Below are 72,089 nucleotides of genomic sequence, written 5' to 3'. Positions count from 1 at the left end.
TTCTCTCTCTCTCTATTTTTCTCCCTCTCTCTTCACTTCCCACAGCCATGGCCCCAGTGGTTCGAGAAAGTTGGCCCTGGGTGCTGAGGATGGCTCCGTGGCTTCACCTCAGGGGCTAAAATAGTTCAGTTGCTGGGCAATGGAGCAATGGCTCCAGGTGGGCAGAGCATCACCCCAGAGGCAGTTTTCTGGGTGGATCCCAGTCAGGGTGCACACGGGAGCATGTCTCTCTGCCTCCCTACCTCTCACTTAATAATTAAAAAAAAAAAAAAAAAGCATTGTTAATTATTATACCTCTAAAAGGAAAAAAAAAAATTCTTTTTTCTGGATCTTCAAAAATAGGCCTGGTCTGATTTCAAGGCTCATTCACCACAGCATTCCCAGAAAGAACCAACCAACCAACCAACAACAGAATCACCTGTTTGCTGATCTCTGCCATTCTTCACCTAATAGAACACCTTATCTGGAAGATGTGACGTTGTCTCATACTTAATTGTCTAGCAGCACCTGCTGTGGGCATTGTCTTTGGGTCTACTCCAAGAGAATTTCCTGTATGGGGAAGTTTTTGGCTCACAACTCAGGTGATCCTCAACATATCTATTTTTTAATTATTACAGATTTCCTTGTTCAGCCACTACTAAGCTTGCGTTCTCAAATTAATCACATGACTATTGTGCATTGCATAAGTAGCCACCTCTGAAATGATTTCTAATTGACCATCTTTCTCCTGGATTCTTCCCTCAAATAGTGACAAATTACTCTCTGTGCCAGCTATCAATTTCTTGTCTCTCAACTCCAAAGCCACCTTTCTTTGTCTTGCTCTGTGATACAGGAGCAGGACTAAAAAAACTTTTGTCAGCTGGTGCAATATTAGGTTTTGTCAGTAGAGGGCGAGGAAGGGACATTGCTGGAGAAAGGGGCTGCTCTTCCTAGTTCCAGTGTGTGGTTTTGCTCCTGCAGCTCTTGACAGCAAGCAGCAGATGGGACACTCAGTGACGTTCATGGTCCAGCAAGTGTAGCCAGCACCACTGCAGAGTCACACTAGCACCTCAAAGGGTGCTTCCCAGTAAGTTTCGCCGGCATCTCTGAGGGCTGATTTCCCAGCGAGTTTCACTGGGGCCCCAACAGGTGGTTTCCTGGCTGCTGGTGCTTCACATTTCTCTGCCATTATAGGCCATGGCCACACCCTCTCTAATAGGGTCTGGATGTCAATGTTGTCCTTTTTCTAAGCCCTTTCCTTCCATGGCTGTTAGCCTCAGCTGTCAGTGTGTAGCTGCTCTCTATAACCACTATGCTTGTAATCTGTACAGTTCTCTTTATTGCTAAGTTGTCGTCCCCTGTTATTAGTTAACTATTAATAATTTATCTCTTAGTAACTAATTCCTGCTATTAGTTCATTATTAGATTTAATTCTTTTTTTTTTTTTTTTTTTTTTTTTTGCATTTTTCTGAAGCTGGAAACAGGGAGAGATAGTCAGACAGACTCCTGCATGCGCCCGACCTGGATCCACCCGGCACACCCACCATGGGGCGATGCTCTGCCCACCAGGAGGCGATGCTCTGCCCATCCTGGGCATCGCCATGTTGCGACCAGAGCCACTCTAGCGCCTGAGGCAAAGGCCACAGAGCCATCCCCAGCGCCCCGGCCATCTTTGCTCCAATGGAGCCTTGGCTGCGGAAGGGGAAGAGAGAGACAGAGAGGAAAGCACGGCGGAGGGGTGGAGAAGCAAATGGGCGCTTCTCCTATGTGCCCTGGCCGGGAATCGAACCCGGGTCCTCCGCACGCTAGGCCGACGCTCTACCACTGAGCCAACCGGCCAGGGCCTAGATTTAATTCTTTATATTGAAATGTTCCACTGGCTGGACCCTGACTGACACATCTCTCTAGGTCAGTCACAGGAAGGCTGTGTGGGGTAGCTTTATTTTCCACAGATGTCAGGAGAGCTGACTTCTAAAATTAATCAATCTATTGGTTGTAATGTCAATCATGGAAAGTCAAATTTCTAAGCCTGGTAATCCAGTACATTAAATTTAATCAATATGTATTATTTTGAAAAGTCCAGGAATCAGGAAAAACTCAGTCATTGAATTTTCATGGTGGTGGCCTTTCTCAAACCCATTGACATTGATTTCAATTGTGTTTCCAAGAAAATATTTTGAATATCAGCCTGAGAACTAAATTCGACACTTGAATACTTCAATGTTTGGTGAAGTGTTTGGGTATTAGAAATGGCCTGTGCTCTTTTCTGCAGCTCAAGGGTTTGAAATAATTTTCATTTCTACTAACTAATAAGCTTATAGTGAACTGCAATTTTAAAAAACTAGGCTTCTTTCAGCTCACACAACTGAATATCAGAACATTTGAATTTTTAGGTCCTGTGCTATCCTTTGTCAAGAATGAACCATGGTAGAGAAAATATTTGCAAATTATTTATCTGAGAAGTGTCTAATATCCAGAATATATTAAGAATAGATACAATTCAACAACAAAAGACAAGCCAATTAAAAATAGACAAAGTATTTGAATGGACATTCTCCAAAGATCTATAAATGGACACCAAGCACATGAAAACATGTTCAGTGTCACTTGTCGTTAAATGCAAACTAAAACCACATGAGATACCTCTTCATGCCTACGAGGGTGGACAGAATTTAAAAAGAAGAAAATAACTATTGGTGGGGAGGCTTTAAAGACACTGGAACCGTGACACATTACTGGTAGGACTGGAAGATGGTACAGACGCTGGGGAAAGAGTAGGACTCTTCCTCAATAATGAGCATATGATCCAGCAAATCCACTGCTACGTATACACAGAAAATAATTGAAAACAGGTGTTCAAACAAATGGTCATATGCAAATGTTCATAGCAACACTAGTCACAGCAGCCCAAAGGGAGAAACAGCGCAAATGTCCATCAACTGATAAATAGAGGAGCAAAATGTGGCATAGCCACGCAGTAGACTGTCCGCAGATACAGACTACATGTAAATGAAGCTAGAAAACATTATGCTAAGTTAAAGAATCATGTGAGAAAGACCACATATTGTATTATTATATTTACATGAAACAGCCAAAATAGGAAAATCCATAGATTAGCAGTATTTAGGGGCTGGAGAGAGGAGGGAATAGGGAGTAACTGTTGAATGGGTAAGGGTTCACTTTCTGGGTGATGAGAATGTTCTAGGATTAGTGGCACAATATTGTGAATGCACTAAATGCTACTGAATTGTACACTAAGATGATTAAAATGGTGAATTTTGTACAGTACTTATTTTACCATAGAAAAAAAAGATTCCTTGTGGGAAGGAAGGAATTGGAGAAGGAAAACATGAACAATTCTTTTAAGGAGTTTGCTGTATGGAGAACTGAGCAATGGTCTGGTAGCTGCAAGAGGATGTGGGGTGAAAGGAAAGTTTTGAAAACATTAAAGTACTATCATATAATAATTATCACATAGATGTTTGTTCTACGAATGATTAGATGTATGGTTACCAGACAGACATGATAAGTTCACCTCAGGATAAGTAGACAGAAGCTGCCCTTGAGACCCTTAACAGATGATGTCATGACCCACCTGTGCCTTTTCATACTCATGGCCTCATTGTGCTAAAGGAATGATGATAGTAGGGAAACAACATAATGGAAGACCTTAAAGACTCACTGATGCATTGATTAGAATAGCAATTAGATTTCACCCCAGTTCATCCTTGCGTAATGAGATAGTGGATAAAATTCACGGATTTGTGCTAACAGCAAGATGTATGAATGACAAATCCTATTTCCAATTGATTATTGCTAAATAAAATATGAATAATGTGTTGAATTGAGTGGTTACATACAAATATACTGTACAAATTCCAAATGGTCTAGCAGTGGTTTTCAATATCACCGGTCCGATCTTCATACAACATCAGCGCGGTTAACCCTTTCATGGACTGGCACAAATCCACAGACCAGTGATTGAGAAGCACTGATCTAGAGTAAATATTTGAAAAACAGTCTGTGAAACTTTGGAAATTTGTTTAAAATTATTCTTTAAAATTTTTTTGACGTTTTCAATTACAGTTAGCATTCACTAGGCGTTTCAGGTGTGCATCATAGTGATTAGACAATTATGTAACTTACGACATGATCCTCCCAAGGTGTCTTATACCCACCTGACACCATGTACAGTTATTACAATATTATTGACTATATTCTGTAAGCTGTATTTGACATCCTCGTGACTATTTTGTAACCCCCAATTTGTACTTCCTAATCCTTTCCCCTTTTCTACCCAGTTCCACAAGCCCCCTCCCATCTGGCAACCATCACTTTATTCTCTGTATCTGTGAGTTTGCTTCTGTTCTGTTTTTTAATTTACTTTGTTTTTTAGATTCTATATATACATAAGTGAAATCATACGGTATTTGTCTTTCTCTGTCAGACTTATTTCACTTAGCATAATACCTTCTAGGTCCATCCATGTTGTCACAAATGGTAAGATTTCATTCTTTTTTATGGCAAAGTAATATTTTATTGCATATATGTATGGCATTTTATTTATCTTTTAATTGGAGCGTTTAGTCCATTTACATTTAAATTAGTGATAGGGATGTAGTTATTACCATTTCATTCATGGTTTTCAGATTGTTTCTGTAGTTCTCTGTTTCTTATTTTCTTGCTCTCTTCTCTTGTATGTTGATGATTTTCTGTAGTGTTGTGTTTGGATTTCTTTCCCTTTATACCTTGCATATCTCTTGTCAATTTTTGGTTTGTGTTTACCACGTGCTTCATATATACCAGCTATGTTTATAACAGTTTTGGTTGATGGTTGCTTAAGTTCAAACACATTTCTAAAGTCATTACCATTTTTACTACCCCATCCACATTTCTGTTTCTGTCACTGTTTTTTTTTGCATCTTTTGTGTGTACCCCTTAATTTACTGTTGTAATTACATATGATCTTCCTACTTTTGCCTTTAAACCTTTGTACTAGCTTTATTGTTGGCTTATCTACTGCTCTTATTATATATTATTATGCCTTTGTCAGTGAGAATTATTTTCTTTGCAATTATCTTTTACTCATTTTTTTATTTTTCTTCTTTTTCTTAAAGAAGTCCCTTTAACATTTATTATAGTACTTGTTTGGTGGTGATGAAATCCTTCAGCTTTTTCTTGACTGGGAAGCTTTTTATCTCTCCTTAAATTCTAAAGGATAACTTTGCTATGTAATCTTGGTTGTAGGTCCTTGCATTTTATTCCTTTGAACATTTCTTGCCAATACCTTCTGGCCTGCAGAGTTTCTGTTGAGAAATCAGTTGACAATCTTATTAGAGCTTCTTTGTAGGTCAGTGGTCCCCAACTTTTTTTGGGCCATGGACCAGTTTAATGTCAGAAATATTTTCACAGACCGGCCTTTAGGGTGGGACGGATAAATGCACAAATAAAAGTATGCGACCGGTGTAAAAACTGTGGTATTTTTAAACATAATTGTTGAACTTACGAGACAGGCATCAAGAGTGAATCTTAGACGGATGTAACAGAGGGAATCTGGTCATTTTTAAAAAATAAAACATCGTTCAGACTTAAATATAAATAAAACAGAAATAATGTAAGTTATTTATTCTTTCTCTGCGGACCAGTACCAAATGGCCCATGGACTGGTACTGGTCCGTGGCCCCGGGATTGAGAACCACTGTTATAGGTAACTAATTGCTTTTCTCTTGCTGCTTTAAAATTTTTCTCTTTGTCTTTAACCTTTGGCATTTTAATTATGATGTTTCTTGGTGTGGGCCCTTTTGTGTTCATCTTCTTTGGGGCCCTCTGTACTTAGCAGAGTTGTATGTCTATTTCCTTTGCCAGGTTAGGGAACTTTTCAGTCATTATTTCTTCAAATAAGTTTTTAATAACTTGGTCCCTCACTTCTCCTTCTGGTATCCCTATGATGTAAATGTTGTTATCTTTGATGTTGTTCCAAAAGTCCCTTAAACCATCTCAATTTTTTTTTCTTTTCTGTTCTGATTGGGTGTTTTCTGCTACTGAACTCTATCTGGTGGATTGCTTGTTTCCATTTCAGTGAGTTATTTTTCTGGAGTTTTTCCTGTTCTTTCATTTGGCATATGTCTCTTTGACTCCTCATTTTGTTTTCCTCCCTGTTTGTTTCTATGTATTAGGTAAAGCTGTTACATCTCCCAGTCTTGGCAAAGTGGCCTTATGCGGTAGGTGTCCTGTGGACTGCAGTGGAGCGGTCTCCTCAGTCATCTGAACAGAGTGCTCCATGGGTGTTCCTTGGGTGAGTTGTGTGTATCCTCCTATTATGGCTGATCCTTGATTGCTGTTGGCATGTCAGTGGGCGTGACTGACCCTGAAGCTGGCTGGCTGCAAGGATTGGCCATGACTACAGCAGACAAGCTGTTGTGTAGGGGCTGACTCGACAGAGTATGATTCACTATAGTGGGTCTCTGGTGCCTGCGGAGTCCACCCTCTGGGTGTGTTATTTGTGGAGCTAATTGGGTGGTGCTCTGGTCAGACCTGTAGCATGCCATGCTGAAACAGACAATTCAGCTGCTCCCCAGATGTCCCTGGAACATTTCAACATGCTGTCCCTTCTCTGGAGCTTGGGGTAAGTGTTTGTGAGCAAATGAGTGTAAGTGCATGTGTGGGCTCTTTAAGAGGACACCTGGTTCTACAACAACCTTCCATTGCACCAGAAGCAGTCCTTGCTTCACAGCAGCTGTGTGGAGATTCCTCTTTCCAGCATGGGTGTCTGGGCTGGGGAGCCCTGTGTGGGGTTGGGACCTCTCACTCCTCAATGGGGACCTGCACAGCTGAGATATACCTCCTGATTCTTACCTGCCACACCTGAATGTGGAACTAGCCTTTTTTTCATCTCTTCCTCTCCTACCCATCTCAATGTGGCTTCTTTTTTAGATTTTACTTACAGTTCTATTCAGCTAATCTTCAGGTGGCTTTCAAGGGTGGTTGTTCTCTAAGTTAGTTCTGTAATTTTGATGTGATCATGGGAGGAGGCAAGCACAGCATCTACCTACTTTGCATCTTAGAAGCCTCCAGGTTGGAATAATTCTTCATGTCTTGATCTCATTGTTAAAATTTTTTTAAACATTTTATTTTGGAGAATTTCAAACATATGGAAAGGTTGAGAGAGAAAACTGAATTGATCCCTCATACACCATTCACCTACCTTCAACAATTACCAACTCACAGCCAGTCCTTTCTTACTTATACCCCCCCACTCACTCCTCTTCCTACTTATTGGAGAACATTTTGTAATAGATCCCAAACATCCTATCATTCAACCTGTAAATATTTTAGTATGAATCTCTAAAGGATAACAACTCTTAAAAACTATAACCATAGTGCTACTTCTCATCTAAAATAAACAGTTCCTTAATATCCTTTGAACCTTACCTTCCATTAGCTAGTGGACAAAGAGTTTGTCCAGTTTGAAAACACTTATTCTGCAGCTTAAAATCTTATCAGTGGTTGAAATAACACTTGAAAATAAATTAATTCAGTCAATTACATACAAGAAGTACACAACGCATAAGAAAAGAGAAGAGTTTATATCAGATGCACTTTGTCCAATGAAGGGTGATTGATTTTGGACGGAGAAGAGTATCTGTAGTTACCTATACTCAATTATAATGCTAAGGAGGAAAAAAGGGTTAGCTAGCACACTCTGTCCCGGAGCAATCCATACTGTTGCACCTGATAATTCTGCTGCGACATGCAGAAACTTTTATACACAGATTTGACGTGGCCAAAGAGAAATGCTGTTTGGTTTTGGAGGCAGCATCTTGAAGAAAAATACAACAAAAAGCATTCCAGGACTCAACATATTTACGAGCCACTAACATTTTCTGATGACATGAAATGCCGCCTTCAAAGGAAACCTGTAAATCAGGGGTAGTCAACCTTTTTATACCTACTGCCCACTTTTGTATCTCTGTTAGTAGTAAAATTTTCTAACCACCCACCGGTTCCACAGTAATGGTGATTTATAAAGTAGGGAAGTAACTTTACTTTATAAAATTTATAAAGCAGAGTTACAGCAAGTTAAAGCATATAATAATAATTACTTACCAAGTACTTTATGTCAGATTTTTGCTAAGTTTGGCAGGATAAATCTTTATAAAACAACTTACTATAGTTAAATCCATCTTTTTATTTATACTTTGGTTGCTCCACTACTGCCCACCATGAAAGCTGGAACGCCCACTAGTGGGCGGTAGGGACCAGGTTGACTACCACTGCTGTAAATTACTGCTAGTGAGCCTCAAGTCTAGGATAGATAAACTGCCAAGTTTTAGGATTAAACATGTAAATTCCATTTTCCATCATGAAGGTAGTAACTGGGAAAGAAAAAGAAAGATACTGGAAAATCTGGCTATGATTGTCAAATTACAGATCCTAATTCCCTCCCCCACGGTTTAAAATGTGATGTTTTTAAAAGAATACTGGAATGTATGACAAAGACTTGGAAGAACACATTTGGTGGGACACTTGCCAGCATGGTCAAAGGAATACTGTGGGGAAGTGCTTGAAAGTAATGTTTATCGGGGATAAATTTCTGCTAATGAAAATATAAAATAGAACTATATGAAAGATAAATAACTGATAAGACATAGAAGACTGAGCTACATGAAATAAGAGATAAGACTTCATTATTTTTCCTTCTTTTCCAAGCGAGAGAAGGGGAGATATAGAGAGACAGTCTCCTGCATGCACCCTGACCAGGATCCACCCTGCAAACCCCATCTGGGGCCAATGCTCCGCCCATCTGTGGCCCATGCTTGCAACCAAGCTATTTTTAGTACCTGAGGTGGAGACTCTACAGAGCCATCCTCAGTGCCCAGGGCCGATGCGCTCAAAGCAATCGAGCCATGGCTGGAGGAGGGGAAGAGAGAGAAACAGAGAAGGAGGAGGGAGTGGGGTGGAAAAGCAGATGGTTGCTTCTCCTGTGTGCCCTGACCAGGAATCAAACCCAGGACATCCACACGCTGGGCCAATGTTCTACCCCTGACCCAACCGACCAGAGCTAAGACTTCATTTTTATATCCCTTGCATATTGTGTGAAAGCACTTGAACTATTAAGTGTTCATATCAATGAGGAATAGATACAGCTGTACTTATCAAGTTGAAACTTTCTTATTTACATAACAGAAGTCTGAAGATAGGTAGTTTAGGGCTTACATGAAAGCTGCACAAAGTTATCATGGACCCATTCTTGTCCATCTTACTGCTCTGCTATGCTTAGCGTAACTCTTGTGCTCATGGTCCAAGATGGCTGCTGGAGCACCAACCATCATATCCATGTTTCAAGCAGCAAGATCAAGGAAAGAGAAGGAGTCAAATGCTTCCCTTTTAAGAAATCTTGGAATTCCCATGTAACACTGATTAAAAATATTAACCTGGCCACATTTAGTTGCAGGGGAGGTTGAGAAATGTAATATTTTAACTGGGTGCCATTTGCCAAAAAAATAAATAAAAAGAGGGGCAGGTGTTGGGAAGCAGTTCATAGTTTTAGTTATGGAATTCAATATAGAATAAAGATCAGTAGTGAAAGAGAAAATCAACTGACCTCAGAAGAAAAGAATAGTAAATATATTGAGCAAAATAAGTATGTTATTAGATATCCAAATACTAATAAAGTGACTACAATAAGATTAAAATAATAACTATAATTTATTGAGCTCAAACAATGTGCCAAGTATATGATATAGATACTTCAAACATGTCATCTCATGTGATGAACACCATGGCCATGAGGGTGTAGATATAATTAGCCTGATTTTACAGATGAGAAAACTGAGCTTCAGAGAGGGTGAACACCTTACTCAAAGTCACACAACCACGGAATGAAAGATTCATGATGCAAATTCAGATACACTTTGATTCGAAGTCTGTTCTCTACAAAATTTTTGCCTCTTGATACGATCCATGTACCAACAGCCTCAGAAGCTTGCTAAACACACACACACACACACACACACACACACACACACACACACACACACTTATCTTAGATCCCATCCCAAACTACTGACTACTAATCTGCATATTAAGATCCCAAGATTTTTAAGCTCATTAAAACTTGAAAAGCATCACTTTCTGCCACCCTGCCATGAATATATCAAATGTTAACTTCGGATAAAACCTCAAGTGAACTGTTTTGTTAATGTGTTTCTGTAATGATGTTAATGCCTCACATATGATTAGCTGATAGAAGAATGATTTCCAATATGGCTGTACACTAATTCAAGTTTTCCCCCAGCACAGTAAGGTTTTTGCCCCCACTAAGGCGATGCACAGCGTGCTAACGCAGCTGAGCATCTAGCCACATGCTCAGGACTGTACAGGACCCACTCACTGTGGGTCAGCTCTTGAGCCCATGCTGTGTCTTCAAAGTGCTTACTGTAGGAGTTTCTCTTATCTCTGTGCATTTCACCCTCATAACTCCACAGCATCTGCCTTTCTTTACAGTGTTTTAAATTTTATTTTTCGATTACAGTTTGCATTCAACATTATTTTGTATTAGCTTCAGGTGTACAGCACAGTGGAGAGACATTCATATATGTACAAAGTGTTCCCTCTGATAATTCAGGTACCCACTTGGCACTGTAGATAGTTATTACAATATTGTTAACTATATTCCCTATACTTTACCTTCCATTCTCATGCCTGTTTTGTAACTACCAATTAGTACTTCTTAATCCCATTACCCTTTTTTACCCCATCCCCGAGCACCCCTTCCCTCTGACCTCCATCAGTTTGTTCTCTGTATCTGTAAGTCTGTTTCTCTTTTATTCATTTATTTTTGTTCTTCCGATTCCACATGTAAGTGACATCATATGGTATTTGTCTTGTTCTGTCTAAATTATTTCACTTAAATACTACCTAGATCTGTCTGTGCTGTTGCAAATGGTAAGATTTCATACTTTTTTATGGCAGAGTAATAGTTCATTGTGTATATGTATCATATCATTTTTTTATCTACTTGTCTACTGATGGACAGTGGGTTGCTTCCATATCTTGGATATTGTAAATAATGCTGCACTGAACACGGGGGTACATATATTCTTTCAAATTAGTGTTTTGGGTTTCTTTGGATATATATACTCAGATGTGGAATCACTAGGTCATAAAGCAGTTCTTTTTAATTTTTTGAGGAACCTCCACACTGTTTTTCATAGTAGTTACACCAATCTGCATTCCTGCCTACAGTGCACTAGGGTTCCCTTTTCTCCACATCCTTGCCAAACAAACAATACTTGTTGTTTATTGATGTATTGATGATAGCTTTCCTGGCAGGTGTGAGGTGTTATGACTTTGTGGTTTAATTTGCATTTCTCTGATGATTAGTGATGTCGAGCAACTTTTCATATGTCTATTGGCCATCTGTGGTTCCTCTTTGGAGATCTATTTATTTGGATCTTCTGCTCACTTTTTAACATGGTTGTTAGTTTTTCTTGTGTTATCTGAGTTCACTATAAATTTTGGATATTAGCCTCCTATCAGATGTATCATTGGTGTATACAGTATTTCTCCCATTCAGTAGGTTGTCTTTTGTTTCATTGATGGTTTCCCTTGCTGTGCAAAAACTTTTTAGTTTGACATAGTCTCGTGTTTATTTTTTCTTTTTTTCCCCTTGCCCAAGGAGATACGTTGGAAAAAAATACTACTATGTGAAATTTCCTAGATTTTATTGCCAATGTTCTTCTAGGAGTTTTATGGTTTTAGGTTTTGTAAGTATAATATATTTATTCCATCTTGAGTTTATTCTTGTATATGGTGTAAGAAGGTAGTCTAGTTTCATTTTTTTGCAGGTAACTATCCAATTTTCCCAACACCATTTTTTGAATAGATTGTCTTTACCCCACTGTATGTTCTGCAAGGTTTTTTTCTTTCAGTTAGAATTATTACCATTTTTTTAGCTCATGGTTTTAAAAGATCTACCCCAACCTTATTTGCTTCCAGTTGCCCTACCATTTTTGGTAAGCAGTTTTGTAGAATGAAAGAAATAGTGTATACTTCTTTATCACAAAAATGCCTGCATTCTGGAATGGCTAGAGGGATTCAGAGGAATCACTATCCATCTGGTTTTAGGTAAACACCCATTAATTCTCAAAGATGCACCATTATTACAGAAGAGGAAATGCATCAGAAGAGTAAATGACAAAAATTCCCAGCTAAAGAGTTAAAACTGCTTCTGGTACTGAAATGTTGTTAGCATAATGAAGTGTTCTGAGAAAATCCAAGTAATTAACATACCCCCCAAAATTTGAGGATATTTATTCATAAAGAATACGTACCCCTGTGTTCATTGCAGCATTATTTATGGTGGCCAAAACATCAAACTCAGTTCTTAAGAAAGTAACAGTCTCATGTGGCCCAGACACATGCAGCATCCCTGGGCCTGCTCCTGGCACCTAGTGATTCATCTACACCAGTGGCAGTCAACCTGGTCCCTACTGCCCACTAGAGGGTGTTCCAGCTTTCATGGTGGGCAGTAGCAGAGCAACCAAAGTATAAATAAAAAGATAGATTTAACTATAGTAAGTTATTTTATAAAGATTTATTCTGCCAAACTTACCGAAAATCCGACATAAAGTACTTGGTAAGTAATTATTATTATATGCTTTAACTTGCTATAACTCTGCTTTATAAATTTTATGAAGTAAAGTTACTTCCCTACTTTATAAATCACCATTACTGTGGAACAGGTGGGCGGTTAGAAAATTTTACTACTAACAGAGATACAAAAGTGGGCAGTAGGTATAAAAAGGTTGACTACCCCTGGTCTACACTGACACCTGCCTGCCTGGGCAGACCCATAGTGAAGCCCTGACAGGGATGTTGGCAGCTCCTTTCAGGAAAACAGTCCTGACTCAGAACATGTGCCAGAAGCTGACCATGTCACTGTGTATGAAATCCACCATTTTTATGGCTGACTAAACCTTCTGTATTAAGAACTGATAGTTCACTATTGATGTGTGGTCCTTAATTCCTCTCTCCTCTTTATATAACTTCTGTGTCTGATCATCACACTTAGACTATGAGTGTTGTCCTTAAAATGCATTCCCTTTTTTTCATAAAAATATTAGGATACCTTTTAGGGATGAAAAGACGTTGTTGACATTAGAAGAAAATCCAGAATCTATCATTTTTTTTCAATCACTGTCTATTTATCTTTGCTTAACCTAAAATTTTAAACAGGGTAATCACTCTTTCTGGACTTTTTAAAAAATTAACTTTTGAAACCTTGTGAAATATATATGCAAGAGAGGGGTAGAGAGAGAGACAGGAACATCGACCTGTTCCTGTGAGTGCCGTGACCGGAGAACAAATGGAAACCACTGTGCTTAGGGATGATGCTCTAACTAACTGAGCTATCTGCCCAAAGTTTTTCTTTTTCTTTTTCTCTTTCTTTCTTTCTTTTTTTCATTAATTTATTTTAGCAAGAAAGAAAGAGAGAGAGAGACAGGAACATTGATCTGTTTTCTAAAAAAAAATTGGGTGCAAAGTACTCAATACCATTGATAACATTGAAATATTCCTGAAAAATCTGTTTGCCTGATTTTCCTCTTAATCAAATATCTCCTGCTTGCTACATATTTTTATGTTCTGTTTTAAAAGTTTGCCAATTTAGAGGAACAATTCTACAAAATCGTAGAACAACTTCACTACTATTTGGTGGTCATCCCTTTAAGTTTTTTATCTCACAAAAACTGTTTTATTGTGTGTGTACATGATCATGAATAATAAGAGATAGAAAAACGTGTCTTTTTTTAACATACTCAAGACAATTGCAGCATCAAGTTTCAGAGAGTGATTGACCCAAATCATATAGGTCATCAACTGAGTAATCAGAAAAACAGACCATTTTCAACTGAAGGAAGATTAAATTTGTAATTTAAATCTGTCCTGCCATGATTTTAGTCAAACAAATTTACAATTATTAAAATTAACAAATGCGCATTCATTAAATAAGTATTTTCAGGTAAAGGACATATTGACTTTATCTAAATCCTGTAGCAAGAAAACTTTACTCAACATTTTAGTGTAAGGAGATGAAGGAATATGTTGACGGAATGGAACCTCAGGCAGAGAAGAATATATACCATGTTCGAAAGAACCAAATCCAGCAGATAGTGAAGAAACTATGTAAAAATGCAGGAAAGGGAAGGAGGCCTCAGGTGGAGAGCTATTGAGTAAGACTAAATGGTTCTGGAGAAAAGAAGGGATAATACCTTGGGAGTTTTTAATACTGGGGAAAGAGTGAGAAAGATAGAAAGAGAAAATAGCTTTTTCAAATAAGGATTACAAAATGGGCAAAGAGCAAAGAATAGCATTAAGAAGAGCATTCAGAGTACCCAGGTATTTGCTAATGTTCTTAAAAGTTGAATATCTGCTAAATATCTGCCATACCTGTTGGCTATTTCATTACTCAGAAGGTGGAAGAAACAAGAATAATAGTCATAATTTATTGAGCAATTGATTACTCAGTTCCAAGCACTACGCTCAGTACTTTGTATATATGATCTCATTTAATTCTTCTATCAATCATGAAAAGGATTACCCCCATTTTTATAGATAAAGAATTCAAAGCCCAGAAATGTTAAGTAAATTACATATGGTAAAACAGCTGGGGGGAAGAAGAGATGAATTTGAGCCCAAAGCCCTTATCCATAACCATCTTTCAACGCTACAAGAAAAAAAAAAAGAAAAGAAAAAAAGCAAGTCTGTTGGTTTAAATGTTAAACTTGTCACAAGAAATTAGGAAAACAGAATTGTTTTTATTCAAATTCAAGGAAATATATGGGATCCCACTGACAAAAAGCCTAAAAAGCTAATGTAATATAAGAGAGACAGGAAGTGGTAATCCATATTATCTGACCATATTTTGAAGGAGAGATTTAAACTTTGATTTTATGTTAATAGCAAAGCAGGGTTCACCATGCAACCTTAACCTGACTGGAGACTCCTTCCAAAGTTAGTGTTAGATCACTTAGAAGGTGATTCACTTGATTTTGAAGTGGGATCAAATTATTCACTGGCAGAAATTAAAATGTTTTATTGAAAAGAGTTTGTTAATGAGAATTTTGGGGGTTCAGTAGGAGTTGTTTGTTTTTGTACTTACTTTTTGAGATGATGCAACAAATGCCAGGGTTGAGTGTGTCTAAATTCACACCAGCAGAAAGGATTTAAATGTTTTGGGCGTTTGTTCTGTATTGGTTGAGGAAAATCACATTGAAAATACCAGAAGTACTTGTACCCCTTCACTACTCAGCTTGGGATTTCAACAACTTACCACAATGCCAGCATCTTAAAGTCCCCATTAAAGAAACAAAGCAAAAGAACAAAAATATTGCCCAACTAAAGAGGACATTCACTTGATGAAGCTTTGAGTTCTGGCTTCCATGGCCACTTAGCTAATGGACTCCAGCCAGTGAATGAACCCTACCCCAAGCCAAAAACAGTAACCCAGAGCAAGTGGAACAAAAGACTTCCCATTTTCTTGTCCACCTGTTGTGTTGTGTATTGTTAAAACCCTGGAAGGGTCCAGGATTTAAGGGTTATTGTTGCTGACACTCAGGAACGTATGTGCTTAAATCTCTATTTCTGTGAAAATTTCTTTAAAATGGGTCTGTACTCAGAAACCATGACAGGGAAGTAAAATATTCCTCCATTTTTTAAGAAATTATAAAACAGGCAGTTAAAAAAACTAACACATGGTTGAACTGGATTGAGAGTATAGGTGTCCATATCAAAAGATGACATTCTATCTTCTGCTGGCTAGGAGTACATTGTCTAGTTTGGGGATCCATTCTCTAAGAATAGAAATGTATAAAGGAGGATAACAGTGATAATGACAATCAAAATAGTCATAAAGATAACTTAGATTATTTGCAAATTGCCCTGTACCACTCCAAATGCTTCTACATGTATTAATTCATGAATCTTCACAACAACCTCAAATGAGAAACCTGAAGCAAACTTACTTATTCATTATCATACAGCAAGTAGTTGGTGGGGCCATTTTGTAAAGCCCTGAAATTTGAGGCAAGGAAGGGACCATTTTTTATAGTAATAGTGTTGCCCTAAGTACTACAGAGGATCAGGGAGAATAGTCTTGAAGAAGTGACTTTTGAACTAAGATGTGGAAGATCCTGGCCAGGTAGCTCAGTTGGTTAGAGCATTGTCCTGATATGCTAAGCTTGCATGTTCAATCCTGGTCAGAGCACATACAAGAATCAACAATTGAATGCGTCAATGGGTGGAACAACAAATCAATGTTTCTCTCTCTCTCTAAATCAGGCATAATTTTTTTTTAATGTTTGAAGAAAGAATTTGCCTGACCAGGCAGTTGCCAGTGGATAGAGCTTTGGCCTGGAACACTGAAGTCTCAGGTTCGAAACGCTGAGGTCATCAGCTTGAGCACAGGCTCACCAGCTTGAGTGTGGGGTCACTGGCTCGAGTGTAGGATCATAGATATGACCCCATGGTCGCTGGCTTGAGTAAAGAGTCACTGGCTTAGCTGGAGTCCCTGCCACCTACCCATCAAGACACATGAGAAAGTAGTCAATGAACAACTAAAGCTCCACAACAATAAGTTGATACTTCTCATCCCTCACCCTTCCTGTCTGTCTATCCATGCTTGTCTCTCTTGCTTGCTAAAAAAAAAAAAAAAAAAGGGTCCATTCTCTAAGAACAGAAATGTATAATGGTAATAAAGATAACTTAGATTATTTGCAAATTGCCCTGTACCATTCCAAACACTTCTACATGTATTAAAAGGAGAGAGGATGGAAAGGCAAGACTGCTCTAAGCAGAGGGAACAGCAAGTACTAATGGTGCATTTGACAATTTAAAAGGCAGAGTGATGAGCACAGTTAGAAAAAGAGGAGAAAGAGAGGAAGCTGGAGCAGGAGGCAGGGCCTAGATCAGGGGTCCCCAAACTTTTTACACAGGGGGCCAGTTCACTGTCCCTCAGACCGTTGGAGGGCCGGACTATAAAAAAAACTATGAACAAATCCCTATGCACACTGCACATATCTTATTTTAAAGTAAAAAAAGAAAACGGGAACAAATACAATATTTATAATAAAGAAAAGTAAATTTAAATCAACAAACTGACCAGTATTTCAATGGGAACTATGGGCCTGCTTTTGGCTAATGAGATGGTCAATGTGCTCCTCTCACTGACCACCAATGAAAGAGGTGCTCCTTCCGGAAGTGTGGCGGGGGCCAGATAAATGGCCTCAGGGGGCCGCATGTGGCCCGCGGGCCGTAGTTTGGGGACCCCTGGCCTAGATCATTGTATCAGCTTAAGCATTTGGGGTACTAGCCTAAAAGCTATGGAAGATTTTATAGAAGAGGAGGATTGATTAGATGTGTGTTTTGCAAATGTTCTTTTGGCTGCTTTTCAGATAATACGATTCATTAAAGGAGGACCAGAGTGGAGGAGGGGAGACCAGTTAAGGAAGCCAATGAGAGAATAGAAGCTTGAGGTTAAGATTGATGACAAAACCTAACAAACCAAAAAAAAAAAAGCTTGTACAACCTTTATCTAATCCTACAAGCCCCAAACCAGAGGAATCAATTTTGCAACTTCCTTTACCACAACCTCATAAGGAATCAGTCACCAATTTTTATTGGTTTTGTTTCCTAAAAAAAAAATACCTCAGAATAAAAATTACTTCTGGACATTTGCTCTAGTCCTCAATATGCCTGGGTGATATTTTTAATATGCAGAAGCCATTCTTAGTGTTCAACACATGGGCTTTCTTTCTTTTCCTTTATCCACCATATTACTTTTTGCTGCCACAGGACTTTTGCATGTGCTGTTGTTCCCTCTTCCTGCGGCTCAGCCTTCCCATCCCAGTCCTACTACTAGTTACTCAGGCAAGTCCTTCTCTCCCACTTTCCAACTTACTCATATCAGGTCTCCCTCTATAACTATTTTCTTATTCCTGACACAAATAAGTATTTGTATAAAATTTAAGATTCCTCCCTAGGTATACTGCAAGCTTCGTGAAGGCAGGTACTATCTGTTTTATTCATCACTGTATCCCACACCCTAGCTATCACATGATGCTGTTCAGAGATGACCCTGTATACATGTAGGTTGACTGAATGAATGAACCCCCACATTATATGGAATTTGCTTAAGGGTTTTGTGTTACCTTCGTCATCACAGAACCATTAAAATGAATATTCTGTGTTAGGGAGTACAGAAAACTGCACAAAGTTCTTTCCTGGAAAAACAACTGCTAGAATAAAGCCAAACAAATAATCACTTCATTGAAGAGCACTGCGCTTATGCTACTTGACAGTTTCACAACCCTCCGAGACCCTCTAGCAAGAGAATCACCTTCGCGCTTGCTCAGTTTGGAGCTGTACAATCGGGGCTAGTTCCAAAAAGGAAATGGTCATTGCGCCTGCGTCGCTCCTTCTGGAGGCTAACGCTCGCTGCGCAGGCGCACAGGTACCATTTTGACCGTAAACATCCTGCCGATTTGAACCGAGAATTTGGGCGGCAGGAAGAGCTGCGGCGTAACGGCAGCCATCTTGTTTGTTTGAGTGAATCGGAAAGGAGGCGGCGGCTGTGGCGGCGGCGGGAGTTGCTTCGGGGCTATAACTCACTAGGGCTTCCCCCCCTCCCCGCCCCCTCCCCCGACCCTTTTCCCCTCCCCAGGCCGCCCAGCCCGCTCTGCTCCCGGCGGAGAGCTAGGTAAGACACCGCCGCCCCCGGACCCCCGGCTCCCTCCCCCCCACCGCTGCCCGCCGCGCCGCCACCGGGGAGCCCGACTCCGGGGGGCGGGAGGCGGCGGCCCTCTCCGCGCGCCGGCCCCCGGGAGCCCCCGGAGCGGCGGCGCCGCCCGCCCAGGCCCCTGGGCCCCGGGGCCCGGACCCGCGCCGCCTGGGCCCGCATCCCCGCCTGGTCGGTAACGAAGGGCTCTGACCCGCTCCCGGGCCCCAGAAGCTGTTACTGTGCGGGTCCCCGCGGAGGCGGGGGAAGCCGCGGAGGGAGGGAGGGAGGAGGTTTGAACGAGCGCGCTCCGGGGACCGGGCGCCCACTCCGCGGGTGAAAATGGCTGGCTGGCGGGGGAGCCGCGGGATGCGGGGCGGGCGGCGGGGCCCGCGGTGTCAGCGCCGGGGGCGGCGGGCTGGGGTCGGGGTCGGGGACGTGCGGGCGTGGCGGGCGGCCCGGCGGGGGCTGCTGCCGCTCCTCCCCCTTTTGTAAAGGAAAAATTTTACGCTGGGAAGTGAATTTTCGGACAGACCAATAGAAAGCGGCATCTGGGGAAGTTGCTTCGGATTCTTAGGAAATGAGCGTAACTGGTGTTGAGCCCCTCGCCTTCTGATGATGAAGGCTGTGAGTGTTGTAGGGACGCCCCGGGGAGGTGTGTGTTTTCCGACCAATGCTGGGTGTCTCTTTCCTCGTGGGGAGGACCCCGCGAGCGGTCTGGGACAGTGGGGTGACGCTGTCGTGCTGCGCTGCCAGACCTAGCGGCCTGATTCGCGTTTGAAAGGAGGAACCGCTGGAGGGGCTGTCGGGCCGCCTTACGACGTGCTAGGCTGTCTCCATTCAGAAACGCGTGTGTGTTCTGTCTGAAGCGTTTCTGGTGGTAAAGGGTTGTATGGAGCGACTTCTCTTTGCAAGTGAAGTGAATACTTGCTCCCGTTACACAGTTTAGAATAATCACTAAATTCCAAGGGGAAAAAAAATTGTCCTTAAAAGTGAATGTAAATGCCACTGAGCTTTGTGAGTCTGCAGAATTTTCTTGGCAAACTGGAGAAGCTTTCCTAAGTTACAGTGTCAGTAAGTTTCTTTGTTTAATGTTGGAGGAACCTAATAATTGTTTATGAGACGACATTGATGAGGCATATGCCGTATCCAGTGGTTAAATTACTTGACTACTTGACTATAGATAAGTAGTTGAGGTAACAGCAAGTGTGTAACTAATGGACATAGTGCTTTTTGTACACGTCAGAATTAACATTGGCGGAGCGTGATCTTGATTTATAAAGGCAAAAGATTAGCGCCTTCTAGAATTAACGTTTTTCACTTAGAGTGGTGTCTGTTTAAAGTATTGTTAACGTTGGAATTTCTTCCTGATAAATACCTACTTATTGAAACACAAATTTTGAGAAATTTTCTTTATAGTTTGTATGAAAGAGAAATGTCTAATTCTTGAGAAGGATTTTGTGTTTTTTTGTTTAAATATACTGTCAAAATTGTTAGGCATGATAATATGGATTGGTATGTTGTATGAGATTAATTTGTGGGGAATTGTTTCATCTACAGTGGCACTGTGTTAGGTATGCTGTTCTATTTAATTTTTATATTCCTGTTTGATAACTGTTATCCCCATTTTATACTTGAGAAAGCTAAGACTCAAATGTTAAATAATTTGTTACAAAACAACTAAGGAAGGAGCTGAATTTGAATCTAGTACTGATTGTAAAACTGGTTCAAAGCATGTTGGTACCAAAAGGGAGGGGAGCTCTGTCTGCAGGGTTGGGAATACCTTCTGTCCCTAAAACATTCCTCCAGCGCCCCCCAAAGATAATTTCACTAATTATCTTAGGCATTGATATTTCCCAAGGGTACTAAATCACTTCATTTCAACCTTCCAGCTTTTTATACTTAGAGGAAATGAACTACACTGGTTAAGCAGCATAACTTGCTAGTTAATGGCCAAAGCAGGAGTGGGTCTTGACTCCCAACGTAATTTTACTTTGAATAGATGGTGTATGTGTATGTTCACAAGTTTAAGAAAAGAATCAAACTACAAAAGGGTAGACTCACTTTCCAAAGATAACTTTAATTTGTACAACACAGAGAGGTTGTGCTTATGCAAGAGCAGGTAATTTACATAGAGAGCTCTTTAAAAAAAAAAAAAAAAGCCTAGTATAATTGTTTAAGACTGCAGGGAATTCTGTTGTATGGCCGTATTTGTTAAAAATCTGTTGTTATTACCCAGGTAGGTTACTCTGTTCCTAATATTTTGTTATTAAAAGTAATGCTGGCAAGGCCACATAGCCTTATAATTAGAGCTGTGGGCTCTGAAGTTCAAGTTCCAGTTGCATTAAATGTTAGTGACCTTTAGTATATTACTTATCCTCTCCTCTTCTTTGTTTCCTGGTCTGTAAAATGGGTCAGTATAAATTTATAGGACTGATGGAAAGGATGAAATACTTAGCGCAGGGGTCCCCAAACTTTTTACACAGGGGGCCAGTTCACTGTCCCTCAGACCATTGGAGGGCCGGACTATAAAAAAAACTATGAACAAATCCCTATGCATGGTGCACATATCTTATTTTAAAGTAAAAAAAAACAAAACGGGAACAAATATAACATTTAAAATAAAGAACAAGTAAATTTAAATCAACAAACTGACCAGTATTTCAATGGGAACTATGCTCCTCTCACTGACCACCAATGAAAGAGGTGCCCCTTCCGGAAGTGCGGTGGGGGCCAGATAAATGGCCTCAGGGGGCCGCATGTGGCCCGAGGGCCATAGTTTGGAGACCCCTGACTTAGCACTTAGTAAGATTTAAACAAAAACTTTTAGTTATTACACATTTTCAAATATATCTGGTGTTATTACTGGCAGTGCAGTTTCTGGTTAAAAAGTAGGAGTGTGTGAAATTTTCATAAGATGTTGCCAAATTGCCCTTCAAAGAGGTCATACCAATTCATATAACCATGGGCCCTGCCTTGCTTCTAACAAGTGAGTGAAATATTGTAATGACTAACATCGTTGTAGATTCATGAGCTATAATTTGACTTTGGCTTTTTAAAAAGGTCTTAAAGAAAATGCTGGGTTCTTTTGCATTCCTGAATATGTTCTAAAATAACAGTCTTTCTGCCATTTCACATCAGACTTAAATTTTATTTTTTAGGATCAGTTGAAAAAGTTGCTGCTTTAGAAAAAACTGAAATCATAAGTTGGTAAACTATGCTCTGGGATGCTCGCATTTGCTAATCTTTTGCAAAGGTTTAACAAAATTTAGAATGTTTAAAACCTGAGAAGAGCCCTGGCCGGTTGGCTCAGCGGTAGAGTGTCGGCCTGGCGTGCGGGGGACCCGGGTTCGATTCCAGCCAGGGCACATAGGAGAAGCGCCCATTTGCTTCTTCACCCCCAGCCCTCTCCTTCCTCTCTGTCTCTCTCTTCCTCTCCCGCAGCCAGGGCTCCATTGGAGCAAGGAGGCCCGAGCGCTCGGGATGGCTCCTTGGCCTCTGCCCCAGGCGCTAGAGTGGCTCTGGTAGCTGCGGAGCGATGCCTGGGAGGGGCAGAGTGTCGCCCCTGGTGGGTGTGCCGGATGGATCCCGGTCGGGCGCATGCGGGAGTCTGTCTGACTGTCTCTCCCCGTTTCCAGCTTCAGGAAAATACAAAAAAAAAAAAAAAACCTGAGAAGATTAATCGACTTTTTAAAGATTGGCTAAAATTTGGTATTACTAAGAGAAGGGGGAATGGTTTAAAACAGTGGTTGTCAACCTTTCTAATGCCGTGACCCCACAATACAGTTTCTCATGTTGCGTGACCCCAAACCAAAAAATAATTTTGATGGCTACTTTATAACTGTAATTTTGCTACAGTTATGATTCTGAATGTAAATACCTGCTATGCATTACGTATTCTCATTGCTACAAATCAAACATAATTTAAACATAGTGATTAATCACAAAAACAATAATTATATATTGAGAAATATTTATTACTAATGGACCTCCTTGCCTAGTGTATTGAGACTACCATTCCGTAAATAGCTGCTTAACTAATGGATCTGTTTTTTCCAGATTAGTGGCAAGTTTTCTATATAGAACAGTGTGAAATACGTCATAGGATACACTGCAGTTTCTAAACAGCATGGTATCTTTCAGGGTTCTTTCACACTATAAAGCAGCCATTTCTGCGGTGGAATCCACATCTCATTTACTTCAATGGGAGACCCGTGGATTCCGCAGAAGAGAGATCCCCCTATACGGCAGAAATGTAGTTCCAACACATTTCTTCCTCTCCTATTCAAGTCAATGGGAGGCCGCAGCAGATTCCGCTCAAATATAGAGCATGTTGCTTAATTATTTTCACGCTAGAACTTTTCCTAGAGCAGAGAAATTCCAAAGGTGGAATCCGCCACCCCCAATAGACTTCTATAGGAAGCAGATCTTTTACACTGCAGAATCCGCACAGCAGATTCCTCAGTGTTAGGCCTCTTTCAGTCTATTGGGGGTGGCGGATTCCACCTTTGGAATTTCTCTGCTCTAGGAAAAGTTCTAGCGTGAAAATAATTAAGCAACATGCTCTATATTTGAGCGGAATCTGCTGCGGCCTCCCATTGACTTGAATAGGAGAGGAAGAAATGTGTCGGAAACTGTCATTTCTCCACCTCTTATTGAAATCAAAAGGAGGCTGCGGTGGATTGTGTGGTAACCCGAGATTCTCGGGAGCTCTCTTCCACAAAATCCGCCGCACTCCCAATGAAATCAATAGGAGGCGGATTCAATGCCGGAAACCGCTGATTTCAGCAGTTTCTTCATTCAGAATATGGGGAAATAGTGGGAGATATGGGAGATAATTATACATTGGAGAACAGTGTGAACTACATCTTATAGTGGTCTCTTATAGTATAAGACCGATATAGTTCACACTGTGTAAATGTATGGTGCTTTGTGTAAGTGTAAGCTGCTTTGTGTACTGTGTAATGATTACACACAAAGCACCTTACTCTTACACAGTATTGTGTCTATGGTGTGTGTACTGTTTTTACATTATTAACCTTTTTTACACCAGCAGGCTGTGTCGCAGGCTCTCTTGGCTCTCTGCCTCTTGCCTCTCGGCCTCCTAGGCTTCTGTCCTCCTGCACTTGCTGCACCCGCTCACTTATGACGTCAGCAAGCACAGGACACACGAAATGCACTGCTATGGACTGGAGCGTTCTCCCCGCTTCCCCCGCCCCTTAGGCCCAGGAGGGATGATGCAATCACGTCTGCGCTTGACCGCAGGCATTCAGTTTGGAACGCACGTCCATAACTGCGTGCGTTCAAGCTGAATAGGGCTGCTGCAGACGGTAGCGCGGCTTCTCAGCGGCTAAAGCCATCGGAAAATACATATTTCCGATGGTTTTAGGCGACCCCTGTGTTTTGGTCGTTCGACCCCCGCTGGGGTCGCAACCCACAGGTTGAGAACGGCTGGTTTAAAAGGCAACAATGAATAGATACACTTTCTTGTTTAGAAATAAGCCAATAGTTGATCCAACACTGCATCTCAGGCTTCCTTTAGTTATTAAGGTGATTTCCTCATGCTAATTGTTTCCTAAAATAATTCTAGCAGCACTCTGCTTTAGTTACTCCCCACCCCAGCCCCATGCCAAGAAAGCATCGATTTAGGAATCTCAGCCTCTGCATAGCTGGGATATTTTGGGCATGGTATTCTGACTACTAGCAGCTGAACTGCTGGCCATGAGCTACTGACACCTGTCGAGAAGTGCCAGCAGTTTTCATTTCTAAAATTTCCTGAATTATTTACATATGTCAGCTCTTAGCTCACTTGGTATATCTCATTTCCTTATTCATTAAGCACATATTTAGTAGTTGGTCATGCGGCGGGCACCATTCTAAGAGCAAAATATTAACTTTTTATTTGGAGTACAGCTATCATGTAAAATGAAACTTGGGACTTGTATATGACAGTGACTATAGTTCTAAGAACATACTGCAATATTGGATTTCTACAAAATCCTGTAGGTTTTATGTATAATGCTGTAAAGGCAGCTTACATTTTGTGCTAACAAAATTGAAGGCTTCAAGTAGAAGCATTGATTTTTGCAACATAGAAGGCTCTTTGGTTATGGGAAAATACTTTGATCTGTAAACTATTGCTAACTAGGATACAGCATATGCTTGAGGCATTATTTAATGTTTCTACCTTAGAATGTTCGATCTGAGTTCTTAGTTTATTATTCCTTAGTTCTTTTTGTATTTTTCTGAAGCTGGAAACGGGGAGGCAGTCAGACAGACTTCCGCATGCGCCGGACCGGGATCCACCCGGCATGCCCACCAGGGGGTGATGCTCTGCCCACCAGGGGGCGATGCTCTGCCTATCCGGGGCATCGCTCTGTCGCGACCAGAGCCACTCTAGCGCCTGGGGCAGAGGCCAAGGAGCCATCCCCAGCGCCCGGGCCATCTTTTGCTCCAATGGAGCCTTGGCTGCAGGAGGGGAAGAGAGAGACAGAGAGGAAGGAGAGGGGGAAGGGTGGAGAAGCAGATGGGCGCTTCTCCTGTGTGCCCTGGCCGGGAATCGAACCCCCCGGACTCCTGCACGCCAGGCTGATGCTCTACCACTGAGCCAACCAGCCAGGGCCTCCTTAGTTCTTTTTTTAATTCAGTATTTGAGGCCAAGAGTTCACAACATTAGGTAGTTGATGAAACCTGTTTCATTTTTTTCTTTGAGAAAATTTTCCTAGTGTGAATTAATGATCCTCTAGGAGCTTCTGTTCGGATAATGAAATTTCAGGACCCTTTGCTATGATAGAAAGTGGAAAGGACCTGACTGAATCACTCTTGTGCCTCCAGCTTCCCAAACGTTTTTGACAGGCATGAAATCTCTGGCCTGTGATGAATTTTCTGTACATCATTGGAAAGAATGGGCACGGTTTTTAAGTGAAAGTACGGTAAGCAAAGTTCTTGTTTTAAAATTTAGTCTCTTTGTAAAAGCATGAAAATTAGTTTACTTGCTCAATCTTTTTTTTAAAAAAGCTAATTGAAAAGAAATTTTACATTTCCACTTTACATTCACTAGCAGTGAATGAGATGCTCTTCTAATCCTCATCAGCACTTGGTGTTGACATTAGTTTTTATGTAGCTCTTCTCATATGTGTGCAGTGAAATCTAGAAACTAGTGATGTGTTGAGCATCTGTTCTTATTTAGCATCTCTTTTTTTGTTCTTATTTGCCATTAGGATATCCTCTTCTGTGAAATTTCTTGATTTTGCTCATTCTCTAATTGGTTTTTTTTTAAAAAATCTTTGGTTTTTGAGAGATTTTTTTTAGATAATCTAGATCCAGGTCTCTGTCAGATATGGGGTTTACAGATTTATTTTTTCTCATTCTGTAACTTATTTTTGTATCATTAATGGGCTTCTTTGTAGAGCAAAATTTTTAATTTGTTGAAGGCCAGTTTATCAGGTTTGTTTGTTTTTTTCCTTTTGGGACATGTTTTTAGTGTCATGTCTAAAAACTCTTACCAAGCTTTAGGTACTGAAGTTTTACCCTGTGGTTTTTTCCTTGGGAGTTTTATAGTTCTGCATTTCAGTCTGATTTGTATTAAATTAATTGTTATGTTGACATGTGGGGTCTAGGTCAAGGTTTGTTTTTATTTTTTGCCTATGGACGATTCCCAATCACTCAAGCACCATTTGTTGAAAAGACCATTCTTCCTCTGAATTGCTTCTGCATCTTTGAAAAATCAGTTGGACTTATTTTTGTGGATCTATTTTCTGGGCTCTCTGTTCCATTGATCTTTCTGTCACACAATGTTGACTGCAGTAGCTATATAGTAAGTCTTGAAATTGGGTAGACTAATTTTTCACTGTATTTTTCAAAATAATTTTAGCTGTCTAGTTTCTTTGCCTTTCCATATAAATTTTAGGGGGGGGAATCTTGTCAATACCAATAAATATCTCAGCAGGATTATAGGAGTTCTGTTCAAGTTTCTTTAAAAACTAAGCATACACTTGACCATGCTATCAAGACCATTGTCCCAGAGCAAAGCTCACAGAGTCTATCTACACCAGTATTTATAGAAGTTTTTATTTGTATAGCCAAAAACTGGAAACAACCAAATGTCCTTCAAGAGGTGAATTGGCAAATAAATTGTGGTATTTCCATGGAATGCTAAACAATAAGAAGGAACATACTCTTGACACATGTAACAACTAAGGTGGATCTCAAGAGCATTATGCTGTGAATGCAAAAAGCTTTTTCCAAAAACGTCACATGCTATACAAGTCAATATATGCAACATTCTAAAAATGACAAAATTAAGAGATGAAGAGAGTTGTGGTTGTCAGGGATTAGGAATGGTACCAAGCGAGGAATGGGTGTGACAAGGGATAGAGAGTGGGATATCTTCCTGATGATGAAATAGCTCTGTATCTTACTTGCTTGGGTGATGGTTACACAAATCTACACGTGATAAAATGGTATAGAACTAGTGCACACATTATACTGTCAGTGTCCTGGTTTTTTAGTACTTTTCATGTGTATGGGTGTGCTTAAGTTTATTCCTGTAAAAGCATCACCTGTATATCTTAGTCTATTTGTAGACATTGTAGAAAAAAATTCATTTGGCAAATAGACTTAAAAATTAGGAAAAAGGGAAGTATCAATTTACATAGTTAATACACTCTCCAAGCTAGAATTTTTAGGCTGCCTTATTTTCTTCTGTTTTAATACACTGGCTTGCTGAAAGAAATAAAATGCAAATGACATAGTTATATTTCTTCTAACACTGTTTTGGTCATAAGATAAATGTTATACTGTGTCATTGTGCTGAATTTAGTTTTTAAGTTATAAATAGACGAGTGCTTTTTAAGTTCTTGAGTTAAGAAAACTGGATGTATAATATTTACTTTTTTAAGCTTGAGCTTTCCTAAACTACTCACCATGGGAACCCACCTATTTTTCTTTGCTTGGTGGACTTGGAAATGCCCAGCATTCATATTGATGAGATACTAATTGTTATATAAAGCTGAGAATCTCAGTTTTTAATGGGATTTCAAAAACGGAAATTTCCACATTGATTAATATTTGTGCCTGAGCATTTTTGTTCTTGAACATTCTTTTCTTGCCTGAAGAATAATACATTCTCTAAGTTTTTGATCAGAAGCAGACTATTTTCACAGTCAGTAATTGGAATAGGAATGGTATTAGCACTCAATGCACCTTCAAAAATAAGAGTTTTCTGATGACAGTTTTTTACTTAATAAAAAAAGCACTTTCTAAAGATGACAGTAGGGCATTTGTCCCTTTCCCTTCAGCTTTTAATATTTTAGGGTCTTTTTCTTGCCCTCTCAGTTAAAGCAGTGGGTTTGGGAGTTCGGGGGGATTTTGTTAGTGCATACTAAATACTGTCCTCTCGTAGTTCTCATACTGAAAGGAATAGGAAACTGTTGTTTTCAGATTTCTTATATGCTGTGATAAATATTTCAGTTCTTATATGGTGTTTATGTTTTTTTCATTTTCAGGTTTCCTCCTGTGTCATAGTCAACCAGAACAATGTTCTACGCACATTTTGTCCTCAGTAAAAGAGGGCCTCTGGCCAAAATTTGGCTGGCGGCCCATTGGGATAAGAAGCTAACCAAAGCCCATGTGTTTGAGTGTAATTTAGAGAGCAGTGTGGAGAGTATCATCTCACCCAAGGTATGTTGGATGTTGATCAATCGATTGTTGATATGAAATACTGAATCCTATAAAAACCACTCTTTAGGTAGTTATCTATGTATGTCGGAGGCAAAGAGAATCCATAGGTTACCCAGAATTCCAGTTTGATAGTCTCTCCTCACAAATATTTTCATTTGGCTTTTTAAGGATAGATAAGCATGAGGTAGGGCAATACCCAGACATTTTATATTTGGTTTTCTAGATGGTTTAATACTAAAATATGTGGGTGGGTACTCCTTATTTAGGAATTTACAAAAACAATAAGGACTCATTAATTAGAAGAGGTTGCAGGGGGCAGAACTGTCTCATCTACCTAGCAGATAGTGTCATACCCCTTGCTCCAGCTAAGCTTCACAGGGCTGCTTGTTGTTTCTGGAAGATACCAAGCATCTTCCATCTCAGAACTTTCGTACTTGGTATGCTCTTGTCCTAGATCTTTAAATCCTGTCTATCTCCCACTAGAATGGAAGCATCATGTATATCCTTACCTAATCGGCCTGTTCACTGCTCTGTTCCTGGAGAAGCCTTTGTTGACGTCCTCTGAAACTGTTCTGAAGCACTGGTTCCCACCCCTGGCTTCCACAGACAGTATAACTTCCAGTAATAGTGGGGGTTTTGTGTTGCCAAAAGGCCCTTTGAAACACAGCCGCAATTCATCATTAGCATTTCATAGAAGAATTGACATGCTGGCTTCAAAAATGTACAAAGGATATTCTCAGTAGAGGAAATACTTAAATATTTTATATAAGTATTTTGTACATATAACATCTGTGTTTTAAAAGTCTTTCCCTGGCCTTGTGTTTCTGTATACATGCACTAATTGTCCTGTTGTGAAAACATTCCAAATCACAGCTGCCTGGCCCAGCATTGGGACAATACTGGCATAATCTGTTAAGTAAAGAGTCCTTTTTTATTGTTGAAAGAGGGACGTGTTCTGAGAGGAATAAAGCGTGCATGTTGCGGAGACTTGTTCAGATAAGTTATGTGGGGAAGTGTATGATTTAGATAGGGAAAGTGAGAATTTGTATTTGGAATTCAAGTGAATTATAAAGTTTCTGTTTGTGGAACTTTTGCTGGTTTTCGAGATACAGCTAGTAGAATTTAATAGCTTTAAATTTCTGTCATTATTTCTAAGACAATACTTACTAATTTCAAAACTATTAAAATTAAAACTTGACAGAGGAAAAGAAGTGATCTGGAGTCTTACCACCCAGAGAAACCTTTAGTATTTTTATGTCTTCCAGATTTTTGTTTTGCATGTGTTTGCACATAAGTTTTCTTTCTTTTATGCACGGTCACAAATACTGCATTAATATGATTTGTACCAAGCTCTGTCATAGCTCTCCCATCATATTTGATGGTTGCATTGCTGTTTCAGTCTCTTGTTCACAGAACTTAAATTTAAAAAAAAACAAAAAACAAAAAAAAACCCAAAAACCAGAAACAGACTTGACCAAATTGAAGTGAAGTCATTTGCATACCTGTAAATTCACTGTGGAAATACTGATGTGTATGATCGTGGGAGGCTGCTCTAGACTCTCCTGGGACTGTTTTACTCCACGGCACATGCACTGCATCACCTTTAAAGTACAGGACTCAGGACGCTCTGAATTCCAAAGCACATTTGGCCCCTCGGATTTCAGATAAAGAATTATAGACTTGTAATTCATTGTTTGGGTTCTGTGTGATTTATCAGTCTTTCTTTGGATAACCCATATGTTTTTCTAATTTTTTTTAATTTTAAATCCTCTGGTCTTACACAATGCAGCCATTAAAAATTACAGTGTTAGCCTGACCAGGCGGTGGTGCAGTACATAGAGCATCGGACTAGAATGCGGAAGACTCAGGTTCGAGACCCCGAGGTTGCCAGCTTGAACGCAGGCTCATCTGGTTTGAGGAAAGCTCATCAGCTTGGACCCAAGGTCGCTGGCTCGAGCAAGGGTTTACTCGGTCTGCTGAAGGCCTGCAGTCAAGGCACATATGAGAAAGCAACCAATGAACAACTAAGGTGTTGCAACGAAAAACTAATGATGGATGCTTCTCATCTCTCTCTCCATTCCTGTCTGTCCCTATCTATCCCTCTCTCTGACTCACTCTCTCTGTCTCTGGGGAAAAAAAAATTACAATGTTAGACTAACCAGAGCCTTTTCTAAACAATTTCATTGCAAAACAGTATGGTGCAGTTTTTATGTATACACACAAAAGGAAGAAAAATTACAAGTACATGCATACATAAAGCCTAGAAGGCATACCAAAGTACTCTAAAGATTTTTCTAAGTGGCAGGATTACAGGTTGTCTTTAGTTTCCTCTTTCCATTTATTTTTTAAATGGTCGTCACTGATGTTTTTTATTTTAAATTTTATTTATCAATTTTACAGAGAGAGGGGAGAGGGAGCAAGAAGTATCAAGTCATAATTGCTTCACTTTAGCTGTTCGTTGGTTGCTTGTTGTGTGTGTCTTAACCAGGCAAGCCCAGGGCATGAACTGGCCACCTCAGTGCTCCAGGTCCACGCTTGATCCTCTGCGCTGCCCGTGGCATTCATTTCCTCTTTTTAAAAACTACTTAGTAAATGTTGCTTGCTAAATCTTTTGGGGTTATTTTACCTTTTTTTAAAATTTAGAAATTAAATTTAATGAGGTGATATAGGTCAGTCAGAATACATAGGTTTCCGACAGAGCATCTCTGTAGCATTTGAACTGCTGATTGCATTGTGTGCCTATCACACAAAGTCAAATCATTTTCTGTCCCCATATATTTGTCCCATTTTACTCTCTTCCACCCCCCACTCCCCTCCCCCTAGTAAACACTTCACTTTTATGTCCATGAGTCTCAGTAAATCTTTTGTTCACATCCATAAGTCTTTCCTTTACATTGATGTTGAGGAATGTAATTGCCTGATCCAGGTGGTGGCGCAGTGGATTGAGGGTCAGCCTGGGGTGCTGAGGATCCATGTTCGAAACCCCGAGGCCACCGGCTTGAGCGTGGGATCATAGACATGACCTCATGGTTGCTGGCTGAGCCTAAGGGGTCACTGGCTCAGCTGGAGCCTCCCAGTCAAGGCACTTACGTGAAAGCAATCTGGGAACAACTAAGATGCAGCAACTATGAGTTGATGCTTCTCATCTCTCTCCCTTCTGTCTGTCTCTCTCTCAAAAACAAAGGAATGTAATTGAAGGGCCAGATGATAAACTTATGTTTTAGATTTCTGATCTGCATTAACAATTTGTAAGGAGATTGTACTAGTTTGCACTGAGAGTTCAATTGGATGGGAACATGACTTTTACTTTTTTTTTTATATAGGTATGCTTACTGAGATAAATGAATGAAATGAGGAAATTTAGCTCTTTCCTTGAAATTGATATGTTTGTAATTTTCAGCATGCATAAGCAAATACTAAGGGTGATTTGTATTAAGAAGACAACAGCTTTCATAGTTGGTGCAGAATACTTTGTACTTGTTAGTGACACTTCAGATACTATGAGACAATCTGATATGTGAAGGTATGCACTAACAGCCCCAAAACAAGGCATACATACCGTTCAGAAATAATATAAAAGATTGTAGATTTTATTTGAGAGAGAAAGAATGAGAATCATTTTCTTTTTTTTTAGGGAGATAGGGAGAGATAGGGACAGACAGACTGGAAGGGAGAGAGATGAGAAGCATCAATTCTTCATTGTGGCACTTTAGTTTTCATTGATTGCTTTCTCATATGTGCCTTGATGGGGGAGGGGGCTTCAGCTGAGCCACGGATCCCTTGCTCAAGCCGGTACCTCAGGGATTCTAATGTGGATCCTCTGTATCCCAGGCCGACATTCTGTCCACGCACCACTGTCTGATCAGGTTTTAAAAACCATTTCTAAGTGGGTTTTGTTTTTGGGTTTTTTTTTTAATTTATTGATTGATTTTTTTAAGAGATAGAGAAAGAAACAGAGAGAAAGGAGGGAAGCTGAAGAGCAGGAAGCATCATCTTTTTTTTTTTTTTTTTTTTACAGAGGCAGAGATAGGGACAGACAGACAGGAACGAAGAGAGATGAGAAGCATCAATCATTAGCTTTTCGTTGCACGTTGCAACTTCTTAGTTGTTCATTGATTGCTTTCTCATATGTGCCTTGACCGCGGGCCTTCAGCAGACCAAGTAACCCCTTGCTGGAGCCAGCGACCTTGGGTCCAAGCTGGTGAGCTTTTTTTTTTTTTTGCTCAAGCCAGATGAGCCCGCGCTCAAGCTGGCGACCTCAGGGTCTCGAACCTGGGTCCTTCCGCATCGCAATCCGACGCTCTATCCACTGTGCCACCACCTGGTCAGGCTCTAAGTGGGTTTTTATTTGATTGACTTTACCATATTGTGATAGAATAGAAAGATATTTCCACAGGGTGAAGAGACCTGAAAATTTCTAGTGTTTGCTCTTGCTGTATAGTTGGAAATGTTGGTTTAATTGTTTAGAACAAATGTCAGATACGGCCCAGCAGCAACTGCATGTCTTGTCTTCTTTCCCTTCTCTGTGGTTGGAACAGCTGCTGGCAACCTCTGCAGAGCTTTTCCTGGACATGTAGCCTGTGTTTTCTGTTATACCTGTACTTCTACCCTGAGCCAGCAGCTAAACTGAACCATGCTGATCCAGGAGGAAAGCTTTTCCCCAGACACCACTTTGAAAGGCTGTTAATTCTGGACAAGAGAATGGCAAGCAGAGGTTTTTCCCTTTTCCTTTCTTAGGTGAAGGTGCAGTCAGTATGAAATTTCCTAAGAACACATTATAAGGAACTCTCATTTTTCACTAGAAGCAGGAAATCCTGGATTTTATCATATTTATTCTAATTTTAGACACCTAGGAATTTATAGCAGTCAACTTCATCATTTATGCTGTGTCACATCAAGTGGCCATAAACATAGAGCCGGAGAGTCATTATAGACTTCTAGATACTATTTAGAACTTTAAAATAATGTATTTTATGTGATGTAATTTCCTAATTGCAACTTAAACAAATGTTTAATAATCTTTGCTACCTTAGAATTTGCTAACTTTTACAGTATGATTTTGGAAAATGGGGGAATTTGAGTACATGTCGTATTTTCTCAGAAACTTTTCCTGTTGTAGCCAGAGGAACTTTGAATCCTTCATTTACATTCGGTGTTTACTTCTCATTTCTCTTCCTACTACTGCATCTCATCCCACATAAGCATTGATCACGATCTACCTTGAAAAGAACAGGCTGAGAAATGTATTTTCCCATGAAAAAAAGATAGGTATTAATTATTCCTTGTTAGTATGCTTTCTAGTGAGGTACTAGAAAGTCAGTGAAAAGTGGCTTAAATAAGGTAATGAACAGTCTTTACTTCATTAGAAGTTTAGAGACAGGCAGATTTAAGCCCTGGCTGGGTAGCTTAGTTGGTTGGAGCATCATCCTGACGTGCAGAGGTTATGGGTTCAATCCCCGAACAGGGCACATGCAGGAATAGCTCAATGTTTCTGTCTCTCTCTGCCTTTCTCTTTAAAAAAGGTAGATTTAGGATTGATTCAGCAGTTCAGTGATGTCATCCAGGGACCTTCTTTGTTTTATTTTTTCTTTTTCTTTCTTTTTTTTATTAAGTGAGAGGCAGGGAGGCACAGGCAGACTTCTGCATGTGCCCGGACAAGGAACCACCCCTACCTGGCAAGCTTCTACCAGGAAATACTCAGCTGGCTGGACTTTAGCCTCATTGCTCAGCAACTGAGCTATTTTAGCGCCTGAGGCGGGGACATGGAGCCATCCTCAGTGCCTTGGGCCAACTTTGCTAGCACCATTCGAGCCATGACTACAGGAGGGGAGAAGCGAGAGAGATGGAGGGGGGCAGGAAGGCAGATGGGCACTTCTCCTGTGTACCCTGACCAGGAATCAAACCGGGACTTCCACATGCCGGGCCGATGCTCTACCACTGAGCCAGCCAGCTGGGGCCCTTTGTTTTCTTGTCCTCATACTTTCGGCCTTGTTGGTATAAGGCGACTGCAAACAGCTTCCATTTCTTGGCTGAACTGGGTTACATGACCACTCAAGCAGAGAGGAATGAAACAATCTTTCCTCCAGGCTGGGGACATTTGGTTCCAAACAAAATCAGTTCACTTAGCCAGCAAGGAGCAATGCCTCTGGGTTGAAAGCCACTTACTCATTAGTGTGCTAATGACAGCAATCCATGGAACGCCTTAGTACCTGCTTCATAGCTACCTTCACGTGTGGTTAAATTCAGGAATTGCTACCAGCTGTCCAATTGGGTACTTGGGGAATTTACAGGGAAAAGCAGTGAGAAATAAAATATAGATGATTGAGGTAACTTCAAATAAGTGACAAAAACTATGAACAGATAAAGTAAAAACTGCCTATAAATTGAACAAAATACAAGCTTTGAAGTAAACCAGAACATGAACTTTATAAATTGGATACTATTAATGTTTCCTCACAGGTGAAGATGGCACTTCGGACATCAGGACATCTCCTGCTGGGAGTAGTTCGAATCTATCACAGAAAAGCCAAGTATCTCCTTGCAGACTGTAATGAAGCATTCATTAAGATAAAGATGGCTTTTCGGCCAGGTATTATTGACTTTTCTTTGGACTTTCTTGTGTTTGTTGTGAAGAACTGCTAACAAAATATTCTAGCTCAGCATATGATTGAAATACAAAGGTTCCTCCGTGGGAGAGCGAGGCCTGGGAGCCAGTGGTTGAGGGAGAAACCACTTCACTTCTCCTCCACCTGTGTACGTGTTCTTCCTTTGGAGCTGCCTTTCTCTTTGACCCCTTTTGCAGCAACTTACATGGACCTCAGTCATCAGAGTTAAACTGTTGAAAACCAATTCCATGATTCTTTTAAAATATAGCTCAGAAAAAATCTGAAGATGAAGATTTAAATTTTTTCCAAATTTTAGTGTACAATGTACCCTTTATAATCAAATCACTTTTAACTTAAATTGTTGAGAATTTTTATTAAATGTTCTTCGTAGTTTGTTTTCAGGTAATAATTCTAAAAGTGGGGTCTAGCAACCTCACTTCTGTCTGCATAGATAATCACTAGGGTATTTATTTGAATTCATATATTCTGTAATTTTTTAAAGCATTGGTGAAATTTTATTTTAATTAAAGTAATCTGAATGTATAGGAGAGATGCCTTATATAGTTTCAACTAAAGTTATATTGTAGTACTTTATTTTCTTGTATGAATAGTGAAATTTTTAAAGTGAAATATTTAGGCAGAGGCTGAGATCCTCGAATGATTTCTAACACATAGCTACTAAGTGCATGTTGTTTAATTAACATTTTTTTATTTTTGTCTTTTAAACAATGCATATTAATTATGGACAGCTTGGAAAATACAAAGAAAATTCAAATCTTATAGTCTCACTTTCCCTAAAATAAAAACAACTCCTCTTAACATTTGGGGTACTAGTTGCCTTCATTCCTTTTATTCGTTGTAAATTTCATTCTTATTTTAAAAACTATTTTGTGCTTTGATTTTTTTTTTCTAAAGCAAGTAGCATAGCTTATTATTATAGAGAAACAAAAGCACTTTTGCTTCAAGGTACTTTGGATGTGTTATCAACCTTCTGGAATATAAGCTTAAGAAATGATCCTGACTCGACCTTCCTTGGATCCCTAGGTAATCTGTGATCTAGCCAGGCCTTAAAGGTTTCCACTTCTTTTCCAGGTGTTGTTGACCTGCCGGAGGAAAATCGAGAAGCTGCTTACAATGCTATTACTTTACCTGAAGAATTTCATGACTTTGATCAGCCTCTTCCTGACTTAGAGTATGTCCTGTTGTTGTCGTTGTTGACGTGGTCTACAAGAAAACATATTATTGGCTTCTAAATGTAGTTTTCCTTTGAATGTTTTGACACTGAATTAACATTTAGCTAAAATACAAATAGTGGAGCCTAAGTGAAAGTATATGTATTTCTAAATATAACCTAAAAGTGCTTCTTCTATGAGGAAACAGAGTAGAAAATGACAACTTTAGCACAGCTAAGATAGGAGAATGCTAATGTGCTTAAGCCAGAGCTTATTTAAATGAAACAAGTTGTCCAGGTATGTGCTTTATATAATGGTATCAGTAAACTTAACTATTGCTTCATGATATTTCTTGACAGGAGTATATTAAAATCATCTACTGGTTATTCATTCATTCACCAAGCTATATTCAGCCACACTTTGTATTTTTTTAACAAACATGAGATGACTTTATGAAGAGTATAAAAGGGTCCTTGTTGTAACACACATTTAAGAGAGGACAGTTGTACAGAGGTGGCCATCAGAGCAGAATATGGTAGGATACTGTTTGCCTCCTCGGGTCCTCAAAATCCAGTTCTCATTACCATGCAGGAATGTGACTGCAAGATTCCAAGTGAGTGGCACAGTTGACAGTCAGGAAACCCACTAGCCTGATCAGGCAGTGGCGCAGTGGATAGAGCATCAGACTGGGATGCAGAGGACCCAGGTTTGAAACCCTGTGGTCTCTGGCTTGAGCCCACAGGTCACTGCCTTGAAGCCCAAGGTTGCTGACTTGAGTAGGGAATCACTTGCTCTGCTGTAACCCCCCTGTCAAGGCACATATGAGAAAGCAGTCAACGAACAACAACTAAGCAGCCGCAATGAAGAATTGATGCTTCTCATCTCTCTCCCTTCCTGCCTCTCTCTGTCTCTGTCACCAAAAAGAAAAAAAAAGAAACCCTCTATACTAAGTCTCATTTATCTTCTGACAAATTTCCCTGCTTTTTAAAATGACCTTGACTCCTAATTAAATTTGATTTATTTTTATTTTTGTGTGTGTGTTAATTAATGCTAGGCATTATCTAGCTATTTTAATGTTTCTTTCCTCCTCTTTTATTGTATTTTTTATCATGGAAATTTATTTATTTATTTATTTTTTTTATTTTTTTTTTTGTATTTTTCTGAAGCTGGAAACGGGGAAAGACAGTCAGACAGACTTCCGCATGCGCCCGACCGGGATCCACCCGGCACGCCCACCAGGGGCTATGCTCTGCCCACCAGGGGGCGATGCTCTGCCCCTCCGGGGCGTCGCTCTGCTGCGACCAGAGCCACTCTTGCGCCTGGGGCAGAGGCCAAGGAGCCATCCCCAGCGTCCGGGCCATCTTTGCTCCAATGGAGCCTTGGCTGCGGGAGGGGAAGAGAGAGACAGAGAGGAAGAAGGGGTGGCGTGGAGAAGCAAATGGGCGCTTCTCCTATGTGCCCTGGCCGGGAATTGAACCCTGGTCCCCCGCACGCCAGGCTGATGCTCTACCGCTGAGCCAACCGGCCAGGGCCTATCATGGAAATTTTTTAACAGCTAAAAGTAGAGGGATTCATATTATGAACCCCATGTACTGATTGATCATTTTCTAGCTTCTTTAATTATCAATATATTTCTAGTTTTATTTCATATGTAGTTCCCCAACTCACTTTCCAGCCCCTACTGGATTATTTTAAAGCAATCAGCATATGTTAAATTATCTATAAACACTTCAGTATGTATTTCAGGAGGTAAGGAATTTTTAAAATATACCCATAATAACATAAGACCTTTAGAAAATTAAAATAATTTCTTACTATACTGCTCACAACATTAGGGGATATTTTATCACTTCATATTTATTTTTGAAATATCCCCTAATTCTTGTGAGCAGTATACATATCCAGTCAGTGTTCAGATGTTCCAGTTACACACAGGCCATCTAGCTTGCATTAGGGTCTAGACAGAGCCTGCATGCTACTCTTCGTTGATGTCCTGTAAGTCTCTCAAGACTGGGTACCAGCTCTGCATCCCTCTTATGTTTTTCCTTGCAACTTAACTGCTAAACTAACCTGGTGATGTGACTTGAACTACTTATGAATTTTGCCAATGATTCTGTTACTTTTGTCAATGATAATGTTATGTGAGTTATATTTTTAATCTAATATTTTAAAACAGTATGAAAGGTTATTTGTTGGAGGAAGAAATGAGTCAGAAAAGCAAAGTGACTTGAGAGTTCCAGAGCCCATAAGTTGCAGGGCCCTGAGGAAAACCCACGCCTGTCTGTCCCGTGCATACGTGTTTCCTCTCTGCAGTAGTTTCTTAGCTGGTGATTTCAGCATAGTATATTTTGCTTGGTCATTTATGGCTTTAAATTTTAAATACAAATTAAGTTAACTTGCAGATCATTCAGATTCTTGGACTATATTTATTTAGTATTAAATACTAAGGATTCTAAACCTTGATAAGTTGTATTTTTGCTTTTTCTTATAGAGTGATTTGGGTTTTTTTTTTACCTTGTAAATACGTTACGGTGAGACTTGACCTACAGTGTAATGGAAATATTTTTGCAGTGACATCGATGTAGCCCAGCAGTTCAGCCTGAACCAGAGTCGAGTGGAAGAGATAACCATGAGAGAAGAAGTTGGGAACATCAGTATCCTACAAGAAAATGATTTTGGTATTAGATCACTAGCTAGCTACACACTGTGTTATAATTATGGTTGTCACGGCTAGCAGTTTGGTAAAGGAGACCAGGCGTATGTAACATTTGTAATGACAGAACGACTTAAATTTCATCTCACGTATTTCCATCAAGAAAAGAATTTGCCTTCCTACCAGTATTTTAAGCATCATTTCCATTTATGCACCAAACTTCCAGTTCATTCTTTCCCTTCTGCTCTCCATACGCAGTGGTGGGACCTGCACGTTGAATTGTGTGGAAAGTCTCAGCATTGAAGTAATGCGTGCTTTTAAACTCTTTCTTTTAGATCAGTTGCACTGTGTACCTACTATTCTTTTGGAGTAGTATTCCAAACTGGTGGCAAGCCTGATTCCTTTCTTGATGAAAACATGACAAGGAAGCTTAAGTCTGAATGTTAATGCAGCCTGTCAGGCATACATATTTAGGTTCATTTAACATATTTAGGATAATCTCAATTTGGAACTTACCTTTGAATTTGCTAGTCATGCCCCAGAATCAGGCTATGAATGTAGATGCTAAAGATTTAAAGCCTAAACCAGATGTTTTGACATTCCAAGATAGACAAGATTTCAGTAAGCAAATGTGACCTCATAATTATAATAAGTCATTAACCTTTTTTTGGTGACAGTGGTGTTTATAACTTTTTTACTAATGACTGAATGTGTTCAGGAGATTTTGGAATGGATGACCGTGAGATCATGAGAGAAGGCAGTGCTTTCGAGGACGACGACATGCTAGTGAGCACGAGCGCCTCCAACCTCCTGCTGGAGCCTGAGCAGAGCACCAGCAACCTGAACGAGAAAATCAGCCCCTTAGAGTACGAGGACCAGTACAAGGACGACAATTTCGGAGAAGGGAATGATGGCGGTATATTAGGTAGGTCGCAGCAGGGTGCTCATTTGAACATCTTTTCTTTATTCAGTTGTGAGAGCAGTTGCTAATTCTTTCTTGAGTAGCTTTCTAGGTAGATGTGTGACTTTTTGATCATTGGATCAGTAAAAGTTCTCTGAGTTTTTAGTGTTACTGGTTCTTAAAACAGCTTTCTGTTTTTGATATCTATGTGAAGTAAATGTTTTAAACAGAAGCACTAGAAAATGTAAATTAGGAGTGAGAAATATTTTTATATATTTTTATGCACTACACAGAAACATGCGAATTAGATACAAATTGAAATTTACATTTAGTCTATTTTAACGTAATTTTATTCTCACGGTGATTGGATATTGTTCCATTAGCACTTTTTATATATTCTAACTACATTGCACTCCCTATTTCAGATGACAAGCTCATTAGCAACAACGATGGCGGTATCTTCGATGACCCCCCCGCGCTGTCTGAGACCGGGGTGATGCTGCCGGAGCAGCCCGCACATGACGACATGGATGAGGACGACAATGTGTCCAGTACGCGCTTCATGTTGGGGACCTGGGTGTGGCTGTGTGGTTTCCAATAAGACATTTTATCTAGAAGACCACAGACTGAAAGTTCTAACTTTTAATGAACTATAAATCTTAAAAACAGGGCCTATGATTGATCACTAATTTTGAGTCCCTCCGGTCTAGAACCCTATGTCCCTCCCCTTTTTGGCCAGTAGGGTTCAACTCTGGAGGGACTTCCTCAAAACTAGAAAACTTTTCTTGGTACTAATGAGGTTTATTTTTTTTTCTTCAGTTTTTCTGAGGATTTTTTCCCCATTTATAGGGCATATATTAAATGCCTGATCCTTTTATGACCAAATTTCTCTCTTTATAGTGGGTGGGCCGGATAGTCCCGATTCAGTGGACCCTGTTGAACCAATGCCAACTATGACAGATCAGACAACACTTGTTCCGAATGAGGAAGAAGCCTTTGCTTTGGAGCCTATTGATATCACTGGTAAGCATGATTTTTTACTTCTGCAACTAAAGACCTAAGGTCCTCGTTCTGGCTCTTGTCCACTAGACTGCCATTCTCATTTTAGATAACTGATCTTTCTCCTTTGTCACAGGCATGTATCAGAATCCTTATTTCAGAATATCTTATAAAGTGTTTGTACAAATTGCTGTGAAATAATAAAAGTATGGAACAGGTTTTCTGCTAATGTGTTTCTTACTCTTTGGGAAATCCCAAAGTTCCAGCAGGTCACAGGTAACAAGTGAAAACATTGGAAGGCATTTTATAATAGAATGTAAGACGAATGAATTATCTTTCAAAGTGCTGCATAGTTGGGCTATAGTCTTTACAGTGGATGGCAAACTGCGGCTCACGAGCCACCTGCGGCTTTTTGGCCCCTTGAGTGTGGCTCTTCCACAAAATACCACGTGCGGGCCGCAGGGCACGCAGCGCTGGGGTGGCGCGTGCGAAAGAGCCGCCTGTGGCTGGCGAGCCACGGATTGCTGACCACTGGTAGGAAAACCTAAAAATAACTTTTTCTTTAACTAGAACTGTCAAAGCTTCTAAAAGCAGTATTTGGTTTTCTTTGGTGCTTATTAAGAGGCATAAAACATTTAATTGGGTGTGCTGCTTCTGAATAAAAGGCAATTTGAGATAATTTGGATATAAAACTCAAAAGTTTCTATGTGGTTTATGGGTACAGTAGGGTAGAATATTCAAAATCAATTACAGTATATTTCAAGATATAGTTACTACTTTTAAATAAAACAAGGTTAACCTTTTGGGTTTTCTACTTAAAATCTGAGCACTGAAAATGATTTGTGACTTGGGCTTCTGGTTTATAGAGTGAGTGCTTGCTATGTACTTGATTGTGTAGGAACTAAAAGTGTAACAGTGAACACGTCTTGATTCTCACAGAACTGAAATATATACATACTAACTAGGAGACCTTGAGAAGGTAAACATGTCCTGTGTTAGTGCCGGACAGCACAGAGAACTCGAAGTGAGGTGAAGGCTAGAGACCAGTGTTTAAAAGAGGGTCGTCGGGTTGTGCCAGTTGCTTTAAGAACGTGAACTTTTTCAGCGAAGGGAATTCTCAGTAGCTGGAGGACAGTTGAGGTGCAAGTTGTCAGTCACTCTGTAGCATCTTACTGAATTCTGAAATGCATAAATAACTTATATGTAAAAACCTCTGTAGGATATAACATGTATGACAGGATGAAATCTTAAGGAATTTATTTAATCCCATGAGCTTTTCTGTTATCTTCAGAAATTGAGATAATGCTACCACTTTGCAAAGTTTTAGTAAGGAGTAGAAAGGAGTCTGGTGGTGACTGGGTTTGGGCTTGTTTCACTTCATCAAACTGCTTGTACAACTGTCACTTATGAATGGTACCTTTTCCAGTAAAAATCATTGTAGTTGCAACCATTTCATGGAGGACTCAATTTATGCCAAACAGTCTACCAAGTATTTTACAACCCCTGTAAGTGGTTCGCCATGTTGCAAATAAGAAAAGAGGTAGGCAAGGTGAAGTTAACTTTAACTAGTTAACTTTTATTCAACTAATAAGGCAGCCCAGAACTTGAGCTCAAGTGTGATATGTCCCATGTTTACAGTATAAAGCTACATGTGTAAATATGTATCAGCTCTTGAGTTATTTTATTCATTCTGTACTAAATACATATTTATCCAGCCTGTTTTTAATGAGTACCTATTAAATGCTAGCCTCTACTCTGCATGGTTCTTGGGGAACCTCATTTAACAGAGATCCTGCCCTCATGAAGCGTAACTTAACTAGTGGGTTTGTAGAAAAGCAGGGGATACAATGAGACCGTCTGGTTGCTGTGTGTTTTATGCTGCCTTCTCAGGAAGAGGACTTGATTTTATCATTTCAGTCAAAGAAACAAAAGCCAAGAGGAAGAGGAAGCTAATTGTTGACAGTGTCAAAGAGCTGGACAGTAAGACAATTAGAGCCCAGCTTAGTGATTATTCTGACATCGTTACCACTTTGGATCTGGCGCCGCCTACCAAGAAACTGATGATGTGGAAAGAGACGGGGGGAGTGGAGAAACTCTTCTCCTTACCCGCCCAGCCTTTGTGGAACAATAGACTACTGAAGGTAATTCAGTTTGCAGAACTTTTATTTTCATCTACATTTAGACCAGTTTAAAAAATACTTTTAAACTTTATTTTGATCAAGTAATTTTCAACTGTACGGTACGTTTTTTTCTTTATTTAATCGGTGTACTGAACATGACTTGATCTGAAAGATTGTGATAAGTGACACTTGCATTTCTAAAAGATGTAGAATGAATATTCCTTATAGTAAAAAGCTGCTGACATTTTTAACAATGGTTCTCTCTCCTTGACCTCCTGTTGTAACGTTAGTTCTGTTGCCTTCATGTGTACTGTGCTTCGAGTCTGCAGTCTTCAGATGTTGCTTTCTGGGTCAGTGTGGGGTGGTTCCACTTACCCGCAATAAAGAATACTAGCTTTATGCGGATAGGGTCTTTCTGCTCACTTTAGATTCCAAAGTATTCCAGAGCAAGATTGTGAGGCATCTGATGAGTGTGATGCAGTGCAGTGAGGCTGTTATTCTTTCTAAAGTGGAACCAATTGATTTTACTTTACATGTCACTGTGTCCTAAATGTAAAATGTTTCAAAGCAGCGTTGTGACTATGGTAAAATTTTTGTTTATTGAGAGCATAGTCGTATCTTCATTTTGAAGATTTTTATTTAGATTTTTTTGATTTAATGAAGTTATAGGAGTTTTTCCTAAGGAAGTAGTTCAAAATATAGAAAAGCCATTTCTCTGAAGATGTTCATTACATTGTTTACAGTGAAATTTTTTAAAAGAAACTTAAAATATTGGAAAATGATTCATGTGTGATGTACACATGCGTATGAGCACATGCATCTTAGTGGAATATTATGCAGTCATTTAAAATATTAAAATCATAGCTAATAACATTGCCACATATTAAGCAATAAAAACACTATGTAAAGCTATTAGTTATGATTCCAGCTGGGTTTTAAGTGTATGAATATGAAAGTAAATTCCGACATTATCTCTGAGGTATAAGACAATGGGTTTAAATTTTTCATTTATTTCCATCTTTTTAAAAATTGCTGTAGTTATAATTTGAAATCTTGTATTTAAAGTCATTTTAAGATGAAGTGTGAATATGTTCGAACCTTTAGAAATTATACTAAATATATATATTCAGTATATTACAAGCATATTGAAACTGACAGAAAATAGAAATGTCAGTAGTGGGTTTTCAGTTAATTATATGATTTATGTTATAATTCAGATCTTTTTCTTAATTTTTTATAGCTTTTTACACGCTGTCTGACACCGCTGGTTCCAGAAGATCTTAGGAAAAGGAGGAAAGGAGGAGAGGCTGATAACTTGGATGAATTCCTCAAAGAATTTGAAAATCCAGAGGTTCCCAGAGAAGACCAGCAGCAGCAACATCAGCAGCGTGATGTTATTGGTGTGTTCTGTTGGAATAGTTCCCTGATGAAGTTTATATACTTTGGTTAAAAAATTTATCTGAATATTGCCAAAGTACAAGCAATCAAGAACAAGGGCATCTTCTTAAGCTTTTGGACAGGGAGACACATGCCTTACTGCATTGCGTGATTGCTTTGTTAGATAGGAAGTGTCCCGTCTTCAGGACTGGCTGCGTCTGATAATCTGATAAAGGACTATCCTGCAGTCCCTGGAGGTGGGACTTGTCCTTAAAAGGATCTTTCTCACCTTTATGTGTATTGTTGTAAATTGAGTACTCTGTGGAGGTGCAGTTTTATTCGGCCATCTTCATTAGAGAAAGTACTTATGTCATAGTGCGTTAGTATTAAAAGGAAATGGTTCTAAAATACTGTTTAAGACTGTATGACCTAAGTCTCTTCCTGTGGCCGATTGCAGATGAGCCCATTCTGGAAGAGCCCAGCCGCCTCCAGGAGTCGGTGATGGAGACCAGCAGAACAAACTTGGATGAGTCGGCCATGCCCCCACCACCACCTCAGGGAGTCAAGCGGAAAGCGGGACAAGTTGACCCAGAGCCCGTGATCCCTGTAAGTCAGCGCATCTCTCCATCACCATCATGGTGTTTGGGAATATTCAGACAATCGTATGAAATCCCTGCTTGTAGCAACTGTTATTTAAGGAGCCATTTTAAGTATCTTGGTTTAAGCAGAAAATGCAAAGGAATGGATGCAGAGAGGAAGCATGGCTGCCGAGGTCATGCGCAGGGTGCCTTACTGAGAGGAGATGCTCGAGGAGTTTTCAGTCTCTCTGCCTCTTCTCGGATAGGCTTGCTTCAGAGTGGCCTAAGTGAGCATCCTTGGCTACTAAAATATCTTTGACCCTGAACTTGTTCTGGTTTAGTCCAGGGTGAATCTGATCATTCTAGATAAAATAGAAACGCAATGTATTAAGCAGTTCAGTTCTACATGTATTAAATATTTTGATTAAAATGAAACAGATATGCTGCTAAATAGGGAGAATTTTTATACTTAAGGAGCTAGTAGATTCTTATACATTCCAGGGCAAGTGGAGACAGATTGTCACTTATCTACTTCCAGCTTTCTAACTGGTTTTTGTTTTCATTGTGTGTAAGATGGAACATTCTCCGGTTTTTTTGGTTTTTTATTAAGTGAGAAGCAGGCAGGCAGAGACAGACTGCCACGTGCACCCGACTGGCATCCACCCCGCAACTTCACTACCAAAGGTGATGCTCTGTTTCTGGGCCTCTGCTTCGTTGCTCAGCAACCGAACTATTTTAGCTCCTGAGGCGAGGCCATGGAGCCATCCTCAGTGGCCACGCCCAACTTTGCTCAAACCATTCTAGCCATGGCTGCGGGAAGGGGGGAGAGAGAGAGAGAGAGAGGAGTGAGGGGCGGAGAAGCAGGTGATCGCTTCTCCTATGTGCCCTGACCAGGAATCAAACTGGAACTTCCACACACCAGGCTGACCCTCTACCACTGAATGATATGAAAAATGTGTATATGATGAAATGATTACAGTAAGTTTAGTTAACTCAGTTAAAATATTTTTCTTATGATGAGAACTTTTTTTATATATAAATAAATTTTTATTAATTTTAATGGGGTGACATCAATAAATCAGGGTACATATATTCAAAGAAAACATGTCCAGTTTATCTTGTCATTCAATTATGTTGCATACCCATCACCTTCTATCTAGTTTTCTTTGTGCCCCTCCCCATTCCCTACCATGAGAACTTCTAATACAGTGGTTCTCAACCTGTGGGTCGCATGTATTTTCCGATGGCATTAGGCGACCCCTGTGTTTTGCCGTTCAACTCCCGCCAGGGTCGCAACCCACAGGTTGAGAACCACTGCTCTAATATCTACTCACAGCAACTTCAGGTACATAATTACAGTATTAACTATAAGGTCTACCAGAAAGCTCTGTCCGTTTTTGGAATAAAACAAAATATAAATTTTTCTTACTGTCAATAAACTTTATTAAATTATATATTTCCTCACCAATCCTATCTTCCGAATATGGTCCGAAATGGTTTACTGAGCTGAATTAAGCCTTTCTGTGATCTCCGATGTCAGAAAAGGATTTTGCTCCAACATGGTCTTAACAACATCATCATCGATCAAAGATGGTCGCCCAGAATTGGCTTATCAGAAAGGTCGAAATCACCTGTTTCGAATTTTTCGAACCATCTTCTGCATGTCCTATCAGAAACTGTACCTTCACCAAACACTTTCAATAAATTTCTACATGCTTCTGTAGCATTTCTTCCTTGTTGAAATTCGTATACAATACAGTGGCATAAATGAACTTTATCAGTAGCCATGGGTACACTATCGCTTCACACATAAGACTCACGTGAATCAACTTTGTTTTAGTTAATTTGCTACGTCGGTATGTATACATTAAGTGATAAAAATAGAGAGGCACATGCACCAAATAAACATGTGCTTACGTGTCGAAACTTGTTGTGATAGAAACGGACAGAACTTTCCGGTAGACCTGATATAATCACTACTGCATATTAAATCCCTAGAACTTCATCTTAGAACTAGAAGTTATATTCTGACCAACATTTCCCCAGTAACCACCATTCTCTCTACTTCTGTGAGTTTGGCGTTTTAAGATTCCACATATAAGCAATATGATACAGTACTTTTTTCTGACTCGTTTCATTTTAGCTTAAGCCCTCAAGTCCATCCATGCTGTTGCAAATGGCAAGATTCCTTTCTTTCTCATGGCTGAGTACTATTCCATTGTGTGTGTGTATCATGTCTTTGTTCAGGTTTGTTTTCATATCTTGGCTGGAGTATATAATGTTGTAATAAACATGGGAGTGCATATGTCTTTTTGAGGTAGCGAATTTGTTTCCCTCAGATAAATACTCAAAGTGGAACTGGTGGATCATACGGTAGTTGCTTTGAGTTTTTTGAGGCATTTCCAGTTTATCCTTTCTCGCTGTCCAGTGTACATTCCCTTTGATAGTGCACAAAGGGCTCCATTTGTCCCTTCTGTAGGCTTCCTTTTCATTTTACTGATGGTGTTCTGTGCAGATTCGTAGTTTGATGTAGTCTCACTTGTTTATTTTTGCTCTTGATGTCAGATCCAAAAAAATCATTGCTAAGATCAATTTCAAGGAACTTACCACCTAATAATTTCTTGGAGTTTTATGGTTTCTGACTCTTTAATGATTTTGTGTTTGGTGTAGGAGAATAGGAATCCAGTGTTTTGGCACCATTTATTGAAGACACTGGCCTTTTTCCATTGTATATTCTTGGCTTTGTTGTAAATTAATTGGCCGTATATGTATGGGCTTATTCCTGACATTCTGTTCCAGGTTCTGGTTTCATCTTTAGCAGACATTTGCTGCATAACTAATACTAGGTGGTTTTAGGCTATATTAGTAAGTAATCAGAGTATACTTTTCACATTGGTGGAAAAAAGGAACTGGCTGTTTCATTCTGGCCAGCAACCATTAAGATCACTGAGGATGGGAAACTAAAACAAGTATAAAGGAAGGAAGGTCTGGTTAGAACTTCTCATCCTTCCGTCTAGAAATAAATGAATCGGAGCAGATGACGGCTCTCTCTAATCGAGGCTCTTGGTACGGCCTCCGTGAGGAGGCCGGGGCGGAGTCCTGTGCCCCTGGTGGTATGAGCTCAGGAATAGATAAATGAGGGGCTGTTATGGTTCCACCCTCCTGCCATTTCCTTTGGTTTGTTAAAGACTGGTTTTTAATGCTCTCAACTGTTAATACTAGCCTGAGAAGAAGGAAATTGAAGAAATAGACCCAAAAATAGGCTCCACATTTATAGTTGCTCCAAAGAGCTTCAAGGCCCTCACTGAGAGCCCAGACCAGCTGTGACGGCCCCTGGCAGTTCAGTGCCGTAGGGGTAATGGCCAGCTCCATGGTGGTGGCGGAGTTCGCCTGTTCCCCTGCCCTGGACTCAGTGGGTTTTCTGGGAATTTTTTTTTTTTTTCCAAAAAATGCTACTACAGAACATTTGGGGAATGTTTATTCTTTTTAGTTTTATTATTTGCAAATTTCTCACATACCCTTGTAAGTATTTGACTCCTAAAAGTAAGTATAAAAATACTTTTGTTCTAGAATAAGAGAATGGATTTCTTTTTGTAAACTACAGTACTTTAATGTTACCACAATACTTTAATGGTGTAGCTTTACAATTAAAAAGATAGGGTAGGGCAAAAGTAGGTTTACAGTTGTGAATAAATGAGTTTATTCTTGTATTATCTATTAATTATTTTCCATATGAACTTTAAACCTACTTTTGCCCTACTGTATAATAAATTTTTGATTGTGAAGAAGTACAGCACTATGACCCCAGTACCACTTTCCATTTTTAAAACTTCAGCAACTGTGCATTTGCCTATTTAAAAGAAGCTACCCTTAAACTGTGCATTTGAAATGTCCTTATTACGTTTGCTTTCAGCCACAGCAGGTAGAGCCTTTGGAAATCCCTCCTGTGGAGCTGCCCCCAGAAGAGCCTCCAAATATCTGTCAGTTAATTCCGGAGCTGGACCTTTTACCGGAAAAAGAGAAGGAGAAAGAAAAGGAGAAAGAAGAGGAGGAAGAGGAGGAGGTAATGTTCGGAATAAATTTCAGTGATGAAAAAATGTTCAGACAAAAGCAAAACATCACCAAATGCTTAGTGATCTAGCTCATTAGAGCGTCGGTTTTATGTGGTGCTGTGACGCACTGGCTCCTTGGTGGCTTCCGAAGGACATGGGTCTGCCCTTCGTTGATTTTGTTCCTTGACTTCTAAATTGTTTGTGACCACTTTTATTATCTTGCCATCAATAGTTCTCATTATCAGTGTTATCTTTGGCCTGGAAATCAGATAATGAAACATTTTTCATGTGGCTTTTGTTTTCATTGGACTGGGGTGGGGTGTGACTTTGCTAAAACAAATTGAGTCAAAAATGACATTTTTTAAAATCATAAAGAGGTGCTTTAAGAATGGATATCCTTTTTCTGGGGCATGTTCATTTAGACCTTTCAATTTAAAATGAAGTCTCTTCCAGGTAGCATTATGTCATTTTAAAGTTCTTCTAAAGGTTATGGGGTCGGACACATTTTCATTAGCATCTGGTTTGTATTTGTAATTTATCATTATGTCAGCCATAGATTTCCTAATGCTTCGGATCTGATAAGAGTGCTGCATTGTTATCCAGTCGGAATTGAGCACCAGAGCTTCTGTAGCCCTGTACAGAGTATGCCACGTCTCTGACTCAGTGAGGAGGCAGTATGTAAGGTGTGGACTTCCGGCTCTGGAATGTGGTGTAGAGCTCTAGGACAGCCAGGGAACTATGTGGCTCAAGTAAAATTTATGTTACGGGTTATAGCCTGTTTCTTCTAACTTCTGAAACATATATAGACCAATACTGCTTACTCATCTTAGCTAGTGGAGGGCTCTTTGTACTGGTCCACAGTGAGATAAGGGATCTGCCAGAATGTAAATCACCTGCAATATCGTGCTCCAGAAATACAGCACTCCCCTGGCCATGTGAGATAAGCAGTGTGTTTAGTGGCGTAGTTGATTTATATCCCAGCGTAAGCTCCTTCCTTATCTTAACAGGGACAAATGACCAACCAGCACTAGTCCATGGACTAGGCTGTGTAGACCATATCTTACAGGCCCGTATAGAATTATAGATTCAACCAAATGTGTGCTTGCAGGTACAGAGGACTTTCTCCTATAATTTAAGAAAGACAAATTTCCAGATTCATACTAGAGCTAAGTGATTTTTCAGCAGCATCAAGTATCATTTTGTTAGTCGAAATACAACAGTTTAATTTAGAGCTTTCAGGAAATATAGAAATACTTCCGTTTGCAGCAGAGTACTGTAGTTGTATCCGCTTACTGTTTTAATATGCGGGGTCGTCCTCGTCCAGGATGAAGACGCGTCAGGGGGTGACCAGGACCAGGAGGAGAGAAGATGGAACAAACGGACTCAGCAGATGCTGCATGGCCTCCAGGTACGCCGGTGGGGGTTAGACTCAGCCAGGGCCGCTGGCCTCCCCCTCAGAGGTAGATCCGTGCTGGAACCAGAAACCCTGCCTTTGAGAATCGTGTCATACCTGAACTCTTAGGCCGAGTATGCCTGGGAGGCATCCAGGTGAATCCTTTCCTGTGGTTTATCCTGCAAAATAGAATTAGAGTGGTGATTTATGCTACTCCTGTGTGTGCATCTTCGTTTGGATTGAGTAGTTTGTTTGAATGGTAGTAGTGTGAGATGTCACTTACACGGAGCCTTCAAGTATCAGATAGAGATGACATATCTTGGGCGTCTGTGACATACCAGGGAAGTTGCTCAGGGGTTCCTAGAAGATTCAAAGTTAGAATAAGTTGAAATTTTAAGAACTATAAGTGCTAGATTTTAATAATAGATCACATTAGATGTCCAAAGCCATTAGTCATCTTATCATCTTTTCTTGGCTTTAGGATATTTGGCATCCTCTGGATATGCTTTTTCACCCTCCTGAGTAACGTTAGACTCACTTACACCACTCCATAGTATTCGAAGAGGTCAACTCCTGGCCCCCAACAGAATGAATATACAGTATGCTTTTCCCACTTCCCAAAGCTGGCATTTTACTATACAAATTGCTTTAACTTACTTCTTTCTCTACTTTTATTTCAGCGAGCTCTTGCTAAAACTGGAGCTGAATCTATCAGTTTGCTTGAGTTATGTCGAAACACGAACAGAAAGCAAGCGGCAGCCAAGTTCTACAGTTTCTTGGTTCTTAAAAAGCAGCAAGCTATTGAGCTGACACAGGAAGAACCGTACAGTGACATCATTGCAACACCTGGACCAAGGTTCCACATTATTTAAGCAGCCTAGAAGCATTGGTAGCTAGTGTTCATTTCACTAGTGTGTACAAATTGCCCCCATGTGTAGGGCACACAAAACCCTTTAAGATAGTTCAGATTTTCGTCTGTGCAAAGTCTCTGCCTTCTTCATTTTCCCCAGTGTTTTTAAATTGATCAGTTTCATCTTTAAGGGAAACTGCCTATATGGATCATGTGTGTGTTCTGATGGGGAAAGCAAGCACCCCACGGACTCAGAAGATTATTTTAACCGTTCAGAACAGATATGTGCAATATCGGCGCATGTAATGTTGAGTGGCAGTCAAAAATCAGGATTTTTATCTTTGTTTTCCATTCCTGCATTGGAAAGGAAAAGTCAGGAAAAATGTCTGACAATTTAAGAACTATGTTGTGAGTCTTAGAAAAGAAGTGGTCTTTTCCCATCAGTAACACTGGCAATCTTGGTAACCACTGTACTTAGGGATGGGGCCCAAAACAAAGATCGTCCTCAGAGATGTTTTAAAGTACAATTCCATAATGACCAAGGGGGTGTGCGACATTGCGTTGTAACCCGTCCCCTTCAGCTACAAGAGGATAGGACTTGGTTTGAAATGTTCTATTTTATAAATCATTCCGTGAATCTTTTTAATGAACCTTACTCTCTGAGATCTGTTGTTTTAGCGAGGCTCTAAAGTGAGCCGAAATAGACTTTTTAGAGTAGAACGAATTTGAACATTTATAACTTTCCAGGAGCTATAAATCAAAATTTTAAAAAGACGTTTGGATCTATTTGAGTATTCAGATCATGAAAATAGAAATTACTATGCCAACTAAAAGGACAGGCTGATGGGAAATCATACACCTGATTGACGTAACCTTTAAGCAGTCAATGCTGTAAAAACTAATGGCTTCTCTGATATTTATTATAAGTTTTATTACTGACCTCTTTTTCCAACGCTGCGCACTGTGTTTGGAACTTTAATAGCTTTGCAACAGAAATCCCGTGTCCGGTTTCCTATAATTTAAGTGAAGAAAAACATCCAAATAAAGGCTTTATTATTAACAGTCCAGATAGCACCAGAAATTATGTGACTTATGATTATCAAAATGTCTTAACTGTTTAGGGCAAAATTACACTGAAAGTTCTAGCTTAAGTGTTGGCACTTTTGTGGAAGAAATCACTTTTGAAACTCAGACTTCAGTGTATATCCAATAATTTTAAATTAAGTGAAATGTTTTAAATTTGTGAATGCGTAATTACTGTTTTGATGATTCATTTTCTTGAGAATAATAATTGTATAAAATTGCTATTGCAGCTTTATTTTCAATATAATGTGCCTGTAAACCGTTTGATTTTCCTCTCTTTGTAAAAAGACATTGTAGATAATTGAATGTTTGATTATAGAAAGGTCATTAGTTTCTTGTTACACATTTTGTTAGTCTGGTTTTTGTTGCTTATTGGGTTTAATATTGTTCTTGAAAATAGTTGAAGCTATGTTATGTATAACTTTTCTAATAAAAGTTGTGTTATAAGCTGTAATTTGGAGTATTATTCAGTTGGTGTTCACCTAGGAAAAACATCTTTTGTCGGCCTTATCTAGAAAAGTTACTCTGCAAATAATGTTTTTCAAAATGTCTTTGACTAAATATGAAAGACTAGTTTAACAGAAGAGCCATGTGATCTGAAACCTTGACAGATGTAGAATCTTTATAATGTGTATTAGAAAGTATTAAGATGAAACCAACAAATGGCCGGTACTAAAAAACCTTTTGGTCATAGATATATTCCCGTTAACTGATAAATACATAAAATTGACATGCCTTGTCAGTGTATATTCTTAGGGCCCTAAACAAACTTAGCCGATGAGCATTTTCTGGAGGTGTCTTGGGTCCATCCTCAAAGCTACAGAGGCCAGGGCAGTCAGTAACTTGGAATGTAACACTATTTGCATTCAAGCTTATGACCTGTCCCTCCCCCAGCTGTGAGCTTGAAGACACTAGCACTTATGCTTAAGATATATCAGAGTTTAAACCATGCATAATGTCATGCTGTTTGTAATAGGAAAATCTTTATCACTAAGTACCATTACCCTCAAACCCCAAGTTGCTTTAGTTTAAGGCTCACCACCTATGGCCAAGACGAGTAGTAAAGAGTTGAAATCTAACATGAAAATGTTGGGAGCCTAGAAAACAGCTGCCCAAGTACCTGAAGTAGTCCAGAAGGAGCTCAGATGATAACATTCTTTTGCTAAATTTGAAAAATGGCTCAGCATAGTGAGTCCAGTGGAGTGCTTTCCTTTTAGACACAGCAGAACCACGAGTGAGTGAGGTCTGGAGAGGCCAGGCGGGGACTTGGTGAGCGGACTCGTCACTGGACTTCCTCAGCTACCAAAGGGTGCAGTAGAAAAAGCAGTGGCCCAAGGACTGGAAACAGCTTCTCATCTTAATTTGGTTTTGGAGCCTAAAACTCAAACTTGATTCTCTTATCTGGACCTCCTTGTAAGATAAAACAGGTCACACCTGTTTCCAGGAGTTGTGAAAATCCTGAGCTAATCAAAGCGATTGAAAAAGAGCTAACCTTTGATCGGGATAACGTGACTTTTTCAGGTCAGGTTCTTAACCTTCCTGATCCTAGGGTACCTACCTCATGTGAGATGGACCTCCCCACTTGAAGGGACCAGATGGCATCTCAGTCCATCTACAGCTGAACTAATTCTTAACTCCTTCAGGCCCCTAATGCCCCTCTTGGTGAGAGGTTCCTTCACTTCCCACATCTCCAGTATTTTACAACTCCAGTTTAACCACATTTCAAATGTTCAGTGGCCGTATGTGACTAGTGGCTACTGTATTAGCACTAATAGGTCACACAATCTTAAGGTAACACTCCAAAACCTATGTAAGGTAACTAAGAATTCACAAAACAAGCAAAGTTCTCTGCCTTCATAGAGCTCACATTCTAGCTCTATGTGACGTCCTGGAGACGAACCATCAACAGAAGTCAAAAACCTAAGTTTGTTAGGAAGTGCAGTATTAATAGGGTGGTCGGAGTAAGCATCATAGAAGGTGAAGTTCTGCGCAGGCTTGAATGTTGGACAAGGAGATAGGAAGGAGTGTTTCAGACAGAAGAACTGGATGGGAAAAAACCTGGGATAGAAGTATCCCTGACATGTTCAAGGTGAGGGAGCCCCAGACCTGAATAGAGCGGGCAGTGAGAAGGGAAGTAAGTGGGAGGTAACAGCAGGTCACACGGCAGAGGCTCAACCTTGCCACCCTGGGCCGTCACCCAGGGAGCTACGGCTGGGTTCAGCTCCCACAGAAGGTTTCTCCAGAAGAGAAAATAGGTGAAAAGAGGCACAGGTGGAAGGAATTTATAAAGTAATGGATGCTCCCGCACCCCTACCACTGTGGTACCTTCATTACTATGTAGTTTGGTGTCATAACTGACATACCGCCACTAGGACCTGATTTGAGAAAGACAGGTTAAGAGAGAAGTAAATATATATATTTGCTGTCAAATGGCCCAGGCTTACCTTGCGACTCCATTGACTCAACTATAAATCTGAGCAGTTGGTGCAGAACTTGTAGTCTTGTGAAGATCCGGAAATAAAGTGTCTAAAACAGTGGGCACTCGATAGGTGGTGGCTATTGTGAAAATGTCTGAAGTGAGGGGTTCATGTTAGAAAATGGAATTTTCAGAATACAAATTCGACAGTGGGATGCAAAGTAGAGAGACAAACTAGGAGTGACCCCTGGAACCTGAGTGGACGCTGCGTGGCCCCCTCTGAGCGTGCCCGCCCTTCCCTTTCCGCACACTGTCTTCCCTCTACCTGGGCTGCAAAGATGGTGACATGGGAGGCTCCTGAACTCCCCACCTCCCATGGACACCCCAAATGTTCAGCTACACACGGAGCAGTTGCCCTTGAAAGAAATCCAGGAAATAGCTGAGTGACGCCTACACCTTGGGAGACCAAGAAAGCAGCGCATCCAAACAGGAAAGGCAGGGTCACTGCCACCATCGAGCCCACCGCAGCCCCGTGGTAACGCAATCGGGAGAGAACTCCCAAGCCCCAGCCCTCCCCTCTAGCTTGTCCACAGTCTGTTACCCAGATTTTGTGGCTGATACCCAAGGAGAGGACCCTCAGATCACTCAGCTGATAGCCAAGAGGGCTTACACTCAGAAGTCTCCCAACTAGCAAGTATCAAAGTTCTTAACAGACTCAGGAGCGCACACACACGGTGCTGCTGCAGGCCCAGCCGCATTAGATGAAGCAGACAAGTTCCCGCCTCCCAGGTTTGGGAGGCCTAAAGACAGAGAGTTTCCCAGCTGCTTCCTGAGGGTCCAACGTACCAACAAGCATAAATCTGGGTGCTGTGATCATCACATTTTTTGAGACACTCACAGACCAGAACAAACCCTCAACTACTGGGAGTCAGGAGAAAGAAAACAGCTTGGGCAGTCATCACAGGTTGAGAGACAACCAGGAGCGTGGACCGAGCTCAGTGAGGCGGTTCATCTGTGTGAGGCCACTGTCGGGACTGGGAGAGGCGGCTGTTTTACCCAATGCACAGAAAGTCAGAGAAAGTCAACAGGAACATGTTACAAACTAATGAACAAGATAAACATCCAGAAAAATCTTAAACATAAGTGATTTATCTAATAGCATTCAAAAACATATAAAAATGCTCACTGAGGTCAGGAAAACAATGGATTAACAAAGTGAGAATTTCAATAAAGAGAAAAAATACCAAAGAGCAAAAGAATACAATACTGAAATGAAAAATTCAATAAAGGAGTTTAACGACAGACTAGGTCTAGCAAAAGAAAAAATCAGCAAACTCAAACAAAAGTAGAAATTCATCCAGTCAGAGGAATAAGAAAACACATTTGAAAAAAGAGTAAAAGATAGTTTAAGGGGCTGTGGGACACCATCAAAAGTACCAATATACTCACTGTAGGGGCTCCAGATAAGGGAGAGAAAGAAGGAGGCAGAAAGTTTATTCAAAGAAAACATGACTGAAAACTTGCTTAACCTAGTCCCACAAAACTGTATAAGTTTGCATACTTTCAACGCTGCTTCCTGGGGGAGGCATCCAATCAGCCTGAATCAAAGTACTGAGTTTAATCCTCCCGTTTAGGACACAGATCATGGCACATCCTCATTAAACACGGGCTGCTTGCGCAATCACAAAGGTTTGAGAGATGACAATAAGGTCCATCTCCTACATAAGGCTACTCTTTCAAAACTAGAGAGAGGTGGCCTTTTTCTATTGTATAGAAACCACTACAGGGAGCAAAGGAAAATGAAGAAACAAAGAAATTGTACTGAACAAAAGAATAAGTTAAACCTCAGGGGATAAAATTGATGAAATGAATATACGTGATTTACCTGAGAAATGGTTCAAAATAATGGTCATCAAGATGTTTACTGAATGAAACACATGCACCGTGGAATTCCATTCAGTCACAAGGAAAAAGCAGTCCTGCCATTTGCCACAACATGGATGAATCTTGAAAGTGTTGTAAGTGAAATATGTTAGAGAGAGACCAATACTGTGTGTGATATCTCTTATATGTGGAACCCAGAAGAGCTGAGCTCAGGCAGAAAACAGATTGTTGGTACCAGTGGGTTGGGGTGGGGGGAGGGGAGATGCTGGTCAGAGTATAAACTTTCAGTTACAGATGAATAAATTCTGAGGATCTAATGTACAGTATGTTGATTATAATACACTATTATATATTTCAAATTTGCTGAGAATGTACACCCTAAATGTCTCACCACAAAAAAGAAGTGCTAATTATGTGATGAGATGGAGGTGTTAGTTAAGGCTATAGTGATAATCATTCTGCAGTCCAGGGGTCTCCAAACTACAGCCCCCTGAGGCCATTTATCCGGCCCCTGCCGCACTTCCGGAAGGGGCACCTTTTTCATTGGCGGTCAGTGAGAGTACTGTATGTGGTGGCACCGCAAAGCGCGGCGTCGCTTACGTACAGTACTACTTCCGTTTTGTTTTTTTACTTTAAAATAAGATATGTGCAGTGTGCATAGGGATTCATTCATAGTTTTGGGGGTTTTTTTGTATTTTTCTGAAGCTGGAAACGAGGAGAGACAGACAGACTCCCGCATGCGCCCGACCAGGATCTACCGGCACGCCCACCAGGGGGCGATGCTCTGCCCCTCTGGGGCGTCGCTCTGCTGCGACCAGAGCCACTCCAGCACCTGGGGCAGAGGCCAAGGAGCCATCCCCAGCGCCCGGGCCATCTTTGCTCCAATGGAGCCTTGGCTGCGGGAGGGGAAGAGAGAGACAGAGAGGAAGGAGAGGGGGAGGGGTGGAGAAGCAGATGGGCGCTTCTCCTGTGTGCCCTGGCCGGGAATCGAACCTGGGACTTCCGCACGCCAGGCCGATGCTCTACCACTGAGCCAACCGGCCAGGGCCCATAGTTTTTTTTATAGTCCAGCCCTCCAATGGTCTGAGGGGCAGTGAACTGGCCCCCTGTGTAAAAATTTTGGAAACCCCTACTGCAGTCTGTATGTGTAGCAAATCAGTATATTGTATGTTTAAACATACAACATTATATGTCAAAGTCATCTTAATAAAGGTGGAGAAAGCAAAAAAAATATGAAATGGGACAAATGTTTGTAATAGTTAATTGACAACACTTTTCACCATCTTAAAGAGAAATTGAAGATTTTAAGACATTTTCTTTTAAGGATATTTTCCCAAATAATTAAAATACAGTGCTAGATAGGTGGAAAATAATCAAAAATTCTTAGAAGTCAGAAGGGGTCCTCAACAGTAACCTGGGAGAGTCCTAACCCAAAGGTGAGTGAATATTTATACCACTTAGAAACACCCCACCTATCATATTTCCAGGTGGTATGTCCTACTAGTTAATACAATACAATCCACTCAGTAGCATGACACATGTCTCCTGTCATAACATTACATCTCTTGAGACCATATTTAAAAAATGAGAAAATACCAAGTTAGACCACCAGGTAGAAAGATCACTGACTTCACAGTTAGGCATGTTTGGATTTAAAGCCCGACTCTATTACCAGTAACATGCCCTTGGCAACCCACGTCCCTTCTTGGGACCTCAGTTTTTTCCATCTATAAAGTTGGGTCGCAGCAATACCTACCTCGTGAAGTTTATGAGAATTAAATGAAATGCTCTATGAATGCAACAGGTACCTGGGAAGGACTAGGGCAGGGGTCCCCAAACTTTTTACACAGGGGGCCAGTTCACTGTCCCTCAGACCGTTGGAGGGCCGGACTATAAAAAAACTATGAACAAATCCCTATGCATACTGCACATATCTTATTTTAAAGTAAAAAAACAAAACGGGAACAAATACAATATTTAAAATAAAGAACAAGTAAATTTAAATCAACAAACTGACCATTATTTCAATGGGAACTATGCTCCTCTCACTGACTACCAATGAAAGAGGTGCCCCTTCTGGAAGTGCAGCGGGGGCCGGATAAATGGCCTCAGGGGGCCGCATGCGGCCCGCGGGCCATAGTTTGGGAACCTCTGGACTAGGGAGTATGTCGCTGCATCCCTCTGAGCACAGCTCTTTCTTTTTTAATTATATGCATTTATATTATCACAGCATGTGATCAGTTTCTACAAGCCTCAAAGTCCTCCCTATAAAAATAATTTCTTTTAAAAATTCATCTCTTGTAAAACCTAGAAGGGGCCGGGGCAGACACACACAGCCCCGTTTTATAAGAACAGGAAGTGAGCCCTGGCCGTGACCTCCCAGGGGGCGCTGGGGGCCCTGGGACATGAGTGGGTGACTGGGCAACTTTGAAAACAGAAGTCCCTTCATGTGAACTGCCTTCTTTTCCTGCCGCATAATCTGGCTTTGTGCTGTTTCCTCTGCACATTCTTTCATTATTGTCAACTAGCAAGTCCACATAGGAACGTGTAGAATGGTGGGAAGATGGAAGTTTCTATGAAGAACCCGTGTCCAGGAGCACCGGCTCCCCATTCTGTGGTCTTCCTGCTTCTGTCACGAGTGCAAATGCTCAGGGAGGTCATGAAGGGGCCCGAAGTGGCCGGGTGTACAGCGACTGAGGGGAGGGCTGACAGGCCTGCTAGGACCCAACACTGTCACATTTGGGGGCTTACCAAGAGAGATCAGGAATCCAGATTCTTATGTGAACACTCCCGATTTTTAAATGTGACATACGATTCAGAATGGTTTCCAACATCACACGGGCCCGTGTCTGCAGACAGACAATCAGCCCGGGTGTCTCAGCTCCGTGGCCTCTATTGAGCCACAGTGTGAAGACTAGAAGGAAGGCAGTTTCGTGCCCCTAAAGCAAGACTCCCTGGACTGTCCCTCAGTCACTGCTTCCCACCCCACAGGATGGCTGCTTCCTCTTCAGAGAACGCCATCTTTATTTCCCCCCAAGGCCTTTATTCGACTCTCCAGGCCCACAGGGAGAATTCTTACCTAAGTTTTATGCTTCAGGTTATGTTCTGCTAAACCTTGTTTGCTAACGGCTGTATATGTATCATATAGCATATCACCTAATGGGAACCTCTGCTTCGAAGAAGGGCTAGAAAAATTTAAACCTCGAGACAAACGTCTCATGTCCTCAAATCTCCCAAAGTCAAAAAAGGAAAGAACAAATGCAGTGATGTTCAGATGTTATGAATACAAGAGGTTGGAGGGAGGCTGGGAGGCTGTCGGCTTGAACTTGGCCTGCAGCCTGCATTTTTAACAAGTATTCCTGTGGTTCTGAGGCCAGAGTCCCAGAGGACATCTTCAGGTACCACAGTTTAGCCTTATCCTCGGAGTTGCCATTTTGAACATGGGACCAGCATTTGGAGACCTGACTGGTGGGAGGAAGAGCCTTCCATGAGTAGCTATTACTGATGCTCTAAGACTGATCAGTTCTCAGTTGGCCAGTATCTGTTCAATGGGAAATTCTCATACAACTCACGGATGGAATGATGCTCTCCAAGGAGAGCAAACTGGTACAGTGTCACTTCCAGAGGGCGTCTGGCCAAAGGCGTTCTCACTTCCCATTCTAAGTCTCCCAGTGGCTGCCCATCTCCTATGTACTAGGAAAATGGGTGAGAGAGCCGATGGAAGGATAATAATCAGATCAACAATAATCAAAACAGCCACAGACTCTTCATCAGGTAAGTTTAGCCTAGTGGTAGAAGGCATGGGATTGAAATAAGAGAAAGGTGGGATCCAGATCAGTCCTGGGCTACACAGAAACCATGGTGAATGTCTCTACTTCTCTAAGTCTTGGTTCCCTTCTACAGAAACTCAGAAGGCTCCTGTGAGAATTAAGTAACACAAGTCAAGAAAAGCACTTAGTATAGTGTCTAGCCCAGGGGTCCCCAAACTATGGCCCGCGGGGCACATGTGCCCCCTGAGGCCATTTATCTGGCCCCCGCAGCACTTCCAGAAGGGGCACCTCTTTCATTGGTGGACATTGACCATCTCATTAGCCAAAAGTAGGCCCATAGTTCTCATTGAAATACTGGTTAGTTTGTTGATTTAAATTTACTTGTTCTTTATTTTAAATATTGTATTTGTTCCCGTTTTGTTTTTTTACTTTAAAATAAGATACGTGCGGTGTGCATAGGGATTTGTTCATAGATTTTTTTATAGTCCGGCCCTCCAACGGTCTGAGGGACAGTGAACTGACCCCCTGTGTAAAAAGTTTGGGGACCCCTGGTCTATCTAGCCTGTTACAACTGCTCTACATTTCTCAGTTGTTACTCAAGCCACAAATATTTGAGGGCATTACCCCTAGCGAGGCGTGGTGCCAGTGACCAGGTTTACTGACATGAACAAAACAGACGAGGTTCCTGCCCTCACAGAACTACATTATAGGTTCGAGGGAACCAGGACAGCTTTTCCAAAGAAGTAACCCTACCCCAGAGAAATTATTCTGCCTAGCATTCCTGTTTCCCGATATTTTATTCTACCCCTTTTATGAAACATCACAATGTACTGTAATTTACCTGCTTACTTGTGCTTTTTTGTGACGACTTGACTAGGAACTTTCAAAGGACTTGTCTGTAATCTCAGACTCCTAAACCCAATGAGTGGCTGTGATCAAATTTTACTGTAGTCAGCATCACCAATGGCAAAGGATGAAAATAAAATCACTCACCAAGCCAGTGTCTGTAGATATTGGTCTTTAAAGCAGAACATGAATTCTTATGGTTTGTTTTTTTTAATGATTTTTTTTTTTTAACAGAGACAGAGAGAGAGAGAGTCAGAGAGAGGGATAGATAGGGATAGACAGACAGGAACGGAGAGAAGCATCAACCATCAGTTTTTCGTTATGACACCTTAGTTGTTCATTGATTGCTTTCTCATATGTGCCTTGACTGTGGGCCTTCAGCAGACTGAGTAACTCCTTGCTCAAGCCAGCGACCTTTGGTGAGCTTTTTGCTCAAGCCAGATGAGCCTGCGCTCAAGCTGGTGTCCTCGGGGTCTCAAACCTCAGTTCTCTGCATCCCAATCTGATGCTCTATCCACTGCTCCACCGTCTGGTCAGGCAATTCTTATGGTTTTTTTTTTTTATTATTATTATTAATTTTAGAGAGGAGAGAAGAGAGACAGAGAGGAGAGATAGGAGAGAGAGATAGAGAGAGAGAGAAGGGGGGAGGAGCTGGAAGCATCAACTCCCATATGTGCCTTGACCAGGCAAGCCCAGGGTTTTGAACCGGTGACCTCAGCATTTCCAGGTCAATGCTTTATCCACTGCACCACCACAGGTCAGGCCAATTCTTACGGTTTTTAAAGGCTTATTATCTTGTCTTGAAAAACAAGGGAGAAAAACTAACAAGGAAGGGAGAATAAATACCCGCCAGCTTCCCTCTCCAGGGAGGCAGAGGTTTACTCCACGGGACACCAACTCCTCCTCCCTTTTCCGACCAATATGCAGCCCTCCTGCCTTACCCAATATGGAGAAGCCCCAAGGCTGGAGGCTGCACTGGGTTTGCTCCTGTAAAGTTAGTTCAGAGCCCACCTAGCAGCGGTGGTTGGATCAGAAGAGTCAGGGGCCCCAGATTCAGGTCATAGCACAGTGACCAGTTTGGAGGAGAGCCCCTCAGAGGTTAAATACAAGGGAATACTTGATTCAGGATCCCAAATCTCCACACTCATCCTTGTTCGGAACTGCTTTCCAGGAAATAAGACTGCCACCTCCTTCATGTTATTTGAAAGATAATGGCAGCTAATAAATCCTGAGTTTCTGAGCCCAGAGGTGTTCAGATGGACTGCGCTGAAACAGCAGAGACTGCTGTATTTGCTTGATTATAGCAGTGTCATATGAAATGTCATCCCCCTCACCAAGCCCCCTCGCTAGGTGGGGTCATGTTATTTGCACATTCTCTGCAATCTGGAAAAGCTCCACAAATGTAGCTAAAATAGAAACACAGCTTTCACAAGAAGAGATACAATAGCAGATGAAAATAACATCACGCCTTCCCTGAAAGTCCAATTTCAGCAAGAGGAGACCTCCTAGTTCAGGTTGATTTCTTGGGGATAACTATCGCAAGTTTTAAAGACTTAAACTTTACGGGGATTTCAGCACTGTAGGCCTTTCTTGATGAGGCTCTGGGGCGGAAACAACTTTCCCAAAACTTTTTAAAAGCTCTGTCACAGTCGATGGCTTCCATAAACATACCCTAAAGGATAAAATTACTATAGAGAGAGATTTTCAACTTGACAAACATTTAATAGCTACCAGACACTACGCTAGGTGCTGATAGCAATTGAAACATAAGCCCTGAAATTATATCTTCAAAGATTTCAAGGAAGAGGAGAGTGGCATTTGAACTAGACCTTGAAGAACAAGTGGTATTTTTATCCCACGGGTGGAGTGCAGGGCCCAAGAGGGAAAGGTGTCCTAGGAAGAAAGACCAGCACAGGCAAAGGCAGGGAGGGAAGAAGGAGCAGTGTTGATTTAGAAGCTTGACCAGAAGGAGGCAAAGTCAAGCTGGCGGGCAGAGGACAGGACTGCCTCTGAGGCGAAGCCAACCTGCTGGACTTTCTGTGGGTCTAGGCGACGGACCAGCCGGCATTTCTCTTCCCTTCAGCACCGTCTTCTCTCCATTCCTATTCACCAACAAATGCCGCCTCCCAACAGCCTTTTCTGCCTTCCGTTTTCATGAGATCAGGTGGGATCTTTATACTGCAACAAACCAGACAGAGGGTAGAAATCTGGAAAACACTCCCAGACCAGAGCACCTTTGCTTGTTGACTGGGATAGCTTTTTTAAGTCCTTCTGGTTCTAACTCTACCTAGGAGCTTTGCTGCCAGGAGACCTGAGTGGCCTGTCCTGCCTCCCGTGTCTCCCGCTCCGGGATGTGTGGGAAGGACGCTCCTGGGAAATCATTTAGGAGAAGAAAGAGCAGGAGGCTCCCAGGGCCTCGGCTTCTCCCCGGGTTGCTGACAGGCACTGATGGCCAAAGGCAGTGGCTGCAGAGCGGCTAGCTGCCTCAACAATTACTGTCCAGGAATCTTTTGTGTACAGCCTTATCTTGATCCTGAGCCCAAGTTCAGGGCAGAATGTCTCTCCAAAGGGGACAAATGGTTAGGCAAAGTCACTTTTGCTCTTAGGAGAATCAAATAATAATAATAATAATAATAATAATAATAAAAAAATTAATTTCCCACTTTAATAATAATATTTACCATGACTGTAATTTATAGAAAACATTCTGTGGACCAGGCTCTACGTTAGGCACATCACATGCATTATTGCATTTAATCCTCCTAACATCTCTATGAGATAAATTCTATTATTATTATTAATCTCATCAGCGGATGTGGAAAGTGACTGTGGCTTAGACTATAATGGTCAGTAAATACTCCATTTTTTCTTCTACACTTCATGGCTCTACTGTGGTTAGGTGAGACCATGTGACTAATTCTGGCCACGGGCCCCTGAGCAGGAACGAAGCTCCGCCATTCAGAGCTGAGACAATGGAAAGCCCCTATGAACTTCTTCCCCCATCCCACTCCTCCCCAGCTCAGATTAAGGAGGTAGGAGTGCCACAGACGCTACCAGCTGCTGAGCCTCCATCACAGCCTTCTCATAAACCTGGGCTAAATATTAACAGGAGCAAGGGGTAAACCTTTGTTGTGATGAGCCACTGAGATTTCACTGTTTATTTATGACTGCTGCACAATCTAACCTATCCTGTTAATACACCGAGGTCCCAAGAAGTTTAGGAGCTTGCCCTAAGTATAGAATAGATCTCGTTAAGTGATTGAGTTGGCACCAGACCAAAACTTCCTGGGCCCAGGGCAGTCTTTCTCCTGCACTACTTCAAATCTGAGTGCGAAAGGGGCCATTGTTGTTTCTCTTGCTCCATTCACAGGGGGTGGGGGAGGGGGGGATGACTCTGAAAACTGATCCACGACTCCATCCTTATGGGATGTCTCTTAATGGCAGCTAGTAGGTTAGCTCTATCAGGGCTGGCTGTGGAGGGAAGACAGTATTCCCAAGTAGATCCTGCATGTGACGAAGCTGAAATGTCACTAAAGCCAGGGTACAAACAGAGGGCTTGCTAAACAGCCTCACACGATGACATGGATGCACCACCGTCCACGGTCTGGTCTTTCAGGCTTACACACTTGGTCAGCAAACTGCAAGCAGATGAGGCTGTCACGTGGTCCAAACAATTTGTGTTGGGCTAATGAATCAGTGCATACTCCCAGCAGACATAATTAATCGCTCATTCGTCTTAAAGTTAATTACTCACTGGCTTCAGGGACTTCTTACTCTCACTCTCGTGGCTGTTTGTTTTCCCTGCTGATTCCTATCCATCTCCCAAGTCTTAACACCCCAAGTTCAGTCCTGGAACTTCCTTTTTGTATTGGCACACACACCCCCACCCCCGGTAATTTCTTCCGGGCTCCTGGCTTTAAATAGCACCCACGTGCTGATGACCCTCCACTTCACATCTCCAGCTATGCCTTTAATCTTGAACTCGCTGCTGGTTTCATTTGATGTCTCCACTGAGATAGCTATTAGACATCTCAAATTGAACATGTCCGGAGCTGATCCTCTGATCTCTGCCCACAAACAAGCTCCTCTGGCAATTTCATCATCATGGTTAATGGAACTCCATCCACCCAAGTGCTTAAGGCCATGACCTTGGAATCATTCCTTACTTCTCAGTTTCTCTGACACCCTCTGTGGTATATGATTCAACAAACCCTGCTGCTCTGTGGCCAGAAGTCAACCACTTTGTACCACCTTCCTTGTACTCTCTGCCCTGACCATCATCTCTTTCCCTGGATCACGACAACTGCCCAGCCAGTTTCTTTCACACTGGCCCACCCCCTCCCCCAAACCCCTCCCAACAGAGGATTTGAGTACAGTAATTATGATCATGTTAAAAACCTTTGTCAGATCACTCTTCTATGCAAAACCTTCATCTCAGAGTGAATGCCAGTTATTGGCACGGCTTATGCGGTCCCATACAGCTTCATCGCCCCGCCCCGAGCCACCCATTACCTTTCTGATCACCTGTCCCACTGTCTTTCCCTTTGCTCCCTCCACTCCAGTCACTCTGGCCTCCTCATTTAGCCTGGGACAAGCCAGGCCCCGCCACCATGGGAATATTGTATTGGCTACTTCCTCTGCTTGGAACAGACTTCCCTCAGATGCCCACAGGACCCGCTCCCACACTTTCTTCAAGTCTTTGTGTAAGTGCAGGCTTCTTGCCTGATGACCCTACCAGATACTGAAATACCACAGCATGCCCTATCTCCCTCCTCTGCTTTACTTTTCTCCATACCACGTATCCACAATTATGGTACTATGTAGTGAGTGTGTGTGAGTGTGAACATGTGTGTGTGTGTGTGTGTGTGTGTGTGTGTGTACAAGTGTTAGCTTCATGAAGACTGGAATTTTTGTCTCATTAATTCACCTTTGTATCTCTAAGACCAAAATTAATAACCCTGAAACATAGTAGATACTTAGTATTTCTCTTGAATGAATGAATGAATAAATAAATATTCTACAGCAGATATATATAGCAGAACTATACTCAGAAAATTGTTTGGTGAGAATGGATTTGAGCAAAGGACAAATGTATCTGATGAGCCAAATATCTTTCTGACACTGTTACAGAATAGGCGTGCACCTGTCCTAGGGACCAGAGGACCCCAGACTGTGTGGCCACTGCTTCTGCCCGGCCAGAGTCAGCTCTTCCCACTTCCACAGCTAATAAAGTAGTTCTCCTGACACACTGATCGATTTTTCTTTCCTTCAAACATATTACTGTCACCAGCTAGGTGGCATGGGTCCAGAAACCATTCTGGCAGCTTCTCCAGAGTCACATCGCATCCTTTCTGTGCTGATTGCATATTTTAACTGTAAAAGAACAACTCCATTTGAAATGCCCTGTTTCCAAGTTCTCGAATGCATTGCCCCTTTGTGAGGCAGGGGAGCTCCTGCTCCCCTCTTTCCCTGAGGCTTCATTAAGCAAGCCCTTCCTTAGATCTGGCAGAGAGGATCCTATCGTGGGTGTTCATGAAGCTGGCACCCTTGTGTGAGTGACATCCTGTTATCTTTGGAATCGAATAGATACTTGCGCCAGTTTCAACCGGGAGAGCATCCTGTAGTCTGATTCTCTCCTATCCCTCTGTGCTTTCCTGAAGTGGGGGAGAAAACTCATGATCAATAATAATGGGGAAATTCCATCTCTCTGCCACACATGCAGAATTATGCAGATCGGTTTCTACCTTCAGCACTGGTCAGTACCACTAGTTAACCCCTTGACTACTGCTTGTCATTTTAATGAGTGATTCTGATTTTCCTCATATGTTCACTCATGCTCACCCCCTTCCACTTCCTTGCATTTATCAGATAACTTGATACATAGTTAAGCCCTGAGCCTCACTGTATCTCAACCTCTGCCCCGTGCCTGTAAACTTTCCTCTGCCCGCACCCAGCCATCACTTTTCCTTCTGGCTCAAAAGAGGTTTTCCTATTAGATAAAAGTTTAATCCCCTCCTATATCCTTCTGCCCCCTCTAAATCTATATTTTCAATTACTCTGCTTTTTTTCCCCCTGCATCCATCCTCTCTCTGTCTCTCTCTTTCACTCTCTCTTTCTTTCTCTCTCCATCCCTTCCTCCCTTTCTCTCTCCTTCTATAATCTCTCTATACGATAGCAGGAAGGAGAAAATATATCTATGAGAGATGCTATATCTTTTTATCTTTTTATTTTCATTATATAAGTGCCCTCAAATCTCAATCCTTTCTGCCAAGGACAACTGTCACCTGCCTTCCCATCCCCCTCATACTCCTCAGTACACACTGTCTGTGCTTTATCACATTTCACTGCTCACACAGGTCCCCGGGGGGCAGCCTCCTCTCTTCCCGCTCTACCGACAATGCGCACAACTCATCACTCGTATCAGAGTCAGCAAGCCCATGAGTGCCAAACCCAGGGACTGTTGAGGCTTTCTCCCTTTGGGAGTTCTGAGTGGCCTTGGCTGCTCTGACCCCACCCCCCCACCCCCCCACACACTTCACTCTCTCTCCTTCTACTTCCTCATCCTCTCTTCATCTCCACCTGTTAAATATCGGTGCTGCCCATGGTGCCATCCTCCGGTCACTGCTTGGCTTACTACTCTTAATTAAAATAAAGCTAAACAAAATTTTAAAATGAAAGTAAAAAAAAGAAAAAAATTCAGATATAATCAAGCAGTTACTTTAAAAGTCCAAATCTTAGGGGCAAGGATTTCTACTGACTGACACGCAGTTCTCAATGTATGTCCTACTCAGGCCAAAGGTGTCCTAAAGAGCCAGAGCGGCGGCTGGGAATTCTCCGAGTCTCACTACAGACTTGGCTCCTGGAGAAAAATACCCTTATGACCTTTATGTAGATCTTTTTTTTTTTTTTCTGGATTTTTTGACAGAAATGGGTTGAAGAGAAATTCAACAACCGTGGGCCATCTGAAAGAGGGTACTGGGAATAATATAGAAACTCTTGCTGCAGTGGAGAGGCAGCTAATAAGAAGACGCCCCATAAAGGATTCAGAATGACCACCTTTGATGGCCCAAGTCAGTATAGGTCCAAGAACATGGCACAGGGTATTTGTATCAGCGTTTGCTGTATTACTAAAAATCACAAAATCGAGGGGCTGAAGACAGCAACCACTTATTCACAATTCTGTGGGTCAGAAACGTGGGCTTGATTCCTTCGGGGTGGCCCGTTTCTGCTCCGTGCGGTGTCATCCTTGCTTAGTCATGATTCTGTGTTTAGCTGGTGGTCAAGGGTCTCACTTACACGTCCAGCTGTTGGTGGGGACAGTGGATATAATTAGGCCATGTGCTACTCAAGCCAGCAGCTAACTCAAGCTTAACATTTGTTCTTATGAGCAGCAAGTGAGAGCAAGCCCCAGTGCTCACACGTTTCAAGCCTCTATTTTGTATCATGTGTATTAATGTCTCATGGGTCAGACCAAGTCAAATCGCCAAGCCCAGAGTCAGTGTGGGAGTGGGGTCAGTGTAGATTCAGAGAAGTGGATGCCAGAGGACATTTTAAAAAGAATATAATATGGTATTATTTTTAAAAGCAGCAGCAAAAGAAGAACAAGAAGGGAAGAAGAAGAAGAAAAGAAGGAGGAAGAGGGAGGAGGAGGGGAGGGAGGAGGAGCAGGAGGAGGGGGAGAAGGAGAAAAAGGAGAAGGAGAAGAAGGGGAAGGAAGAAGAGAAGGAGGAGGAGGAGGAGGAGGAGAGGAAGAAAATGACTAGCTGAAAGCTCACATACTATAATTGTCCTCCAAGTATTTAATTATAAGGGTAATACCACAGGAAGGAACTTCTTCCTTGTGCAATTTTGCAGGAAAACAAACTATTTAAAATACGTTTTCTTATCGTGCAGTGCTTATACATTACTTTTGTCTCCCTAGCATCCTCTCCTTTAGAAAACCACTCTTGTCTCATTTGATGGCTCTAGTGGGGTTGTCAGTAACAATGCCGGAGTCTAGTCCCTACCACCCCACACTCCTGACCCAGGTCTGGCTACCACGCAGAGGCTGGTCCAGTAAAGAACACAGAACGAATCAGATGCCTTCCCTGGGAGTAACATGTGGATCTGGGTTTGAGGAGTGAGTTGGGGGTGTGGGCTGGGTGGCGACAGGAAGCCCTTTGCCTGCTGGGAGAGATGAACCTGGAGCTGCATGGCAGCCGCCATATTTCGCAGCCCACAGCGAAAGTCTGTCTGCAGAATGAAACCAATCAGGAAAAAAAAGCAGAGAGAAGCAAGGTCTTTGCCTACTAGCGTTGAATTCTGGTTCTAGTGTGGGAGGTCCTGGTTCCTGCAGGGAGGGATTCATTCCATTCTGCTTTACCCCAGTATCTTTTTCTGATAACTGAACCAATAAATTCCCTTTTACTTAGGCTAGCTCAAATCAAGTTTCCATCACGTGCAGCCAAAAAAAAAAAACAAAAAAAAAAACCCCTCTGACTGGTTTGAAACCCTGTAACAGCTATTAAATAAAGTCATCTTCTCATTCCAGCCCAATAACCATCCTCAGCTGTCAACTCTTGAAATGCTTCAAAAGTTCACTAGAGAAAGTGCCGTCGAGAAGGGAGCACGGAGGAGGAAGGAAAAAAGAGCCAGAGAGAATGAATGGACCACGGGGATCAGGAAACAGACAGGATGAAAAATTACCACTCAGAATGGCCTGAGAGAAGAAAAAGGAGACAGATAAATGGGAGACTTTGGGGAGCCAGGAAAGTAAATGAAAGGAGAAGAAAGATGACACAGAATACCAAGAACAGTATTCCCCAGCACACTCAGAGGAGTAAGAACTCAGAGCAAGGGTCATGGGCTTGTCAGGGGTTGTCTTTTGGAAAAATATACTTAGGATCATCATAAGAAAGAAAAAAGAAAAAAAAAGAGCAATGAGCAAGCTACAATCCGGCACATTAAAATGAAAAATAGGCTCTGAAGAGAATTACCTCTTGTTAGAAGCATGGCCCTGTTACTTTTAAGTGTTGGTATTCTATCAAAAATCCATTACGATGATACAGGCTTCTCCTCACACAAGAAGCTATATTATATGCAGCTTTCCCAAAGGAGCGTATTATAAAGTATAATTTAGAACAGTTGCGTCCCAACTTTCTGTTCCCATTGGCATACAATTAAATCCCTTTTCAAATTAAGTAAGTCCTTTTTCAAGTTGCCTATCTTGTTTTCTAATGCTATCCGACATTTCTTTTTCTCTCCAACTTTTCCATTTGTTTGACAGTGTTTTCCATAATCTCAGTACCCTCCTACTCATCAACCAACCAGGTCCAGCCCAAATTTTACTTTCAAACGCAACAGCCTTGTTCCAACACAAAACCGTTTCCATGACGACGCACACACAATGCAACGGCAAGGGGTCCTCGGGTTATGACAGTCTTGACAAACAAAGTTTCAAGTTTACAAAGCTCAGTCCCATAAAAACTTTAAAAAATTGAGATGTGGGTGTTCCGGCTCATGCCCTTAGCCTCGTACTTACAGACTATACAATACAGGGGAGAACTAGTTTGTTTGCACGTGGCGGTAGAATATGCAGTAACAAGGACCATGAATGAGGGGGTTGGTATCACTCACTTTTTGTCATTTTTTCTGTTACTACAGAACAGTACAGTATATTTATGACCTTTTCCTTTTTCTGTGGCTTAGTTGTGTTTTTATGTTCTGGATTATGATTTTACAACTGCGTTAAGATAGGTAAGTGACTTAGGCTAGGGTGTATTTCGACTTACACCAAAATTCAGGTTATGTCACTGACGTGGGCATGGAACTGTGTTGTAACCTGAGGACCCCCTATACTCTGCCGAACTGAGTTTCACTATGTATACTATTATCTAATTTGTTTATAATGTTTTAATTATTGAGGAAGACTCTTAAGAGGTGAAGAGAAGCATGACTTAGCAGTTATCAACAATCCGGACCAGCTATAAGCACAGAATTTCTATTTAAACTATCAAATTTATTATAGTATATAATCAAATGATATAGGCAGAATAGCTTCAGGAAATACCTCCAAAATGAAATGAGCCATAATTATTCATTATAAGTGATTTTCTACCTTTATTTGTTCACTCAGTATAGTTGGTTTCCAAGTTATGTGGAAGTAATTCATGACTAGTGATCTTCTCAATGTAGGGCATAATAACCCCACCTAATCTTTCACAGGAAGTAAACCCTGACATCACGGAGATGCATCCATCACACCTGCCCCAGCCCCCAGCCTCTCTGTGGCCGTTCCTGGCAGGTGACTCCACATCCAGACTAAGCTCGACCCGCCAGTACTGCTCTCTCCCCGATAACCCCGCCCTAAACACTGGCTCTAGTCTCACAACACCTGACCTGAACAAGACCTTCCAGACAATAGAGATATTAAGAATAGAAATACTATAAGAACCAACACTGGAGTGAGGATCAACTTGGGGCCCAAGGAAGAAATGGGAGGAAGCCTTGGAAAACAGAAAAGCTTCCCAGAGTTAGTGGAAAGCATGGGCTTGCAGATCAGAAAATCAGATTCCCATTCCAGCTCTTCTGCTAATGGGCTCTATGGCCTGGCACTGGGTAGCTTCTCAGTAAATAGTGGTTGAATGAATAAACCAAGTTAACGTCACTTGCAAAGCTTTGGTTCCTCACAAGCAAACTGGATGTAAATATCTCCTTGAAGGGCTGTTGTAAAGGTTAAGTAAGGTGCCTAACCAGGCAGTGACACAGTGGACAGAGCATCAGACTGGGACGTGGAGGACCCAGGTTCGAAACCCCGAGGTTGCCGGCTTGAGCACGGACTTTACCAGCTTGAACATGGGGTTGATGGGTTGAGCCTGGGGTCACAGACAGGACCCGATGGTCGCTGGCTTGAGCAAGGGATCACTCGCTCTGCTGTAGCCCCCCGTCAAGGCACATGAGAAAGTAATCAATGAACA

General features: G+C 41.2%; 1 protein-coding gene across 2 annotated transcripts; it reads left to right on the top strand.

Annotated features, from left to right (window-relative positions):
• The first annotated feature begins 18,661 nt into the window (after positions 1-18,661).
• Positions 18,662-52,672, top strand: RAD21 (RAD21 cohesin complex component). 2 transcript variants are annotated; one of them, XM_066379388.1, is made up of 14 exons: positions 18,662-18,736; positions 28,261-28,435; positions 34,895-35,024; positions 36,133-36,232; positions 38,784-38,890; positions 39,587-39,790; positions 40,192-40,317; positions 40,667-40,789; positions 42,683-42,906; positions 44,126-44,285; positions 44,720-44,868; positions 48,754-48,903; positions 50,217-50,300; positions 50,966-52,672. In XM_066379388.1, exons 2-14 carry the CDS (start codon positions 28,292-28,294, stop codon positions 51,155-51,157), a joined length of 1,893 nt encoding a protein of 630 aa, XP_066235485.1. In that variant the 5' UTR covers positions 18,662-18,736; positions 28,261-28,291; the 3' UTR covers positions 51,158-52,672. The 2 variants fall into 2 exon arrangements, with proteins under 2 accessions (XP_066235485.1, XP_066235484.1); XM_066379387.1 differs by having other exon boundaries at positions 39,584-39,790.
• The last annotated feature ends 19,417 nt before the right edge of the window (positions 52,673-72,089 follow it).

The sequence above is a fragment of the Saccopteryx leptura genome, chromosome 3 (genome assembly GCF_036850995.1).
Source record: "Saccopteryx leptura isolate mSacLep1 chromosome 3, mSacLep1_pri_phased_curated, whole genome shotgun sequence".
Lineage (NCBI taxonomy): Eukaryota > Metazoa > Chordata > Mammalia > Chiroptera > Emballonuridae > Saccopteryx > Saccopteryx leptura.
This window is presented reverse-complemented; position numbering and strand designations above follow the sequence as displayed.

Excerpts from the sequence above, each read along its gene's own strand:
- RAD21 (XM_066379387.1), top strand. The coding sequence starts at position 28,292 with ATGTTCTACGCACATTTTGTCCTCAGTAAAAGAGGGCCTCTGGCCAAA. Across the intron at positions 28,436-34,894 it reads AGAGTATCATCTCACCCAAG|GTGAAGATGGCACTTCGGAC; the intron begins GTATGTTGGATG and ends GTTTCCTCACAG. Across the intron at positions 44,286-44,719 it reads TCAGCAGCGTGATGTTATTG|ATGAGCCCATTCTGGAAGAG; the intron begins GTGTGTTCTGTT and ends GGCCGATTGCAG.